The following is a 60,948-nucleotide window of genomic DNA, read 5'->3' on the forward strand; positions in this document are numbered from 1 at the left end:
ATATATATATGTATGTATGTTTGTATTTATGGATGTTCATTTTGGAGGTATTTTCTCAAGCAATTCCAATTTCCAAGTATTCTTAAGAGTTCAAATACCAGATATAATTTTTTTTTCCAGTATGCGTGTAAGACTTACACTTGGTTAGATTAAGTGAATGCTTACAATATCTGCTAAGTAACATTGTTTTGTGTCTGTTCTTATAATACAGGATGTACCTTGGAAGGCCTTTTTCCAAAATCGTGCTGTGTGGGCTATGATATATGCTCATTTCTGTGGTAGTTGGGGTCACTATAATTGTCTATCATGGCTTCCCACATTTTTTAGGTACCCTGTTTCCACTTTTTATCTTTCACTGCAACCAAGCCACCATTGAGTCAGTGGTGACCTTTCGAATGAATAATTGTTTCTTTAACTTTTTTTGCCATTTTAACATTTACTCATTCATGACATATTTTTACTTACAGAAATTTAATTAAATTATCATATCATGATATGCTAGAAAGAAGCGGATTTACCTTTTATTTACTCTTGTTACACACACACACGCAGAGGAACCAAAGTTATATTATTACATTTTAGAATTTTACAGTCTGGGAATTTCAATTTGAAATTGACGACTTTACTGCTGCTGAGCCCTGTTGCTATGAGATGATGCCATAGTGTTGATCACACACTTCGATTGCTTTTTCTTTTATAAAATAATTCCTCTTGTTTAAAGATTGATGAATTTGGGGAAGAAAGTAATTTTGTAAATAATTTATTCATAGGGTTTAACAATTGGATCTTCGGCATAAAGAATAGTAAATTCTAAATTTGTCTTTTTCTCTTTCATTGTTCAGAGAGAATCAATTTGAGATTTCGAATATTCTCAGGTCAAAGAAATTATGTAAAGAATTTTATAGCACTCTGCTAATGGTTTTAACATATTTATGCGTCGAATTCAAACTTCTCTACAGTTGCAAACCATGGAAAAGCTTTGTAGTACCTTGGAGAAAACCATAGTTTATTTTCGAAAGTGAGTTTAGGTCTTACTTAATCCTACAAAATTAATTTATAAGATGAAGTTTGCACCCTTTGTCATATCTCAAGACAACTTGAGATCTCCTTTACTTTGTGACTGCTTAGCATTATTTTGTAGATTCCATACTGATGTATAGTGATGATCACTGACTGCCATTTGGCAATATATTGCAACTAAGATTAGTTATGCATTTTGAAAATTCTTGAGAAATTAGATAATTTTGTGTTATGCATGATTGTCAGATCTTAAAATTTTTGTTTTAAAGTTGTACAGAATTTAGTGCTAGTATTGCGTACAGTTTTGATCACTGGAGAATCTAATTCGTCCATCTGTATGATATGTAGTGAGGAGCTGAATCTAAATCTGACTGAAGCTGCATGGGTAAGACAGTTATTTTTTCTTTCTTGTTTTAGTGCCTATTCATGTCTTGAGTAGGGAGAGTAGCTATTTTCATTCTTTATGTCTCACATTGACAACGAAAGAAATGTAGCAATTTCCTCTTTCAAAACATCACAAATAATAAACTGACACATTAACTGCATCTTGCAGGGCTATCATACCACATATTTAACAGTACTACCAAATTATGCTATGTCTTTTATTTTTCCTAACACAAATTTTGAATGGCCTCGCACCATCTCCTTTAGCTAGCCCAAAACTTGGCCAAAAATAATGACATAATTGAAATAGCAAATTATATGTTGAATAATATTAAACTATTTAAACTTAATAGATAATAGTTTTGAAGAGTAAACAATCATCACCGTGTAGATGTCATAATTCATAATGATACTTAACATGAATTTTCTTTAAAAAAAATAATCATTACTATTTTCGATGTTCCAACTTGGGGGTGTGGTACCCCAACAAGTGGAGAGACTGTTTTAAATATTTTAACCCATGATCTCCATGTCAGAAGGCAACAACCTTACTGTTTTAAATATTTTACCATGGCTCTCCCTCAATGAAAACATCTTTTTCCCAATTCAATATGGACTTTCCTTTTACCAATTTAACCTAGTTTTTAATGGCTTTGCAAGTTCTTGACAATGTGACTGGACTAACTGAACACCAGGCTAGTTGAACCTATCTGTTTAGTTTTTTTTTTTTTTCTTTCTAAAAAAAAGTTTATTAAAAGTTCTATTTTTGGACTGGGATCTCGCCTAATATTCACACACATACGGATATACTAACCATTGGGGATTGTTAATCGTTTCAGGTGTCTATACTTCCTCCATTGGCTTCAATATTTGTGACTGGTCTTGCAGCACAATTAGCTGACAACTTGATTTCAAGAGGAGTTGAAACCACTGTGGTATGAGAGACACTGAAATGTTATTTGTTATTGTTGTTTATTATATGAATCATTACTACATATGATATGGCAACAAATGTACTTCTTCATGATAAAGTTGACATCATATTTTGTTAAGAAATGAAATTTCATGTTCTGTAGCCATTAGTCCTTCTCTAATACTAAATTCTGCATCCAAACTGACTGTATACACAATGCATGTTAGGGTAAAGACAAGACTATTGAATACACCTCACTGGATGTAGGCACAGTAGATATTGTGACTGTTGACCCAATGCAGACATCTAAATGGCAACTGACAAATTATTTGAACATATCTATCTTGACTTTTATTCTTAATTCCTCAGCTGCCTGAATTTCTTTTAAAATTATTTATAGGTTCGAAAGATCTGCCAGTCTATTGCATTTTTGTCCCCTGCAATCTGCATGACTCTTTCCTCACTGGATCTAGGGTTACCACCTTGGGAGATTGTGGGAATTCTCACAGCTGGTTTGGCCCTCTCAAGCTTTGCCTTATCAGGTACTAGTTAATCCTGCTGCAAATATACCCTGTTTGATTCATATACTTTCCTTAGCCTTCACTGTCTGTATTTATCTGCTTATCCAGGGCTTTATTGTACTCACCAAGACATGTCACCCGAATATGCAAGTATACTTCTGGTATGTGTGCTTCCACTTCTTTTCTTTTATATGAAATTGAATATTGTGAATTTTTTTAACAAAATACCCAGAAGAACAAAGGGTCTATTTGAACAAATTTTTGCGCAAGTACTTTTAAGATGAAAAAATAATAAGAACCATAAATGAAAATCAGGGTATGCATAAACTAATTGGTAGAAGCTTTCTCATGTTAATTCTCTAAGAGGTGATTTTTAACTTTATAAATTATGTCATTTCAAAGCTTTTCTGCAGTATTTTCATTTTGAAGGTTCTGCACATCTTTTGTTGTTTTTAAGTCCTCTGATATCCACCCTATAAGAATCTTGAAGCAGGTAGCATCATTCACCCATCAAATTTTGGAATAAGAATGGGACACAGTTATTCTCTGCTCCTTTAGAATTATATTAATTTTATCCTTTTGAGTAAAGGATTTTAATCTATAAGTTGTCCTGTTCATGCAAAAAGGCCTAATGTATTGTAAGTTTTAGTTTAAAATTATTAACTTTTGATGGACTTCTGTTCCATCCTAAGTTTGAAGACTATCCAATTTTCCCAATCCAAAAGAAACTCCTATTCACCCAAGTTAATAACTTGAAAATGGATAGACTAAACCATACTCACTATTTGCTGTTAGGGGTTGGATTGGAGCCATATCCATAATTTTTTTAAAAGAAAAAAGAAAAAAATCTGAGTTGCATCTGACTTCTTTCTTGTTCTGTTTTGTCTCAGGGTATAACCAATACTGTTGGGGCTGTTCCTGGAATTGTGGGTGTAGCACTCACTGGTTATCTTCTTGACTTAACTCATTCATGGAGCGTAAGTTGCTGCTAATGTTAGTTGTTTTCTCAATGTATGCTGTATATCATTATGTGAATTTGATTTATATTTCATCTCTGGCATGTAGATTTCACTATTTGCACCATCAATCTTCTTCTATGTGACTGGTACCATGGTATGGTTGGTGTTCGCCAGCAGTAAGCCTCAAAGTTTTTCTGAGCATAACTGATTCATGTTCCAGTCATTCACTATGTATGAGAAGTGGATTTTTGACACAGGGGGGTGTATCCTTTGATATTTACAAATCAGATAATTTAAGTACAAAGAAATGATTGTATAGGTATATGTATGTATGTATTCTTATTTTTCAATTGTAGGATATTATAGAATTTTTGTATATTTTTCACAGATGATGTTATGGTGGTTGGTCACCAAAAAATGTACTGACAACTTAAATCCTTGAAAGTCAAGAATCAGTTTCCTCTACCAACTTTTGGTGCTATGGTCTTCTCTTGCAAGTTTCAACCAGAAAGTGACCTTTGATGAATAATTTTAACATTTTAAGCTATGAAATCTCTCTCCAAACTCTCCATGTCATTGTTTTTTCCTTTTTTTAATTATGTTTTAGGCTATATTTCTTAAGCTTTGGTTGTGAGGTCAACTGATCATTATTGATGAAGAACACCTGCTCTGCTGAGATTTCTCTCACTCTCATTTGTTTTTGAGATTTTGTTGTGTTGTATTTAAGATTGTTTTGAATTGATGATGAAAAATGGATACAACTATAGTTGAATAAAATGTATTGGAATACAATGAAATAAAATGTAGGTCTTATTTTTTATTCAATGAATATCCTTTTAGTTTTTTTAACTATTATAATTAAGTTAAGAACTGTGTCAAAGATTTTAATAATTAAGAAATAATAAAATAATATAATTAAAAATTGCCATGAAAATTAATTAATGACGTGAAATGTTATACTTTTTAATAAAGAATATTTCATAATTAAAGTCACATTACAAAGTGATTGTTTAGATTCATCTATTACAAAGTGATTAATAACACCGTCGTTAATAAAGGATCATAGAAGAATATCTTTGAAATTCTGTTTTTAGATTTTAAAAGTTTGAAAAACGATGAAATAAATATTAATAAAACACGAAAAACAAAATGATTTTTCATCAGACTTTCTCTTCATCTACAAGCAGATTTGCAACTAAAGATAACAGTACGTGCCTATTCATCTTCTATATAAAATCATATATTAATTATATTTTAATATATGTAATGTTTATATGTGTTTTCATGTTATATTAAATATGTAGAATTAAAAGAATAAAATAATTTAAACTTTTATATTTAGTGAATATATTTTAATTCGTTATTTTAAATATTATTTTTATTAAAAAATTATAATGATTTTTTAAAATATATTTTATTTATTTAATACTTCTAAAAGTTATTTCATATATTAATTTTTTATTTTATCAATCAAATCATTTTTAAACTTTTATTTTATTTTTCTGAACCTCACTTTTCACTCTCTCAAATTTATCCTTTAATCCATGTAGATGCTAAATGTCTCATCCACATGTGGCAAGAGATTAAATGTCACTCTCAATTTACCTGAGACATTTAAAATTTGCCACTAAAACTGAATGGTAGGCATTAGAAAACAAACAACTGGTCAAAGTCGTGTAGGCCCCCATTAGGGGAAGAGAAGATAAAACTATAACCAATAATAAGCTTAAATACAATTTTCATGTATTCTATCTCTTATTTTATGGACCACCAAGTGAAACCAATTTTCGGATTCAACTAGTGCCACTGAGCTAGCTGCATGCTGCAAGAAGAACATTTGGTATATGAGCAAATACAATAGATACAGGACCAACTGTTATTGGCTTTGTTGAGTCTACATATATAGGCTCCAAAGCAGGAATTTCACCAGCTGAGTTTACACTTAAAACTTTTCCATTTAGCAACATGATTTGGCTATGTAAATTCCTCTCTGGTGCTGTTAAATGGTACTCTCTTCTGGCTGGTTCATGCACTCCACTGTGAGGTAAATTGTTAAATTTTAAGGCCACGTTTACTTCAACTGTGGTGCTGTTGTCCAAGTTCAGCACTAGTATTGTCACCCCTTTCTGTAACAGAGAGTATCACATCAGATTTCAAGTATATTTATTACATCTAGCATGTACAAATACAGACACAGAACTTCTTCACTTACAGATTCCTTTGCACAGTGTGCGTAAGTTCTTATCTTCTTTGTACCATAGAAGGTGGTTGAAAGGACACGCCCTCCCATGAGTCGGTGCCAAAGAAGTGCACTGTAAGAAAGAAAGCACAAATCCACAAAAATGTACTTCAAATGGGACCCCACTTTAATAAAACCTCTTGTTCTTTATAACAAATAGGTTCCTTAATAAAGTGGCAAGCAATTAATGAAGCAAGTATCACACATGGGATGACTGACTATGATAAATCAGACAATATTTAATTGGTGATGATGATGCTCATTGTTCAACTATGAAATTCATTTTTTAGTACCTATAATAGTCTGGATTTGGCATGAAAGTAGTAGTATTCAGTAAACCATAGTTTCCTCCTATCAAACTTTGTCTGCAGTATGTTCTGGTGTCATAAACAGCTGACATGCCAAGCTGGTCCAAATACCTGTGTTTAATGTGATAGCTTTAGAAAATAAACCTGTGGGAATCTCTTTGTGTATTGACAAAGCAAGGGGAGTTATACTAACCAGAAACTGTAGACAAATGCATCAGACACAAGATGATGGCCACTATTATAGGCCCCTCCTGCCTCACCAACCCATGCTGTTACCTTGTTTGTTGAATTTTTAAGTATACCTTTGAGCCTTCTGAATGTGTCAGCCGGTCCATCCAGTTTGGAAGGGTCAAGAATAGTTTGAGTTAAGTGGTCATCAACTCCTGTAAGTAGCTTTGAGTTAGAAATGGAGACAAGGAAAACATGATAAATTTATATCCAGTTTTGAGGAAGATACCTGGCCCAAGATTATAAATGTGGTGGGTGACCACATCTGCAGATTTACCAGATTTACTTATAAATTCCTTGAACCAATTTGCGTCAAAGAAGCCTCCAGGAGCAATAACTAGTGGCTTTGGTTCAATCCCTCTATATTCATTTTCAACTATACTTCTTAAAGCAGCTACATCAGAAGCATATTGATCTGCTGCAACACTTACCCCAATTCCATTTCCACACAATTCATTCCCTGTCCGTAACAAAAGACTCCCTTGTGGTTAGTCCACACACAAGATGGCTTTATTCACATTGCTTATACAACACCACAGTTAATTCTAAAGAAGGAAAGTTGCCATTTTCTTTCTTGTAGCAAAATAGTTTGATGATTACAACTATTTATATAAAAATTTAAATTTGTCAGGTGAACTATGCCGTGTAATAAGGGATAATGATAGCATTAAACCTTAAAATTTTCATGCCTAGTCTTATTGTTCCAGCAGCATAGTCTTACCAAGTTCCCAACCATGAATGTGGTACTTCTTTCTGACAGTGTATCGTATTAAAGATTCAGCATTGGTGTAGTTCCAAGGTCCAACAGCAAAACCAGACTTTATAGATTTTCCGGCAAGCTCATTTAATCCAAAGATAACCTTAGCCCTGAAATATAACTATCATTGATGTTAAACTTGTCAAAAACACAGTTGCCAAATCAACAAGATAAGTCTATTTAGTCCCAACCACACTCACGGTTGATGACTTAAAAAGGGAAAACTGATTTTACCCTGCTTTCTGGAAAAAGCTGTTTAGCTCATCCCACCTGTTCATCGGTAAGCACCCTCGAGTGAAACCAAACATTTCATTAGCATTAAAAACAAAAGGAGTACAGGGTTGTCGATTATCTTCAGTTCCGTATATGACCTTGTCTTGCAAAGTGCCACCTACTCTAATTTTCAATGATGAAAAGGCTGCAAAACATTCAAAGCCAATGATACCTTAATAAACTACCAAAACTACGACGAATCATTCAATAATAAGATCTGAAAAAAAGAAGTAAATTGCTGCGAAAACAACCCAGTTGTGAATCCTTTCATACCTTTTACTGCATTTAACAAAATTTTGTTGTTGAGATCCTGCAACAGATAAAAGTTATAGATGTAAGTTTGTGACAAGACTAGAACCTTTATTGCTGGTAGAGAGGATAATCTCATCATTAAATGATCAGAGAATTATTATTTTAACAAATAAATAGATCTTTTTTAAGAAGACAACCTAGACATGCATTCCAGATAGATTCGAGCATCATTCCGAAGAGGGAAAAAAAGTCATCGTACAGAAAATGTTGTTTATAAATTAAAAGGAAGAAGACGCAAAAGCCATCTTATTATTCTGAAGAAAAAAAAAAATCTTTTAGCAGATTCAGAAACCATAAGAACAAAATAATGGAACTAACCAGATTAAGCAGAGAAGCATGCCCCCAACTACATTTTCCATAGTCACATTTCTGAGGAGGCCACCAATCCAGAGTTGCACACACAAAATCATCATCAATCCTTCCAATAGCAGTTTTCCCATGAACTAAAACAATCCCTTTGTCAACTGCACCTACTCTTGCACACAAAGCACCCACTGAGATGAAGCTCAAGCTTGCCAAGTACACCCATAGACACAGACCCAGAAGCCTTATCTGAAAACCCATTTCCAGATTCAGCAAAATACAAGATCTTTGTGACTTTTCTCAAATGGGCTGCTAAGAATTCATGGAACCGAGGCTTTGCTATTGCTACAGCAGCAGATTTTACTTGCTGACCACAGAGACAAAAGAGTGCTGATAATATAATGACATAAAACTTCCTTCACAGGAAAGTTATGTTATGCTGGCTGTTGCAAATGCTGGTGGAAAGACACTTCATTTCATGCGTACAATGCAGCACTTATATACTTGAGAATGCTTCCTCTGTGTCATCTTTTTACAGGTATCAATTTCAGAAGAATCTTTAACCCCACAAGCTAATTAAGAAATCACTGAGACGGCTAATTTTTAAGTATTGCATATAAGTTATTGAATAAGTATTTCCCAAATTAGCATTAGAAATAATTGAGAAAACTCGTTTCTTGTGTACAACTGTCCCTTTTATTGAGCCACTTGTTTTTTTAATTATTAATGATCAGCAAAACTTCTACTTGTGTGTTAATTTACTTTAATTAATTCAACCTATCTGATTTGATTATATCTTTATTTTTGAGAAACTGTAATTTAATTTAATTATTTATCATTTCTCAGTTATCATAAATAAAACAACTGTAGAATGCTGTCTGATTAATCTCTGAAAAACCAATTAAACTTTGTTGTGCAATAAAATAAAAATTTATTATCTTCCTTTTTTGCTTAGACTTTACTTTCTTGTTTAAGCTGTGTGAAATCAGTATAGAAAGCAATCATTCCTTCCATGTTAGTGGTAATTAACAAAAAAGATTATAATGATAGCTATTTCTAAAGGTATATAGCAGCAGTGCTTTGATGTAAAATGAAGAAAATAATGGTAGGTTCTTTTATAATTTAAAGAAAATCTCTTGTTGTTTTTCAAGTGAACTTTTTTCCAAATTGAGAAATTTATAACGGGAGAAGAAATTAACGCGATTTTTGTTGCTAGTGGGGTCAGGATGAGGAAGAAAGTACACAGAGGGTGAAACGGTGGACAGAGAAAGTTTCTCTGTTTTCAACTTATGGAATGGAACAAAGATAAAAAAAAAAATGGTATCAATTATTTGTATTTTGCAGTGGGCAAATCGAATATTGCATTTATATTTTGTTTTCTTTGATCATTTTGGTTGTATACAACACCATGATTTTTCTACGCTATAAATGGTTGCGCGCAACGAAAAGATATGGATATGAATCATGATGGTTACGCTTGAACCATCTTCATGTGACATATTGTTTCATTTTTATTTATGTTAAAGTGATTCAGAAAGTTCTAAGCTTTGAAATGTTCACTTGGTGCATCGTTCAATAATGTCAATATCTGGTAATGACTGGGACTTGGGATGAACTAATCGAGGAAGGCTCGATTTGGTGGTCATGTCACGGAATTATTATTATTTCTTTCATTCATTCATTCAGACATTGCTTTCATGGCCACAACCACAACTTGTGTTCTCTTAGATTGGTTTGGATTGGATAACGTTTTTGTGTCAAACAATTATTTTGAAGGTTTTGATTACAGTTTAAATCATTTTGTGTTTTTGTTTTCTTCTTACTCCATCATGCAACACTCTTTATTCTATTCCCCTTTAGTTTTCTAACCATTTTTTTTCTCAATACTTAAGGTAAACGCTTGCATCACTCGTATCAAATTCTTTGCTCCAACAAAAAAAATGATTTGATTGAGTTATAAGTTATAACCACATCAGTATGTTTTTGTTTATTGTGATTACAGTGATTAAAAATAAAGAAATGTTACATTCTTCACATGTTTCTAACAACAAATGGATCCGTTTCATACAAATTCAAGAACAGATTCATGCTGGTTCTGTGAAAGTAAAATGGTTAGCTGGCACAAGAAAAAAGAGACCATTAGGTGATGCATGAACGAAACACCAAGATCTGAAATTGGTGCTGCGCCCACCTACTATTTGTTGTTTTGCAAGATAAAAGTTAATTTACTAGAAGGGTTAGTTTTTTTTTTAATATTATTAATCTGAGTCGTTTTTTAAGAAATTATGGATCTGGATTAAGTTACCAATATTATCGGAAACTTTTTCATATTGAAGTCCTTAAGAATAAATACGATTTCAGTATTTTTAAGATTAAAATCTCTAATGACATTGACGACTTAATCCATATCTGTAATCTTAAAAATAAATACGATTTCAGTATTTTTAAGATTAAAATCTTTAATGACATTGACGACTTAATCTATATTCGTAATTTTAGAAAAGTTTAATTCAGAATGGTACTATCAAAAAGAAATTAACTCCTTATAAATTAATCCAAGATGAATGTATAGAGTTGATATTCACCTAATGTGATGAAAATTGAAAGCCAAAAAGTGTTCCAGTTATATGAAGTGGAAAGTGTCTCTCTCAAATTTACATGTCCCATTGAAGTACTACAATCATCTCTACTCCATTATCACTAGCTGGTGGTCCAAAACATTGATTTGTTGAGCTACTACTATACCTTCTCATATGCACCTATGGTTGATGGCTATAATTGGTTGATTGGGTCCATCTTTGCCAATATTGTTTATAATTTAAAAGTATTTCAGACACTTTGGATTCATATACACACACAATTATTCTTTGTTGTTTTGTTTTCCCTTGTATTAGAGGGAAAGGTATCATTGTTTGGTGAAATATTAGTTCAGTCCAAGTTGACCTAAAAGATACAATTACAATTCAAAAACAAAATGTATTACTTTCAGTTGTCATCCACTGCGCCACCTTAATCTTCATAAATTATAATTAACAATGGGTCTTAGGATGACAACTTTAAAAAAGAGTTTTCTATTAATAAAAATAGTATTTTGATTTTGATATGAGTTTTTTAGAATTGGATTTTTTATAGAATGAATTTCTTATGTATAAAATTAATGTACATTTGAATCGTAGTTGTGGATCTGAATCCATTGTTAGGTGACATTTTTCGAAATCACAAATACATTAAAATCACAAATACATTAAAGAGTGAAAAAAGTAATGTGATTGTTTCCCTTTTTTCTAGGGTTAGCTTTTCAAACCTTTGACCCAAAAGGTGGAACCTTTACGGAACCAGCACCGGTTAACTAGATTAATTACAATTTTATATACATTAATATTTTTATGTTCCAAAACAAAGTAATCGGTTTTTTTCAATAGTATAAGGTCGTAGGTTTTAATTTCAGTGTGATTATTGTATAAAAAATTAAAATAAAAACTTCATGGAATTTTTTTGGGCCAGTATTGTTGTCACGGCCCTGTACTGTTGAGTTAACCATAGGGGATTTCTTCATGCACTTCCAAAGTTTTTTTAGTATCTCCATATGTAAGAATTTATAACTATAATAATTTTACATACTTTGTATTGTGGATATCGACATCCACAATAATTTTGAAACGGATGTCATTTCTGTATTGCGGATGTCGACATCCGCAACTTTTTTTTTTTTAATTTTCATCTTGAATATTTTTTTTGGCTTTGATTCTTAATCTATTTGATGCAGTAATCACACTATAACATGTATAAACATTAATATAGTAGTTGGTTAATCTATTTTAAATTATATGAAACTAATTTAATTTTAAAAAGGTTAAAAATTATTTTTATGAAAAAATTGTATTGTGGATGTCGACATCCGCAACTCATAAGTCTAAATTGAATGTCGACATCCGTAAATAGAGCTGTCAAAATGGGTTAAATTTTTCTTACAAATTTCAATACGGGTTGATTTTTTGACCCGGCTCATTTAGAACCTGAAACCCGGATGAGCCGGGTTGGCTCACCAACCCGCAGATAAAAGGGTCATACAAGTGTTTTTTATTTTTTTTATTAAGTTGGGCTTTACATTTGGGTCACGTTAGGTTGTTTTTTTATCCAACACATAAATAAATTGTACTTTTTTTATTTTGGTTTGTATTTGGATTGTTTTAAAATTTATTTATATTTTAATTAGAATTACAATTTAGTTTTGACCGAAAAAACAAAAAAAAAATGTATTTTTTTAGATAAGTGAACCGTGAGCTAACCCGTTTAACCTGACAATAACACACATATCTAGAAACTTATTTTGTTTTATTTTTGTGAATAAATAGAACAATTTCAATAATTTTTCTAAATAAAATATCTAAAATTAAGCAAATAAATCAGATTTAATTGAGCAGCATAAAAATTAATTTAAAATGTGACTTTTCATACTTGAGTAAGTATGATCTTAAAATAATATAAGAAGCACAACCTTTGTTTAGGTGTGATTTTTTTTTATCACTTTAAGTGAGTTGTGTTTGTGGCTTAAATGAAAGTTTCCGGAAAAAAAAAACATATATTGTGGGGATTGAATAGAATTCCTATAAAAAAAAGATGAAATTAGGAAGAGGTTTTACATAACTTTTAGGTTTAATTAATCGTAAGGTACCCAGTTTGGTACTAGAGTGTCAAATTGGTACCCGCTTTTAAAAAAGTGTCAATTGCATCCCAACTTTTGAAAATTGCTTCAATTAGGTCCCTTTCAGATAGAGTTGACTAACGCCGTTAGTCAATGTGTCACGTGTCAATCTGTGGTTTTTTTGATTTTTTTAAAAAAAAAATTATTTTTTTTTAAATTTTTAAATTTTTTTTAAATTTTTTTTTAAAAAAAATTAAAAATGCCACGTGTCAAGTCCCTAGGTGTGACACGTGGCATTGTCAGTGCCACGTGGCATTGTAATGCCACGTGTTAGTGTCACTATTAGATGTCATTGTTTTGATTTCGATTTGGTCCCCACATATGTCTTTTTGTTTCAATTTAGTACCTAAGTATGTGTATCTGATTCAATTTTGTCTCATTTTTTTTTCTAATAATTAAAATATTTTTGTAATCCATTTTTATAAGATTAAAAATAATTAAGTATAAATATTTTTACAAAATTAAGTACTAATATTTATAATGTTTCTCTCAATTTCAGACCAAATTTATTATTTGTATGAATGTTATGCTATTTATAAGTACCAAAATGACTTTTACCACTAAATTTTAATATAAATATCAAATACTTAATTTTTTTTAAACTTTTATACTTAATTACTTTTAATTTTATTAAAAAATATTTTAATTATTAAAAATTATTAGGTCAAAATTGAATCAAATATACATAAGTAGGTACTAAATTGAAACGAAAAAACATAAATGGGGACTAAATCGAAATCATCACAATGGCATCTGATAGTGACACTGACACGTGGCATTACAATGCCACGTGGCACTGACAATGCCACGTGTCACACACAGGGACTTGACACGTGGTATTTTTAATTTTTTTCTAAAAAAAATTTTAAAAAAAATCAAAAAAACACAGATTGACACGTGGCACGTTGACTAACGGCGTTAGTCAACTCTGTCTGAAAGGGACCTAATTGAAGCAATTTTCAAAAGTTGGGATGCAATTGACACTTTTTTAAAAGCGGGTACCAATTTGACACTCTGGTACCAAACTGGGTACCTTACGATTAATTAAACCTAACTTTTAATAGACAAAATAGATTTGAATTTCTCAAAGTTAAAGGTGGATTAAATATTCATCTCAAATTGATTCTCACTTATTTGGATTAGTTTACTACTTTTTACTTCACTAATTGAATTTGATTGACACGAGAAAGGGATTTAAAATATAAGATATTAGAGAAAACACCTAATTAAAAGCAATGCTTAAAAACAAATTAAATTTTAATTAGATATATTTAAAACTATTATTTTTTTTAATGGTGGTTATAGGTTATGATTTGCAATCGAAATGAAAATCAATCAACGTGTTATCATTTATTTAAAGAATTGAAATTTGAATAATTAATCAAATAATTATATGATTGAAATATATTAAAATAAATTTATTTTTATGTATTTATATAAGTGATAGTTGTTTAAAATTCAACCCTGACATTACATGTCATGATTTATTACATCTCATTCTTTCAATATGTAGGTCAATTATTTTTTTACTAAAGATTTAAGATGCTTAAATTTTATGTCAGTTGTTCAATAACCATTTGATATGTATTTCTTATATGCTTATCTTTCTATCTTTATATGTATTTCCTATCTTTTATCTTCTACCTTTAATTTTTTTTACGTCTTTATCTTTTATTATTGATTTTGATTTTGTTTAAAACAATATTTAATTTAAAAATAATAATAAACAAGCGTCATAAAGTACGAATATTACATTAATAACATGACTTATTAACTATACTAAAACATTGTATTTTAGTATTTTTTTTAAGACAAGAATTCATAATGATAATTATTTTAAGAACATAGAATTTATTTACTATACTAAAAAAATGTATTATAGTATTTGTTAAGACAAGAATAGTGGGTAAGCAATGATTTTTCTTATACTATGAATCCATTTTTTCAAACCAATGAGCACATTGATTGGACTCACAAAAAGACATGTTGGAATGACTCCAAAGATGATTATGAAATGACCTTATATGGTTCATAATTATAGCATAAGGATGACAAAGATCTTCAAACACCACCTTTAATCATATACAATAATACAATTCATATACACGACAGTTTTGAAAACCCGTATTCCAAGTCAAAATAACTATTTTATCAAAATTTTGAGTAAGATAAAACAAAAATTTACATATTCAAACTCGTTAAACGCACTCAAACAACATAATGATACCTTAAAATAATTCCTAATGAAGGTTTAATGCCTAACTTCTTTGTTCTACTTTATTAAAAAAATTAGGAGAAACTATTAAGCATTCATAGGTATTATGTTTATAATAATTTCAAGATAAATACCTAAATAGTCTCCACAGTATCTTATGCCAGTATTAAAATTTATATTATAATAATTGTAAAAATTGTATTTATTTTTGTAGTAGTAAGAATATGAACCACACTTACACATGCAGAGGGAGACACGCCTAGGAAGATAAAATCAAATTATTAAGAAAAAATTTATGTAATATCTTTAACGATCACTGGAAAATGTTAATTTTAATGATTATGTTCTAAGAAAATGGATAATGAGAGACGTAACAGTTGCAATATCTTAAAAACGTTTTAAACAATGATATTCAATAATCAATCCATTTTTTCAGTACCTTTAGTGTTTTAACCGGTTTTCTGCAATCTATTTTTAAAACAGTTAGATTAGTACCCTACGTTAAACGTTTCCTCTGTCAATCGCACGTAACATTCTCAGTGACTGCTCTGTTTCCTTCTGTAGTAATCTCCCAACAACAGCTTGCACGGGAAGAGAAAGACGTCTATTAAAATTTCTAAATATATAACCATTAAGGAAGTGGCAGTATATTACAAACAGATTCAAAGAGAGACTTGTGGCATAACATGAATTTGAGAATGCTTCATCAATGATTTAGTCAGTGAGAGATAGAACTTTATTTATGGAAACACACTAATATTAATGAATACTTTATATATTTTTTATTTGCTTTTTCTGGCATACTACCTGCTATAAGATTGATGGATCCATTGCACACAGTCATAACGTCTCCACAAACCTTAACAAATCTGCAGCTTAACATTCACTATATAATTATCGATTAAGCAGTTACTTTTTCAATTGCACATAACTTAATTGAATACCCGGACATGATTTTCGGGGTTGAAGGTTTAAGATTTGGATTAGAAATTTAGTCATTTCCTAAGAGCAATGATGCAGGAAATGTGTATGGCGGATCATTCCTTGAAAAAATCCTTTCAGCGCCAGCATGAGTCACATAAAGGATCGCATGCGAGGCCTGGTTATAGACTGTGCCCCATCTACGTATATGGTTGTTCCAGTCATGTAGCGTGATCCATCACTGATTAGATAGATAACCGTAGACGCCAGATCATTCTTAGCATCAAGCCATCTCTCAAGCGGTGCAGCCTCCTTCACCAATTTCTCTGCTCTTTCCCTTCCCACGGATAATGGAAATTCATCTTGCAGGTGCAGGCCTCGGGCAATGGCATTAACTCTGATCTGGTACTTCCCTATCTCCAAAGCCGAAGCCTGAAGAGAAACAAGTAGTATTAGATAGGAATAACATCAAAGTATACCAACCAACCTGTCTAACTTTTCCAAATTTGACATGGAACTACTAGATTGTGTGGTAGCCTACTTAGTTGATTATTCAGCAGTAGTAAATATCAGAAGTTCAGTGCAGAAGAATAGGAACTTCTACTACTTTGGTGTACTACACTAGTATGGGCTTTAACTTTAACCAAAGTGCAACAATGAAAGTTCATGGTCAATCAAGAACACATAAGATGAATTTTATGATCACAGCCTTATCATCCAATTCAATTACCAAATCAGATCCTTTATATCCATGAATTTTCTACAGAAGTTTAGAATAGAAGCGGTCTTCCATGTAGAAAGATTACAAGAATAAATAACATTTGATGTATGAGATAGATAAAATAAAGGCAAGAGAATTACAAAATCGATGGGGTTAACTATTAAGGTAGATGAAACAGAAAGGGGATCAGAAGTTTTAAGAATGGTCATGATGAGAACATAAGGAAGTGGATTGATTATCTCAAGCTTCAAGGTTAGAATCCATGGTTTGGTTATAGGGTGTTTATTGGTTCATTGTTATTGAATCTTGGAAGGTTTCTTGAGGTGTTCTTTGTGGGTCTGTGTAAAGGTTTATGCAGAAGCTTAGAGTAGAAGATGATTTCAAGAACTCCTAAGGGTGGGAGTTTAAGGTAGGATTAGTGAGGGTTTTTGTCGATAGCCAAATTCAAGTTGGTGGCTAGTGCTTTTGGGTGGCCAAAGTATGGCTGTATTATGCACGGACTCGAAGAAAAATAAAGACAAAGAAAAGGAGAGACTTAGAAGCTGATAAAAAAAAGGAGAGAATTATAAGAAAACGAATGAAAAGATTAAGGAAGAAAAGATTGCCTTCCGAAAGTTAACCAAGATTCAAAAAGAGGATAGGAAGTACAAGAATCTTGCACCACTCCAGCTCAAGAGATAAACAAGTATGATGATTCCTATTGAGACCTAACTATCAAGATAAGAATCTTAAGGGGAGAAACTCTCTACTTTTCACAAGTTCTCAAGCTTAAGTGCAAATGTTCTCAAATTACTTTTTATTTCTAGTCAAAGTAAAAGTGTTTCCAAAGTGACCTAAGACACTCTTTATATACGAGACATGTGGGAAGGGAAGGACGTCAAACACTTCCCTTCCAATACATGTAACCAAACACAAGACTTTTAACTAAAAATTATCATCTAACATCTTTCCTAGCTAACCTTATAGCTGAACAAAGAGTTTATTACACGTAAGTTCTATCTATTTTCTTCAGAGTTCTTTCACCATATAGAGCTCTTCCTTTACCTCCTTCTGTTTATCTTCATCCATAGTTTGAAGTGGTCCCTCCATATCCGTCATCACATTATATTCCTATATTTTTACCCTTCGGTAGGGTGAGATAGTGAAGAAGGGATTCCAATTGAATCATCCTTCTGAAAATTCTTATTTTTTGAACAACCAACAAAGGCAAAAAGAGTGATTGGGGTGTAATTAGTTTCAAATTGCATAGAGAACCACGTTCTCTGAACAAAATGTCAATAAAATTTTGTAAGAAACATCGTTACTCTAGGACACATCGTATCTCTAGGTCATGAAAATCTCACTTTGTACAGGAAAAGAATACGAAAAGCCAAAATAAATCTACCTTCTCGTGCAAAGTAAAATGCACCTCAAAAGTTAAGCTATATAAGTTTATTTTAACTTACGAAAAGAAAGTTTAAATTTTTGTTCTCGTATAAATAATTATGGAAATACTTATGCAAACAAAACCTAGATATAAAATACACGAAATTTGATACATCGATTTTAAAATAAAAAATTAGACAATATCAATCACAATTACGAGTTTCTATGTAGAAGCAAAAACTAAAACTAAAAAAATAGTTATAACCAGTCTTACCCTCACTAATTGCTGCACTCCTGCCAAGACAGAGGCATATGCAGCAGCTCCAGGATACAACCCCCTTTCAGCGCCAAGTATGGAGGTTAAAAAGACGACGGAGCCCCCGGCGTTGAAATCCCGCATCCTTCTGCCAACAGCTTTTAACAAGAACCATGCAGCCATAAAATTTATCTTCACTATTTTCTTAAACTCACTCTCAGCTAACTCAATATGCTCTTGCATTTTTCCTGTCAAGAATTATCGGAAGCCCAATTCAATTAAGTTCAAAGGTTCACGTTCGTTCCTCAAGCAACAATACCTCATTCATGTCATAATAATTTACCTTCGTAACTGTAACAGTTGACGAAAGCATCCAATTTCCCCAAAATCTGGCATGCCTGATCAACAGAGTTTTGGAAAACCGATTCGTTTTGGTCTTCCATGTTCAATTCAACGACCTGCACAGTGCCTCGGTCGGATAGGGAGAGGGAATCCATGATTTTGTGCGCGATGCTCCGCAGACAACTCTCATCTCCCAGTAAAACCAACCTGAAGGAATCGATCATGCATTAACAAATAAGAACTTAATAAAGGAAGAAATAGAAAAATGTGTTCAGAAGCGAGAGAGTTCACCTGCATCCTTGCTTAGCTAAATGGAAAGCTATGCCCTGCGAAATTTCGTCGCCATTTGAGGTCAGTAGCACTTTCTTCCCTGACTTCTCCATTCTTCCTCAACCACTTTCTGCCTTCAAGTGAACTCCAACACCCTTTCTCAGTCCAAATTCCTAATTACTATATCAAGTTTTGATTTATATCAAACTCGTCAAAATTATTAAAAATAACTAAAATTAAAAAAAAAAAAAAAACGGGAGTCACGTGACATGCCGTTAATGTATTAATAATTTTTTTTAAAGAACTTAATTGAAATACCTTTAACAAATAAGTCTTAAATATCTTTTTGATCCTCATTTTCGTAGTGTTTGTTAATGGTCCTCATTTTGACAGAATGTTTAAAATGGTTCTTATTTTTACAGAATGTTTAAAATGGTCCTCATTTTCCCAATTCGTGTTTTATTTGGTCTTTTTTCTGTAATGTCTTTTAAATCATTAACGAAGCATTGTAGAGGTAGCACGGTTTGTTTAGGGTGTGTTATGTGTACTGTACATACAAACCGTGCCACATGTACAATGCTCCGTTAATGATTTAAACGGCATTACACGAAATGACCAAATAAAACACGAATTGCGAAAAATGAGGACCATTTTAAACATTCAGTAAGAATGATGATCATTTTAAACATTATGTCAAAATGAGGACCATTTTAAACATTATGTCAAAATGAGAACCATCCGCAACAAACACTACGAAAATTAAGACAAAAAAAATATTTAAGTCAAAAAATAATGGATGAAATTAAAAAAAAATCAAAAAAAATTCAAAAATGAATATTAAATTGAAATTTTTAAATAAAAATAAGTACCATTTAAATTAAATCAATTTATTGAGTAGCCACTTACTAAGTGACTGTTAAAATTAAATAACCATGCACTGTGTAGCTCTACAAAGCACAAAGACTTAGGCCCTGTTCGTTTCTAGGGATATCACTGTTAAAATGAATTAGGGAGCGCGGATCGTAAAAATTTTCGTGTTCCGTTCAACGAATTGAAGTTGATTTGAGAGCGACGATTTAAGGGATCTGTGAATTTTTTCATCCACGCTTTGAAGAGAAGATTAGCGAATAAAGATGGTGCTTTACCCATTTTACCCTTCATTTTTCAGTTGCTTTTGGCATGCGGGGTGGTGGAGTGAGTGGTGTTGGAGTGAGTGGTGATAATGGAAGACAGTGGTGAGGGAGGCACCGGTGCCCTCAGGTTGGAGTTTCTGAATGCACCGGTGTGGGCACCGGTGTTGGCAGTGTTTGGGCGGCCTGGGTGGTGAGTGGATGGCACAGGTGAGGGTGGTGATTGAGGTTTTCTGTGGCGGTGCGGTTTGGTGGTGAGGTGGCGGTGCGGTTTGGTGGTGAGGTGTTCTGTGGGGGTGGCACCGGTGTGGTGCTTTGTGCATGGGGTGATGGCACCGGTTACGTAACCGGTGCCTTGTTTTCAAAGGAGCGCGACACCGGTTACGACACCGGTGTCGTTGGTGTCTTTTTTTTTTTTTTTTTTTTACCTTTTCTTGACTTTTTTTTTAATTTTTTTAACTTTTTTTAACTTTAGTTTAAAATTTAATTCTATAATTTTTTTAAAATTTAATTGTATAATTATTTTACATTCATAAAAATTTAATTTTTTTTATTTTAAAATTTTATATAATTTTAATATTTTTTTAATCGTATTAATTAATTATAATTATTTTTATAACATCAAATTACAAAATTATTCTCTTTTTTCGTCAAGGGTATTTTGGTAACTTTCTAATTCTATCTATTTTTACAATTTATTTTATTTATCACATCAATCAAATCTTTCACTAACTTTCATAAAATTTATCTCCAAATCTACTCACTTTAACCTCTAAATCCACTCAAAAAAACACAAAAATTCATCCACCCAAATCTACACAAATTCATCTTCACACTCTCCCCCATATCCATCCTATGAAAGGAACACACCCTTACTTCTTATAAAAGGGTTTCTTAATCTATGATCTTTGTTAAGTTGTTTTATTTTATAATGTTTTTATTTTGTTTTTTCTATTTTTTTCTCAATATTCTCTTCTTCTTTTTTCACTTAGTGTGATTAGGAATAAATTGTTTAGGCTTGTATGGTAACAGCGTGAAAGGTTTTGATGACACCTTGTATCTCTTTTTAACCACTTCCTATATATTAAAAAGATAGACAGACAGAATATTATTTATTTGCGGTGAGAAATGTAATGAAACGAATTCATTAACATAATGCAATAAAGCTGATAATAAGATCAAAAGTAAAATAAGGAAAATAAATTAATGACCATCTAATGTGCTTGGTAACAAATATGACATTTTCCAAACATTTAGAATTCTGTAAAATCAGTGGTTAGGTTGGCAAGTATTATCTATCTGTCTTTTGTTGTCTATCAAGTACAAAGTTTTAATATTGAAAACCACATTCACACATACCAAATTTTTGATAAAAAGGAATAAACATGATTTTAATTTTTAAATTTTGACACAAAAATAAAATTTGCTTATATTTTAAATTTTAATATAGTTTAATCTATAAATTTTATAAATGAATGATATAATTCTTTTAATTTAATAATATTAATTTTTTTACATAATACTTTAGATCTATGATGCACGAACACGATACATAATACATATGCGATATATGAATATTAAGAAATGAGTACAATAATTCTTAAAAACGTAATAATTGTGTTAATCCAAATTAAAATTATATGTACTAAAGTTATCAATATAAAATATATAAATTATTATCATCATAAAAGTACCACCGTAAAAAAACTCTTAAATAGTGACTAATTTTAATAATAAAAAATATGTTAGAGACCAATTTCATAATTAGAGACCAATTTATAGACTAATATTGGTGACTAATTTAGAAATCAATTATTTTGATAGTCAAAATCTTGGTAATTAATGTTAGTAACCAATTTAAAAATCAATTCATAATAAAAATTATTTTAATTATAATTTAGAGACTAATTATTATTTGACATTTCAATCATGTTTCATAATAGTATTTGACATAACATTCAAGCAAAAATGTGTCAAACAGTATAAGCAACTCAAATATAATCCTAAAATACGTACGAAATGTCAAATAAACCTAACAAAATTTGATTAAAATAACTAAATCCATGTATTTTTTAAGATGAATGACTAAATTGATCCAAAATTTTGAAATGGACTAATTCCAAAATTCACTGAAAGTGAAAGTTAAGGGACAAAAATATATTTAGTCCTTTAATTTATAATTCCATGATGAAATATATGAATGATGGTGGTGAAAATCATATACATCTACAAGACTTTCAATGTAGATAAATATAATTTTGATTGCTTTATATAGGCTTTTTACTTCTACATGTTGTTAAGCGCGAAATATATAGACTTTCTTGTTCTGCGGAGAACTCACTTCTATAAATAAAATTTAATTTAATTAAAATTTATGTTCTTAAACTTTTAAGGTCATGTGAAAATTTATTTATTTTTTCAATAATTCATTTTAGAAGAAAAGTAAAATTTCGACCTAAAATTTTTGTAAGAAATTTCAATATTGTTCCATCGTAATGAAAAAATGTTTTTCATTACACATTATTTAATTAAAATTTATAAGATAAAATTTATACATACTTATATATTTAAATTTATCTTATTTTTAGTTGATATGAAATTAAACATTAATAAATAATTCAATAATAAATAAAATAATAGATCAAACAAATAACAAACTTTTCTAAAATATATTGTAACCTAATGATATTATATTAAAAAATAAATTTCAAAATTAACTCGACATTATAAAATTAATTCATAATGTGGAATTTATATTTATATATTATAAAATAATTTACCTTTAGTCGAGTAAGACTTTTGTCAAAAGATAACGTATGAGAAAAAAGTTCATGTAGAGGCTTATGTTGAAGGGCTTAGAAAGAAGTGATATTGTGTTGTGTTAAATTTATTTTGCTTAATTAGTTGAATGATATCCAATTTTGTCTAGAAGTTTCAATATCCATTTTTAAAAAAGTTTTAATTTCGTTCAAACTTTTGAATAAGTATTTTAATTAGGTCCCATTTAGAAAAAAATTATTAATGCCGTTAATGACGTGTCACGTGTCAGTCTCTGTATTATTTTTTTAAATTTTTTTCGGATTTTCTTTTGCCATGTGTCAGATCCTTGGTGTGACACGTGGCATTATCAGTGTCATGTGACAAGTTACTGCACCACATGTTAGTGTTCTTGCTAAGTGTCGTCTTGATTTCAATTTAGTCATTACATATATCTATTTGTTTTAATTTAGTCTCCACATATGTTTATTTGTTTCAATTTAGTTCAAAGGACCTAACACATGACAAAAATAAAAATAAAAAAAATCAGAAAAAAAATAAAAAATGAAAAAATGAAAAAAAAACTAGAGAGTAACATGTGATACGGTGTTAATATTTTTTTAAAAAGAAACCTAACTGAAACATTTTTTTAAAAAATTAGGACAAAATTGAAACCTTTTTAAAAGACGGATATCAAACCTGAAACTTTAAAATATAAGTGGTACCATTAGACTAATTAAATTAAAATAATTTATTGAGTAACCACTTATTAAGTGACTGTTAAAATTAAATAAACATGCACTGCCTAGTTCTACAAAGCCCAAAGACTTAGGTTTCTTAATCTATGATCTTTGTTAACTTGTTTTTTTTTATAATTTTTTTATTTTGTTTTTCAATTTTTTTTCTCAATATTCTCTTCTTTTTTTCACACAGTGTAATTAGGAATAAATTGTTTAGGCTTGTATGGTAACAGCCTGACAGGTTTTGATGACACCTTATATCTCTTTTTAACCACTTCCTATATATTAAAAAGATAGACAGACAGAATATTATTTATTTGTGGTGAGAAATGTAATGAAACGAATTCATTAACATAATGCAATAAAGCTGATAATAAGATCAAAAGTAAAATAAGGAAAAGAAATTAATGAGCATCGTATGTGCTTGGTAACAAATATAACTGTTATTATGACATTTCCCAAACATTTAGAATTCTGTCAAATCGGTAGTTAGGTTGGCAAGTACTATATATCTATCTATCTCTATCTGTTTTTGTTGTCTATGAAGTACACAGTTTTAATATTGAAAATCACATTCACACATACCAAATTTTTGATAAAAAGGATTATATATGATTTTAATTTTTAAATTTTGACACAAAAATAAAATTTGTTTATATTTTAAATTTTAATATAGTTTAATTTATAAATTTTATAAATAAATGATATAATTCTTTTAATTTAATGATATTAATTTTTTTTACATAATACTTTAGATTGATATTTGAGGTGAATATATATAAACAATTCAAAAATTTACTTAAAATATCTTTTAACATATAAAAACATTAACTCAATTAAATTAAAATAATTATATCAAATTTTTAAAAAAATTGAGATCAAATTATATCAAACTTTAAAATAAAAAATATCAATTTTATAACAGAATTTAATAACTTATAAACATATTTAAAAATACACTTTAAAATGAAAAAAAAAACTATAACAAAACTTACTTTAACTTCACATCATATATATATATATATATATATATATATATATATATATATATATATATTATTTATTTATTTATTAGATCGAGAATTCCCACTCCACTTGTACAGTGCTAACTCCATTAAATTTATTAGGTTGAGAATCCTAAACCAATATAAATTTATTTGATTAAGAATTACTGCTCCATTAACACGTGGTATGACTAACACTCTACTCTTGAATAATAGATTAGGAAAAAAAATGTGCGCAATCCAATAACTTTTAGGTTAAATCATTTCACATGTTTCCATTCTTGTAGCGAGATTTTAAGTAGGTTTCTTATTTTTATTTGACTCAATTGAGTTTCTATTTTAGAAAATTCGTTACAATCAGTTCCTTTTCGTAAGTTGTATAGTAACAACGTTAATTATGTGTCATGTGTCAGCACGTGGTTTTTTTGATTTTTTTTACGTGGTTTTTTTTTTTTTGATTTTTCTTTGATTTTTTTTTTAATTTAAAAAAAAATTAAAATTACCACGTGTCAATCTGACATTGTGCCACGTGGCAGAGACAATGTGATGTGGCAGTGGCAATGCCACGTGTCACTATTGGATGTGAAAAGTCTCCATGTAGTCCTTCTATTTGTTATTTTGTCTCAATTTGGTCCCAATTTTTTTTAAAACTGAATCAATTTCATCCCTATATCAAATTTAATTTTTATATAAATTTTACAATGATATTTTTATTATAATTGATATTTTTAACAAAATTAAATTTATTTAAATGTATATTTTGCATTAAACTTTATTTAAATATTGTTTCAAATATTTATATATCAATAATTTATAGACAAATATTAGAATTGTTATAAATGTTTTTTAAAATTTTATATTTGAATTTATAAAATTTTTATTTTTAAAACAACTCTAACATTTATCTATAAATTATAGATATATAAATATTTAAAACAAAATTTAAATAAATATCAGTGCAAAATATATATTTAAATAAACTTAATTTTGTTAAAAATATCAACTACAATAAAAATATCATTGTTAAATTTATTTAAAAATCATATTTGATACAAGGATGAAATTGATTGAGATCAAATTGAGACAAAATAACAAATACAGAGAGACTAAATTGAGATCTTTCACATCTAATAGTTACACGTGGCATTGCCATTGCCACATCAGATTGTCTTTGCCACGTGACACAATGTCAGATTGACACGTGGCAATTTTATTAAACAAAAATTTAAAATAATTTTAAAAGAAATTTTAAAAATTAAAAAAAAAACAAAAAAATAATAAAAAAAAGCCACATGTTGACACGTGACACATAATTAATATCGTTACTGTACAACTAACGAAAAAGAACTGATTGCAACGAATTTTTCAAAATAGGGACTCAATTGAGTCAAATAAAAATTAGAGGACCTACTTGAGATTTCGCTACAAAATTGGGTACCTCTGAAATGATTTAACTTAACTTTTACTAATGAATACTTTCTTTTATATTATTTTAAGACAGTACAGTTAACATTATTATATATTTAATTATTTTAAAATTATAATTTTAAATTATATTTTATAAATATTTACAGAATTAATAGTTTAACTAGTTATTGTATTTAGCACATATTAGAAATATTTTTAACTAAACAAGAAACTTGTATTTGTTAAAATGTCAATGAAAAACACAATTGACAGCATGAAAAATGCATTTAAAGTAATATATAAAGTTTTAAAAATAAAAGCGAAATTTTTTATAATGATATACTTATGTAGAAAATAAAAAATAATTAATTTCATCACTACATATTATAGTTATGAGTCATGTTTTCTACGAGGATATCACAAAAAAATCATTTAACTGGCACATAAATATACTCTTATCCATAATTATCCATAATGGAGACAAATAATGAAAATACATGTAACGATAAATATTTTTATTCTCTCAAAAGAATATTAGCTTTATTTAGAAAGGAAACATAGAACTAAATACACAAAATAATAATTAATATTATAGGAAAAATATTTATTTTACATTAAAATATATCACAAAAGTAGAATTAGAAATTAGAGGTGGCAAAACGGACCATCCCGACATGTTCTGATCAATTTCGTCTTTGGCTCGCCAAAAACCGGTCAGGTCAGACTGACCTGTCACTAGAAAAAAGATTGGACACTGTAACCCACCTTGTCTCAGGACGGGCCAACGGACTGGTTCGCAACTTTTTTTATTTATTTTATTTTTCTTTTAACTTAAATTTTTGTTTATAATATTATATATATAATTGTTTATATAAAATATAAAATTTATTTATTTTAATTATTTTTAACTTTTAAACATAAAAAATGGGTTGGCGAACCAGGACGTGTTGACCCATCTTTGGCATGTCAGTTTAGTCCATCAATTTGGCATTTTTTTACTATTTTAAAATCATTACTTTAACATGCACTTAGTGAACAATAACAAAAGATATTATTTTTGTATGTTAGAGTTGGATAATTCATTATTATTATTTTTAAATAATTATTATTTATATTTTCATAAATATTAATGCATTCATCATTAATGAAGAGAATGAGAATGCAGTTGATATAGACTATTTCGGATAGGAAAAATATAATATATAAAGAGACAACAAAACATAGGTTTTTATACGGGTTATGATCTAATAATGCAAAGAGATAAACATAAATAATGATGTTAGTTAATTATTTAAAAATAATAGATATTAATACTCTTTTTGCCTTATGTATCATTGTATTGTGTATTAAAATATGAGTATTATTGCAAAACTTATTTTTTTCGTAACAAGATGTTATGGTAAACAAGTTTTTTCTTGAAAAGTTTTATAATGAAAAATATTTTAATATTGAGTATATTTAGTTTAATATATTAAGAAAAACTTTGCTAACGAGTTGTTGTGAGCATGTTGTTATTATTATTGTATTGTTGGGAAAAGTATAAATTTTTCGAAAATATTTCTTTGACACTCGTTATAAAATAAACGCTCATGTGACAACCTGTTATAATATTATACATAAAGGTATATTTGTCATAGTTAGAAAGGTAATATAGGAAAAAAATTTGGTAGAGAGTGTACGATTAAAACAAATTATAATTTTCTTTAACAAGTTTATTGAGAGTTGTTTAATTTTAGAAATTGTTTATTACTTAATTAGCCTTGAAATTATTTATTATCTTATTTAATGACAATGATGTTAAAGTGTGTGCTTAATGACAATGGGAGAAAAGGAGAGGAAAGTGGTTGCTTTTGTAACGTCCATTAAGTGTTGCTTTGGTGGGTGTCATTAATATGTTCCACAATTTCTTACCAAAGAAGATAAACACATTGTGCAAGTTGGTGACCATAGCAACCTTGTTGGAACATTAGATGCGAAGGTTATCTATGAGTTCATTTACCTCCATTTATTGTGATAAATTGTTTTAACAATTTTGAAGATAATATTGTCAGAGACGATAATGAAGAGGTTTCGAAAGTTAACCCTTTAAATTGATGATATTCCAAAAAAAGTAGTCATACTACAAAATGTAGATACTATGTATGGAATAGATTATGTTTTTGTAATGCCTTCTTGTGACAATAATAATGTTCCAATGTTTTATGTCGAAGAAGATAACATACATACACTTTTGTTATGTGTTTTAATAATTTTATTACAAAAAATTTAGGATATTAACTTATCCTCGGGTGAGATTGAAATGTTTGATGTGTAGTGGATGACACATTATGTACAGACCAAGTAAGCGGTCTAACTATTGGTATGTGTTTTGATAGTGTTGATGAGGTAAAGACATATTATAGACAATATGCCATTTCCAAAGGATTTGGCGAGAACTAGAAGTTCAAAGAAAGGAAAAGATAAGGAATTAAGTTATTTCATGTTGGTTTATGCCAAAGCTGGAAAATATGCATTCTAAATTCCTAATGAGATTAAGACAAATCCAACATAAGCAACGAAATGTTCGGTGTGTATTTATGTTGGAAGGAAAGAAGGAAAGTGGTATATTATGTCGGTAAATGATATTCATTCTCATGACCTTAGCCCGCAAAATCTAGGATGTTTCAGAGGAACAGAAAAATAAATCTACAAGTTAACTGAAGTCTAAACATTAACGATGAGGCTGAGGTTAGAATAAATAAGAATTTTCAGTCATTTGTTTGTGTTGCAGAAGGTTATGAGAACTTAGATTTCACGAAACAAGATGTCCGTAATTATGTGTGGAAGCAAAGAGGTGCTTTAACAAAAGAAGGCAATGGAAAGGTGTTGTCAACACATTTCTCGAAGATGAGGGAAATGAACAGAGATTTTTTCTTTGATATTGACATGGACGATGACAATCGTATTAAAAATGTCTTTTAGGCAAATGCTCAAAGTAGGGTTGCATGTGAATATTTTTGTGATGTTATCTCTTTTGATACAATATACCTCACCAATAAATATGGCATGCCTTTTGCATCGTTTGTGGGTGTCAACCATCATGGCCAATCTATTTTGCTGGGATGTGTTTGTTATTGTCTAAGGATACCAACTCATTTGTTTGAATATTCCAATCATGGCTTCAATGCATTTCTTACAAGGCTCCTAATGACATTGTGACCGATCAATGTAAAGTTATGAGGAATGTAATCCAATTTGTATTTTTCAATGTTCGACATAGATGATGTCTTTGGTACATCATGAAAAAGATACCTGACAAATTGTAAGGAGATGCACAATACAAACAGACCAAACACCAAATGAAGGTGATAATATATGACTTACCTACACAAGATGATTTTGTTTGTCATTGGGATAATTTTATTTCAAAGTTTGGGTTGGAAGACAATGAATGGTTAACTTCGCCCTACAAGAAATGAGAACGATGGGTGTTTTGTTTCTTGAAAACCAAGTTTTAGGTTGGGATGTCAACAACACAGAGAAGTGAGAGTATGAATATTTTTTTTTATGGATATATAAATTCTCAAACAACTTTGCAACAATTTGTGCTTCAGTAGAACGATCCATTGCAACACAAGATTGAGAAGGAGCATGAGGGGACTTCATATTATCGAACAAAACTATTCCGTGTGGTTAACATTGATTGAGCAACATTTTCAAAATCAATATACACATGGTACGTTTGTTAAGGTTCGATTAGAATTTAGAAATGAATTGTGTTGTACAAGACATGATTGTTGAGGGTCAGTATTGTATATACACCGTTATGGAGGAGTGCATTCATAATGCATTGAGCCGGGAGAGGCTTTACATTGTTAAATTTAACCATGGAACAGTGAATGTATCACCCTTAACTTTTATATGTTGTGATATAAACTTAAAGCAATGTAGGGTGTAGAAAGTAAAAGCCTTGATATCTAATACATTGATAATGTCTCTTGATGACTAATTCATTGATGATACCTCCCAAGGTAAGTTTAGAAGAATTTATTTACCAGAGATTTCTTAATGGCTTAAGAATTCGTTCCAAAACTAGAATCATTCTCCAGAATGCTACCTCCAATACCAATTGAATATAAATCAGAATTACAAAACGAACATTTTTTGTTAACAATAGTATTAAAATAGTTTCTAAAACACTACTGTAACATGAGAACGCACTAATGATAGTCCATAAATTATAATATTAAACGACAAAAACATGGAGTGACAGGTCCAAGATGATAAATCTTTGTCCTAATACCTAAATTTGACTAAAATCTAGACAGTACTAACAATGGCACATGAGAACTTGTCTACTACAATATTCTCATTTCCTCTTCTTACTAGGTGGTTGAGGAGATTCCTCTTCCTCCTCTTCTTCCTTCTCATCTTCATCATCTTCATCTTCATCTTCTTCATCATTATCGTCTTCGTCATCTTCATCATCATCATCATCCTTGTCATCTTTCTTACCTCCAAAATTGGCCTCGGGATCCTCATCAGAATCATCTTCCTCCCCACCTTCATCACCAGAGAAATTCTCATCGTCGTCGTCATCATCTTCTCCATCATCTATGTCATCTTCGTCTTCATCATCGCCATCATCATCTTCTGTATCGCTACCATCCTTATTTTCTTCACAAGTATGTTTTCTCTTGCATAGTTGATCAAAGGGAAACCTAACCAAGAATTTTAAAAAATAAGTACAATTGGACATTCCAAACCAAAACAAGGACAACACCATCGAGGAATATATGTTCACCATTACCTTCCATCAATTGGTGACACTAAGTTATCCACAGCTGTAAGAAGAGATCCAGTCTGAGGATAAAACAAAGAAATTAAAACTCTTTACATCAACACCAATGTAACAGTTTGTATACTGAACAAGTTACACTCTCACCCAACGAAAAATGGACCTGTAACAAAGCTTATGATAAAAAAACAAATGCGCAATTATACTACTTGATCTCAGCATTGGGGTTTGATAATCTGTACACAGCTTAAAGCATATGTGCAGTGATGCAGAATCAGTGTTCATAACGGGTAAGAATTCCAATAAAATTTATGGCAGAGCTCTCTACCTTAAGAAAGAAAAGAGGGACAAAGCAGGACATTGATACAGTGAATTATAGAGTTTATAAAGAAGCTAAAACTTCACAGATTGACAAGTTGAAACAGCAAAACCATATAACCATCAAGCATATGGTGCAGACATAATCAACTCAATACACTGTTTAAGAAAATTAAAAACCTTCCAACCATAGCCAAACGTTTTGTTAGAATCCTTCTTGACATATTGTTAGACAAATTATCAGTGATAAAAGTAACATTAGAGATGAAAAAACAGCATGAACCACATAAAACATGTTGAGCAGCAGTATATAGTTCTATGCAAAACATTACTGAAAGGCAACAAAAACAGCAGCACGAGTGGTGTCAAAAACAAAGAGATCTAGCTTCATAAAGTGCCCTTTATTCATTCCTAGAATGAAAAATGTAATAATGAAGAATCAGTATACTAAGGGCAGTTTTCCTCCACTGTTCCAATATACAGGCTCTTTTCACCTACTCTTTCTCTAACAAAAACAAAGTTCTACATTTTACAAAAAAACAAACAAAAATGTCCCAGAAGAAATACACAACCTGATTATCCTTACAAGAGGATCTAACACTGAAAGCATAAGGAACATTTCAGTGAATGACTTAAACTATAAACTGAAACACATGGAAAATTATGTAATCCCACATGAGCCAATAAAACTTATACTTGTAGCAAACATAGATAGGTTGGTGGGAATGTGAACCTTAATGAAATTTAAAAAATAAAATAAACTTCTTTGAAGAAAAGTAGTACCATGAAGAGAAAAGTGAAGAGAGATTTGACAGTGGTAAGAAGAGTATGAACCACCAAAGACTCCCCCAACACGTGCTCAAAGGTAGCAGACTGAACCTCCATTGTTTCTGCTACACCTCAAATTTGCTTTAGCATTTTTTAACTTTGAAACTCAAAATATATAGAGAGACAGGATACAAAAAACAATCTGCGGGAAATGGGGCTGGTCCCGTTAGGGTTTGGGATTCAAATTGATGTCACAGTTCCCAATTATTAGTTGCCACGTCATCTCTAGAAACATCATATAATTTTAAAAGTGAGATACAAAAATATTTTAGTACAGAAAAAAATAAATTTTGTATTAAATATTTGTCATATTAAATCTGTGTCTATATTCATGTCGATATAAGTATTTCTTTTCTTTCCAATTTTATTTATTAAATAATAATTTTTAAATTTAAAATAATTATTTTATTAGTATTATTTTTTAAGTGAATTTTTATTTAAATTTAATCATTTTTTTCTGATTTGATTGTATTTTTAAATTTAACTATTTTCTAATTAAAAACTTACCTATAAAATAAATAAATATTATTTACAATAAAATCATAAAAAATATTCATACTTATTTTTTATAAATATAATAATATCAATAATAATAATATAAATTTAATTATTTTTTGTTATTAAAAGAAAAAGTTAAAACATATGTCTATATTTTTTTCATAGTATATATCTATATATTTATATATAATTTTTTTTGTCATTTTTAATTTTATCCTTCAAATAATTTTCTTTTAAAATCTGTAATAATATATAATTTTTTTGGATATTTCACCTTTATTTTCCAATTTTACAATATTATTTTTAAATGACCGTTTTTTTTTAATTTAATAATTTCTTTTATCTGAACTTTTATTAAATTTAATTATTTTTTAATTAGAAAATTACCTATACAATAAATAACTATTTATAATCTACAATAAAATTATAAAAATTATTTATATTTAATGTTATAATAATAATAATTTTATTACTTTCTATGATCATAACAAAAATAAACACACATTTTCACTAATTAATATATATATATATAGATGATTAGTTTTTTTACGTTCATATTTATTTCCCAAATCTTTTTAAAATTCAAAATTTTTAAATTAAAATAATAATTTTATAAATTTTACCTATTAAGTAACATTTTTTATATGAACATTTTTTAAACTTAACTATTAAGAATTATCTACAGAGTAAATATAAATAATTTATAATAAAATTATAAAAGTTATTTTTATTTAATTTTATAATCATAATAACAATAAATTCGTTACTTTTTACAATCATAAAAAAAAAATACATATGCTTTTGTATAAAATATATTTCAAATTTTTCTTTCATTGAAAACTCGATGATAAAATTATTCAAAATTTGATAACAAATAAATTAACTAAAATCAATTTTATAAAATAAATAGTGTCCAAATTTAAAATTAAATTATAATTTTGTTGATATTAAATAATTTCGATAAAAAAAATAAGATGCAATCTGGGACATTGCACAAATAAATAAATAAATTCTTAAATTAATGAATACATAAAATAAAATCAGCTAAGAACAAACAAATTGTTCTTCTCAACGAACACATTATGGAAAACTTTTATAAGGTTGTTACTGTTATTAATTCACGAATGGACCTAACACAAATTATGATTGAAGATTTATTCAGACTGAAGATTCACTAGCTTCAATTTTAAAAATTATTTGATTAATCTCACATAAAGAACTTATGAATACATATTTCTATTGCTAATAAACTATCGCGATTGAAAAGGTCACTGATTTAGTAAGATATATTGAAAAAAATAAAGGTGTGAATTCTTGTTAATTCATGATATATATTTAATTTTTAGAAATACAAATATATAAACTCATGTTTAATTACATTTTTCTTTTAATTTAACCTTTAACTACAATGTTGCTTTATTCATGATTATAAAACATTCGGATTATTATTATTATTATTATTATTATTATTATTATTATTATTATTATTATTATTATATGATATATAAATGTATTGTTTATAAATAAACGACTACTTTAGTTATTTAAATGTGTCGTTTATTTGGGTTTAACTCTTTTTTATTTGTTTTTTACTGTATTTACGTTTTTGTTTATTTTTGTTGGTTTTATTTGATTTTTTTGCTAGTCACTGATTTTAATAATAATAAAATTATGATAAAATGCTATAAAAAAAGAGTAATAAGATTATATCGATTAATATATATTTAAAAAAACTAAACTAAACTGGAAAAAAACATGTCATCATTAATTTTACCTAAAATATAGAAAAAAGTAAAATTAATTTTAATTCAACAAAAGATTTTAGGATTAAAATTTATAACAGTTATTTTTAATTCAAACAAAATATTTTGGGCTTAAAACTTATAATCACTTAGTACGTTTCTTTCCATTTATCTATTGTTTATGGTAGTGATATACAAATGAGTAAGTTGTTTGTTTTAATATTTTTGAATGGAAATGACAGAACAAATTAACTATTCATGTAATGTTTATGAGTAAGTTGTTTGTTTCAATAGTTTTTAATGGAAATGAAGGAACAAATTTATTATTCATGTAAATGATCTCAACAATTTGTCGTACACTTCGATTCTATGAAAATAGCATACATACATGACAAAATTCTCACCATTTCTTCAAATGAATTCAAATAAATGTATTTTAAAAAAATAACTCATGCAATAATAATAATAATAGCAAATTATATTTCTGTAATTTTAAATAATAATTTCAGTTTCGTTTTAATATAATTTCTAAATATTTAAATTTATATCATTATTATTTTCAAAAGTAAAATGATAACCATGTAATTTTATTTATTAAAGTATTTTTTTAATTCTATTTAACCCTGGTTGAAGTTATAAAGGATGAGAAAAAAAGTTAAACCCAATGTCACATATTACACCTTCAATACATGTGATGTGACCTTTGTCAATAATCCAACATTAAATTATATTAATTATTTTTTTAGTAATCATTTAAAGTATGACTCAAAACGATTTATAAATCGACACTTCATTAAAATTTTAATAAAACAAAACTTACCACATATGTCTAATGCACAAGTAATCATATTAAGTTTATAATAACACCAACTTTATATAAAATTTGCAATGGAGGATTTTCAGCACACTTATTTATGATGAAGTATACTAAGAGACTAAATATTAAGATATGATCCATAGCATGTGATATGATAAGTCTATTAAATAATAGATATTGATATGACAAATTTTGAATGATTTTGATATTATATTAAAAATTTTATTTTAAATATAATTTAAAGTTATAAAATTAGTTCATGATATTTATACTCGTTTGTATATGCTAATTTTATTTTATCTCTGATTAATGTATCCACCATGTACTTAAGTTGAAATATACATATTAATCACAAAACTAAATAATATATGATATAACAGACTTAAAGAACAACGAAAAATATTAAAATAAGATTTAGATGACTCTCATACTTTCCAATATATTTAAGTCTAACACAATATTATAAATTAACTTATTAAATAAAATTTGTATACACTTTCATACTCTAAATTCTCTTCATTTCTAATAAATAAAAAATCTCTAACTTAACATTTTTTATATATTGTCATATTCATGTTAATGTAGTATTCACTCACAATTTCACCGACATTTTCTTCTAATAAAAAAATAATTTGAAAAATATAAAGCATATTGTTCTATTTAACATTAGTGTTATTATTAAGTTAAATTATTCTTTTTATCATTCTATTTGTTAAGTAATATCAATTTGGTTCTCAAGTTTTTTGTTGTCTCAACTTCATGTGTCAATTTATTATATTTTTAATTTTCTTAAATTTTTTTACACTTATCACTTCAAAGTTGTGACACGTGTCAAAATTACTCAATTTGGTCTTAATATTTATTTTTTAGTTTCAATTTAGTCCAAATTTTTATAAAAATGAAGCAATATTGTCTCTCCTTAAATTGACATTTAATTTAATTTTTGTATACAACTTATGATGATATTTTTAATAAAATTGACATTTTTATTAAATCTTTGTAGAAATATTTTTAAACAAGCTTTTCTTTTTTTGGTTTTATTATTAAACAAAGTTAAACCCAAACTTAATTTCAAAAATTAACAATTTTGTCATCATATATAAAGGCATCAAGTATATTATATTATACAAACTGAGTGAAGATTAAAAATCAAATAACTTATCACACATAAGTTAGGAACTAAAAGTCCAAACAAAACCAAAGTTTAATGTTTTGTATAGAATTTAAAGTTAATTCAAAATATTTATAGAAATATTTAATAAAAACATTAATTTTGATAAGAATATCACTATAAGATTTATAAATAAGTAAATGAGTGTCAATTTAAGCAGGGACAATATTACTTATTTTTTATAAAAATTGGGACTAAATTGGAATTAAAAAATAAATATAAAAATCAAATTGAGTCATTTTGACACGTGTAAAAATATATATTTTTTATTTTAAATTTTAAAAAATCAGAAATTGACACATAACATTATTTTGAACACGCGATTTGATATGATAAGAAGTAAATTGAATTATTTTTAAAAGATAAAAACAAAATTAAAATAAAAAAATTTTAAACACTAAATTGATATTATTTGACGAATAAAAATAAAAAAATAATTTAACCTTATTATTATTGCCGCTACCCGACCCGAATGTTATGACGATTAAGAATAGGGTGCGCTCAACTTGAACGGCGTAGAAGAGGGAGTAAGCGGAAAGAGCGGTTTCCAAGTTACAAGTTAAAAGATGTTGAGAAGAAAGCCAACAAAAATCGAAGTCAAGATCGAAGACAAAGAAGAACTCGAAGAAGCTCGCCGACGCAACGCTTCTGTAACCACTGTCACCACTACGGCCCCCGCTGGCACCACATCTCTCCTCCGTCAGCTGGATCGCGGCGGTGAGGATCCCGCTTCCAAGGCGCATCGCATCGGTCTCTCCTCGTAAAACCCTAGCCTCAGTCTCCCACCTTTCTTCCCCAATGGAGGTCGAAGTGAAGCTGCGCCTCGCAGACGCCAACGCCCACCGCCGTGTCACCAGCCTGCTCTCCCCCTTCCACGTCGTCACCCACCGCCAGCAAAACCTTTTCTTCGACGGCGCTGCGTCCGAGCTCTCCGAGCGCCGCGCTGTGCTGCGCCTCCGCTTCTACGGTGACGACGAGCGGTGCGTCGTTTCGCTGAAGGCGCGGGCGGTGCTGGTGGACGGTGTCAGTCGCGTGGAGGAGGACGAGGAGGATCTGGACCCGAGGATCGGGCGCGAATGCGTTGCAGAGCCTGGGAAGTTGGGATCGGTGGAGTCTAGGGTTTTGCGGAGGGTGAAGGAGGAGTTTGGAACTGAAAAGGGGTTTGTAGGGTTAGGAGGGTTTGGGAACGTGAGGAATGTGTATGATTGGAAGGGATTGAAATTGGAAGTGGATGAAACTAAGTTTGGCTCTGGAATTCTCTATGAGATCGAATGTGAGAGTGCTGATCCTGAAGGAGCTAAGCGGCTCCTTGAGGAGTTCTTGAAGGAGAATAAAATTGATTATTCTTACTCCACCGCCTCCAAATTTGCAATCTTTCGATCTGGAAAACTGCCTTAGTCAGAAATTTGTCTGAGTGAGTGAAATTTGTGTACTTTTGAGTTATTTTATGCTCTGCTTTTAAGTATCTAAGAATAAAACAAACTCATGTCATTATGAGCTGTTATACCTGTTTTCGTATATGGATGTTTGTTTTATTGTTTCTATATTGCAAATAGACTGTGCTTTCATTAGTTCTAAAATGATGCTAACTCTTGCATAACTAGTAGTTGTGAAACGCATCATTGCCGCGATTTATATGAAGGCAAATTTTCTCATTTTTACTGTGTTTATGCCTGTACTGCTTGGTGATAGAGAAAGGGTACAGGAAAAATAAACTAATTTACTATTACGTAACTAATTTACTATTATGTTATGTGTTTAGGATTTAGGATGGTTGAATGAAAGCTAATACAATTATAGGTTCAAAGGCCAACTTAATGCTCAGTCCTAGGATATTTGTAACAATATAGTATCGTAAAGGAAGAGAGGACAAGAATAACCACCAAAACTTTTGTTGAAACAGAATTTCAAACGTAATGAAAAATAAAATACAGACAGAATTTGCCGAAAGACAATACAGAGAATGTCATAGCCACATATACTAACTTTTTTCCCCACTCTGTCATGCTAGTGCAACATATATAACTTTTGAACCACACAAAATCAACCAACTAGTTGGTTATTTTGGGCCGAGAGTGCCACGCCCTATTCCCTCCTCATTTTCCATGTGTATTACTGCCTTTGTCCACAATTTCTCTCTGTCCTGATATCTGCAGGTATACTCGTTACAATACTTTATTGCTCATCTAAGTAAAGATCATGTTCCTGATACTGACAAAAATGTATGTTCAGTGAGAAGAAGAGCTATTAGTATTGTGCTCCTGTGACGTGATTTGTCTTGGGGGATCAGATTAATAACAACCAAGCTAGTACTGACAACACACTTGCCACTGGCGTCAAGTTTGCCTTAGTCATACTAAGGAGTTGTAAAGAGATTCACTAAATAGGAGTAGAACTGATATAACTTGTAGGATAATACGTAAAATCATGTTATTGTTACAGTGACAAATAAGGGATGTGATAAACAAATTCTTAAATTGTTAAGTGTATATTATGAAAATAAACTAATTTCCGGTTATGTATTTAGGGTTGAAAATGGTTAAACAAGACTTAGTACAACTTTGCTTAATGTTTGAAGGCAAAAACAAACTGAGAAGATTCATTGTCCCGTTGTTTTTGTCTTGTGAAACAATGCTTTATCCTTGGGTTTATCATTGCCGCAACTAAGGAAAAAGGCCCTTGATTATGCTATTCAAGCAATGGAGGCTTCTAAAGCAGGACAATTTGTTACTTCTGTCTTTTCTTTTTCTGTTTCAGCGCTTTGCCTCAGTGTCCTGGTCAGAATAGATAAGGGCAAGAGGGAGGCAACAGAGGAACTAATGTTGCTGATTAATGTCGGAGAACTGAATGGAAGAAGAATGTAACAGGATTCGAGGTTTTTCTGAGCCTATGAGAAACTGTTTTGCTCAAACTATGCTTATCTACTAATCTGGGTTATGATCAGTACGAATAATGTGTGGCAGAGAAGTGTTTGTAATGTGTTTGTTTGGTAATCCTTTCTTGACTTTGTGTATAATGTGTTTATGGTTCACTCTTGTACCATCTTATGATATATCCGATAGCAAAAGAAGTATGTTCTGCAAGACTTTTTTTTTGGAAGTGATTTTTCATGAATAAAATGACTGTATTGGGAAGTATAATTTAAGCAAAGGAAAATGATATTTTAACTCACTTTTTTTGATCCACTTTTAACTCATTGCTTTAATCACCATTAGATCATCTTTTTTTATTCTTTTTAGTGATGTGATGTGATGATCTAATGGTGATTGAAGTGGTGGGTTAAAAGTGTTAGGAATACAAGTGTGAGTCTAAGTCCCACATTGACCAGAAATGAGAAAGTAGAGCACTATATGAGAATAAAGACCCATAAACCCATTGCCTTAAGGTTTTGGGTTGAGAGTGGTGTCAGTATCTTATGTGGTTAGGCTCAGGTCTCATTGGTGTTGTCTCCCCAGTGAAACCCCCTCTGTAAAACCTGACAAGTGGTATCAGAGCCGATGGTTGGTTAATACCGGCTCAGACGAGTGCAGTACCAGTATGGTCCTAGTATCGAAAGTCTTCCTGGCAAGAGTCCCAGGCTTCCGCTGGAGGGGGGTGTACCAATGTGGTTGAAGGGACTCACCCTTAAGGGGGAGATTGTTAGGAATACAAGTGTGAGTCTAAGTCCCACATTGACCAGAAATGAGAAAGTAGAGCACTATATGAGAATAAAGACCCATAAACCCATTGCCTTAAGGTTTTGGGTTGAGAGTGGTGTCAGTGTCTTATATGGTTAGGCTCAGGTCTCATTGGTGTTGTCTCCCCAGTGAAAACCCCTCCTTATAAACCTGACAAAAAGTGGGTCAAAAAAAGTGGGTTAAAGTATATTACCCGCAAAGCAAATGCTTCTTTTGATTGTTTTTACCTAAACATTTTCTCAAGTACTTCTTTTACAGGTTATAATAATTTTTTTTATTTTATATATTTTCCTACTTGGGTACATAGTTTTCTTCACAACCAAACTATTGTGGACAAGTTTCCACCATTTTCTAACCAATAGTACTTCTAAAAATTTCAGTTTCATAGTGCTAAGTTATGAGTTTAATCTTCCAGTAAACTATTTAACTTTAGTTTTATCATTTAGTTTTTGTTGTACAAAAATAATTTATATTTATGAGATTTTTAAGTGTGAAAATATTTTTAAACACCTTATACTTTAAAGGGAATTGGAGTTATTATTATGATTCTAGCTAGCATTCATATTAGTTTAGTTTAGAGATGTCAAAATGAGTTTTAATCATGGGTCAAGGGTTGAATTAAGAAAATTTTAATTTTTTTAAAAGTGAGTTTGAACTTATCTGGTTCACCTAATTTATGGGTTAAACGAGTTTTATTTGGATTGGAGACTGATTGACCCATTTAATCTACTAACATTTTTTTTAATAATTTTTTTGTTATAATTATTTATTGATCTTAATTATATATTTCAAATTTTATATTTTTAAATGTTAGAATGTTGTTTAATAATATTTGTATAGTTTAAATGTTTAATTAATTTGTTTATCAAGTTATATAAGTTGATATTTTAATCCTTAACTATTAATTTTATAATAATATTTCGAGAATTAGACGAGTACTTTGATTTTATTATTATAAAAAATAAATTAAATAAATTCATTTTTATTGTAATATAATTTTTTTATTTAGTAAAAAGTTACGTTAATTTTTTTAGTTTAACTTAATCTTTTTTAGTTTAACTTTTGGTGAGTCGCGTTAGGTTACTTTGACAAAATCACTTTCACACCTATACTTGGATTACTCTTTTAATGTTTTTTTTTTTAAATTAGGCTAGGTTTTTTTTTCATTAATAATTAATTAGTAGAAATTTTGTTCCTTTGGTGGGACATGATCCGAAGATCACAAGCATTACATGCCTTAAAAGGAATAAGATCAAATATTACATGTTTAACTATCAATAAACATATTTCTTATGATTCTCTGTTGTTTCATTATGTACAAATCTAACTTCTTGTATGTATTATATTTTATTTCAAATTTCAATTCTTTTTATTATTTAATTTTTTAACCGATACAAGATGTGTTTATTAACTAAAGTGTTAATTTGAATATAATATATTTTATAAATATAAAAAAATTATTTATTCTTACTAATTTTATCTTTATTATTATTTAAGAAAACCAACTTATTAGTTTATATAGAATAATGTTAATGATTTTTTTTTCTTAATAAATTATATGTTATGCATCTTTATTTCAAAATTTTAAGTTATGTTACTGCCATCAGAAACAAACTATATTGATTTAGAAACAAACTATATTGATTTAGGTTACTAGATTAGGAAGATTTTAGCATTATTATCCTATAGAATTTCCCTCAAGAAAACTGGCCCACATAATCGAATTTCCCTCACAAGATGAACTATCAAATGAACCATGATATCGAAAAATGAAGGTGGAAAATACATTTCCAATTGACACAATAGTCTAATGGCCTCATTTTCCAAATCGTCTAACACTCGAGGGTCAATAACTTTCTTGCATATGGCATTGAAGAACATACACAAACGTGTTAGAATACCTCTGACAGAAGTAGGTAAGATGGCTCGAAAAGCTACTGGTAAAAGTTGTTGCATCAACACATGACAATCGTGAGACTTTAAACCGACTAACTTTAAATCTTGCATAGAAACAAGGCTACTAATATTTGAAGAGTAACCTTGGGGAACCTTCACACTTCTTAAACACTCACAAAAAATTTGCTTCTCTTTTCTAGAAAGAGTGTGACAAGCTGGAGGCAGGTAGGTTCGTCTTCCAATTGATTGTGCATGTAACTCAGAACGGATGCCCATTTCAGCCAAATCTTGTCGTGCTTTAACTCCATCTTTAGTCTTTCCTTTTACATTTAGTAAAGTCCCGATGACGCTATCACATACATTTTTTTCAACATGCATCACGTCTATACAATGTCGTACATCAAGTTTACACCAATATGGAAGATTAAAGAAGATTGATCGTTTCTTCCAAATGCTTTTTTCCGTGGTCTTTTTCTTTGGATGTTTTCCAAACACAATGTCAATGTTTTCCACTTGGTTGTATATTTCTTCACCATTGCGGGGTCTCGCTACAACTTCATCCTCAGGACTTCCATTAAATGCTTTTTTTCATTCTACGATAAGGATGATTTCGAGGAAGAAACTTTCGATGTCTTGTATACACAGTTTTCTGACCGTGCTTCAATTGAATATAACTCGTGTTTTTTTCACAAATGGGACATGCAAAATGACCTTTAACACTGTAACCGCTCAAGTTTCCATATGCTGGAAAATCATTTATGGTGCAAAACAACATTGCACGCAAACAAAACAATTCTTCAGAATATGAATCATACACATCGACACCTTCTTCCCATAATAGTTTCAAATCATCGATCAACGGCTTTAGGTACACATCAATGTCATTTCCAGGTTGTCTAGGACCCGATATCATCATAGACAACATCATATATTTCCTCTTCATGCACAACAAAGGAGATAAATTGTAAATCATCAGCAAAACTGGCCATGAACTATGTTTGCTACTTAAGTTCCCATAAGGATTCATACCATCTGTAGCAAGTCCAAGTCTTAAGTTTCTTGGCTCAGCACCAAATTCTGGAAATGTTTCATCAATCTTCTTCCATTGTGGAGAATCAGCTGGGTGTCGAAGAAGATTATCACACTTTCTTCCATCAACGTGCCATTTCAGGTTTTTTGCATCTTCTTTAATGGAAAATAGTCGTTTGAATCTAGGAATTATAGGAAGGTACCACATCACCTTAGCAGGTGGACCATCTTTGTCTTCATCGCCACTATTTCCATCAATTTTCTTTTTAAACCACGATAAACCACATGTTGGACACGCCTTCAGTGAAGCAAACTCGTCTCTGTATAAAACACAATCATTTGGGCATGCATGTATCTTTTGATATTCCAAACCCATTGGACATAAAACTTTCTTCGCTTCGTAATTACGGATAGGTAACGTGTTATTTTCTGGAAGCATCTCCTTTAACAACTCCAACAATTCTGTGAAACTTGTATCCGTCCATCCATGCCTTGCTTTTAAACTGAATAATTTCAAAGTTGCTGACAGTCGCGTAAAGTTAGTGCATCCTGGGTACAATTGTTCCTCTGAATCGGACTTAAGAGAATCATATAAATGAACTTTTCCAAAATTCTCCTCCCCAACATCACGTACCATATCTTCTAAATGATCATTCATCCAGTTGTCTACATAATCTGTTCCTCGTGATGTTGTAGGCTTGTCTAATACTTCTCCATGCCAAGTCCAAAGTGTATAACTTCTCATTATACCAAAGATGAATAGATGATCACGCATTGTTCCTAAGTCATGACGTATTTGATTAAGACAACGAACACAAGGACAAAAATATGTCCCGTTACTTGAGATTGCGTGTTCTTGAACATATTGCAAAAACTCAGAAACCCCTTTCTCATACTTTTCACTTATGCGACGCTCATTCATCCAGCTTCGATCCATACTATATGTTCGTAAAAAACTCAATCAATCTCAAACTTTTAAGTCTCACAAGGTGAGGCCCTACCCATTCGAAAAAATTATTTTTCATAATTTTCTAACACATACAAATAAGTCAAATATCATAAATTTCACAAAATTTCGACAGCATTTCGCATTGGTCTCTGAAGTACACGAAATGAAAGTGATTAATCATGATCACAATCAAGTATGCATCCAGAGAACAACACAAATTAGCCTCAACCGAAATTTTGTGAAATTTGTGCATAAACCTCAATGTATGCATTATAACAAATTATGAAAAATAATTCTTCCAAACTGTCCGATCGGACAATTCAAGATTTAATACAAACGATTAAAAATTTAATCATTTGTACTAAATCTTAAACGGGAACTAAGGTTCACTTAGTATTTGATTAAAATTATAATAAATCCTCATATATAAAACAACAATGCAACCATAGTATTAAAAAATCAAATAAAATTGAAAATATTTTAAATAAAAGAAATCTAACAATAAACATAAATTTCTTTCAAAATTATGTAAATATTAATACAAAAATTCAAAATAAAAAAGTAGACCCAAAAAAATAACTAAAAATTATTAAAAATATTAAACTACAACGGTAAAAAAAAATTCAATTTTATACATACAATATGAACACACTTACAAAATGCAAAAAGAAGGATAAGTAGCTAACCTCTTCTTGCAAAACCAAAATCGAAGTTGGAGGAGAGTGGTCTTAGGGGCCGAACGTGCTAATGGTTGGCCAAATATGGGAAAGAAAAACACTACCAAATGGGAACGAAAACGATAAATATTGGGCTCAAAACTCAAAACCAATCCACAAAGCAAAATCCAACAACTTTCAGTAGTGAAAAATGATAAACTGTACCTGCAATGGCGTCGTCGCCGGCACGGAGGGGAGAATGTGCGAGGCCAATATTCCGTTTCACACACCACGGAGACGAAGAATAACACTGAAAAATGGGGACGAAAACGAAAAATATTCGGTTCAAAACTCCTAAATCAATCCACAAATCAAAACCCAACAATTTTCAGCGGTGGAAATCGAAGAAACTGACCTGCAATGGAGGCTCTCGTTGTCGCCGGCACGGAGGAGAAGAACGCGCAACGTAACAGAGGGGAGGAGAGGGGTTCGCGCTGGTTTTAGGAAAAAATTAACGTCTGTGCTGTGCCTGGCCGACGTAATTTGACGTCTGGTGTACTAGGGCCGACGTCACTTGACGTCGGGTAGCTCTAGGGCCGACGTAACGTGACGTCGGGGATTTTAGGGGCCGACGTCCTTTTGAACGTGACGTCGGGGCGCAGCTGGGCCGACGTTACTTGACGTCGGGGCTCATATGGGCCGCGTTAAATTTGTCCAGTTATTTACAAAACTGCCACCGGTCATTTTTTACGTGGGTGTTCTTTTGAACAGACGTTAAACAGGTGACGTTGAAGGCCTTTTTTGTGTTAGTGAATATGTATACTTAACAAAATATATATATATATATATATATATATATATATATATATATATATATATATATATAGTGTAAATAACTTATTTAGAAAAATCAACTTTTTTATTTTAAAATTTGTTTCAAAAATCTAAATACATATTTTTAAAATATATAACATAGTTCAATGAAAGAAAAAATTCATGACTAAACACTCATAGTCATCTAAAAGCCGGATACAAAGTTATGGACAAGGAGTTTCCTTCCTCAATTCTACACAAGGTGAAAGGGAGTGCTAAAATTAAACACAAATAGCATGTCCTCGATTTTGATTTAAATGTCTTAGGTGAAAATTCAAAGGGAGTGCTAAAATTAAACACAAATTCATAAATGACATGTCTTCGATTTTGATTTAAATGTCTTTAGTGAACTGTGAGAGTGACTATGATGTCTATTTTGATTGAATTTGAGATTAGAGAAGATGAGAACATAAGAGAGCATTGGTTTATGTAAATCTTTAGTGTCCATGTTAAAATGTCCTAAAATAAATTGGGAAGAAATAAAAAAGAGGAGTAAAACCTATTTATGTAAATCATTTGTTTATACGTATCTCGCAATCAGTTGCACCAGTCAATTATTTTTTATAAATATTATATGGGAAGGAACCAATAAATATACAACCAAAAACGTATTAAATCTAATTTTTTACATAATAATTTATTGCCATAAAATTTTAAAAAAATAATTATTCGATTTCGCTTAGTCTATATTTTAAGCTAGACAAAAACTTTATACTAAGACATCAAATAACTGAAACTGTATGAAACATTATGCTAAATCTATCATTAAACCAAAGAAATAGCATTCAATTTATTTATTCAAAATAGTACTAATAATGACATTAAAAATATTAATTCATAATAGTATTAAAAATGACATTAAAAATTGAAAAGAAAGTGGTTTTTCATTTTCAAATTATCACAGTACTTCAAAACATTCAAAAATTACTACCACAAAAATTTAAAAACACATCAATAATAAAATTGTAAAATATTTAATTTAATCACTTGAATCCTATACCATTGATTTTCTTTCTTGTAATTAATTTTATTCAGTTTCGTTCAATTTATTTCTTCTGTAGCTTTTTTGACAAAAAGTATTTAAATTAACAAAATTTTAAGCAAATGTAATTTAACATTAATTAACGCTCTTAAAAAGCTACAATCAGTTTAGAGGTGGGACATTTGGGACTCACGAGGAAGTTGGATAGTACAATACAACCACTGTAAATGTGCATTACTGACATTTCTATTATATTAAAGTTAAGTAAAACCACAACATGCCCTACTGACTCGGTACTCATCTGGTTTTGCTACTTATACAATTGGGTTTCAATAATAATAACTATGATAACACTAAAAAAAGTGGGCAAAAATTAACTCAAATAACAGACAATACAGAAATTTGTATTATATTAAAGTTAAATAAAACCACAACATGCCCTACTGACTACTCATCTGGTTTTGCTTTTTATACAATTGGGTTTCAATAATAACTATGATAACACTAAAAAAAAAGTAGGCATGGCAAAAATTAACTCAAATAACAGACAATACAGAAATTGAACTTTTATATGTGGAGAAGACTCCACTTGAAAGTTGAAAGAAACTTTGGTTCGGAGAACTAAGATTTACTTCCTCTTCTTAGCTGGTGGCTGTGGAATCTCTTCTTCCTCTTCATCCTCTTCCTCATCCTCATCTTCATCTTCATCTTCATCTTCATCTTCTTCATCACCATCATCACCATCTTCGCCATCTTCACCATCTTCACCATCTTTTCCACCAGCACCATTGGCCTCAGGATCATCCTCAGGCTCAGCCTCTTCCTCACCTGAGAAGTCTTCTTCTCCTTCCTCATCATCTTGATCTTCTTCCTCCTCTTCTTCATCTTCTTCCTCCTCGTCTTCATCTGACTCACTAGCATCCTTGTTGTTCACAAGGTAAGTATGTCTTCCCTTGTAGAGATCAGCAAAAGGAAAACTGAGAAGAATCGGCATACATCAGAACTCCAATTGTTTCCAGACATAAAGCATTGTTATATTTTCCAAAGTGTTGCATAAACTTATTCTCACCTTCCATCTATTGGGGTCAATTCTGGGATGATGTCAGTCAGCAGAGATCCGGCCATCTGGGAAACAAACAGACATAATCATTTGTACCCACTACTATATGAAAACGTGAACTACACTAATGTGTCCCATCAAAATTATACAAAAGATAGTAGAACACAAACCAAGCTCAGGACATACACAAATCATAACCCGTGGCCTAATTAATTATTATTGTATGGACTTATTATTACAATAAGAAGCTTCATCAGTAGCTTCCGTAGCAAGCAGTCATGATGCGAACTGAGACTGAACACCAATCATGGTCGTACAAAACAAAGAAAATCAAATATCCATGTCTATTTTCACGAACAGAATGCAGAATATAAATTTAGCACCATTTAAGGAGACGAAATTTCAAAACAAGAAAATATAACTAACGCAGGCACAACTCACATGAAACCCCACATTAACAAACTGTCCTACTGTTAAGCATTGTCAATGTTTTATTAGAACCATTGGTTAATTTCTTGAAGAAAATATGATTCTGGGAAACATCAGGTTCAACGTAGAATACAATCTTAATCAAATTACAATAATTCGATTGCTTTTAGTTTGACCTGAACAAATAAATAACAAAGATGATATTTTAACACTCTCTATTAACAAAAAACAGCATTGGCTTACACGAAACAACAAACAACGATCATTCTTTTGCACCTGACTGAAATTTTTTGGTTCGTAACACAAATAGAGACCAACCTCGGTAACCGAACACACCCAGCAGTCTAGCAGCATCAAAAAACAACAATTATGAGTAGTTTACACGCTCCCCCCAATTCATTATCAGCTTCCGTTGACTTTGACCACAACAGATAACGGTAAGATTTCAGAAAAAAAAAATCCCTAAATTCCTCTCAAGATAAGTAAAAAGTGAACTAGACGTTAAAATTCATGCCAATAGAAAAAACTTTTGATGAACCGAAAACAAAATTTGAATTATTGAAAGTCTGGAAATACCAATTGTTGACGCCACGATAATTCTACAACAGGGATCGGACATTACAATATTATAAGAGTTAAAATTAAAAGGAAAGAGTATGAAGGGAATACCAGAATGAGAAGGCAAAGGAGAGATTTGGCGGTGACAAGAATTGTGTCCACCGCCATGGCCTCCACAGCAGAGGCGGTGCGCATGGTCTTCTCCACCGTGATGAGAGAAGATAACTCCTCCATAGTTGTAAGCTAAATATTCAGAAATAAAAAGGAATGAAAACGCAAAGAGAGAAGAGAAGAGGAATCTGAAAGAGAGCGAAGAGAATCGAAGTGGGGGAAGAAGGAGTTCGGTCCGGTTAGGATAAACCCTTGGTTGGTCCAGTTAGGGTTTTTGACAGCAACTAATTGCTTATGTCATCTCAATGTTAATGAATATTCTGGACAGGGTTATTATTATTATACAAGAAGAAAAAACTGAAATGAATCTTAATAAATATATAAAAAAGTAAGGGCAGTGGTAAAAGAATCTTATAAAAAACATTAATTGAGCAAATTAATATTAATAAAAGAAAGAATTTTGTGGCAGTTGATCTATGACATCCATAATAATAAATAAAATGTATTTTGCTTTCCTTTGTTTTTGGTGTGTATTTAATAACTAGGTAGATTTTGTTGTATAGGATAAAATGTACCATATTTAAAAAATGTAGTGTAGAGAAACTAATTTTAGATTGTAATGAAACTCAGATAAGTTTTGTTGTTAAAAGTATTTATAGATATAAAGATACTAAAAATATGGTGTGATGAATTAATTCGTAATTGGTATAGTATTTTGGTTCGGGCAGAGGAAAAAGGAAGGGTGAATAAAGAGTTAAGAAGAGAATGGAGTGACAAACAGAAAGACACCAAGTGGCGTGGCCTGCTAGAATAGAATGATATCTATGAATAGACTCCTCTCTCTCATCAAATCGGAATTGCTATTGTCTCTTTGATTCCTTTGTATCGTCCTGAGAGGGTCAACAGGGACGGCCATGACCCAAACCCTCTCTTTCTCTCTCCATCGTTCTTTATCGCCTGCGCAGAAAAACCCTAGAAATTAACCAACCAACCAATCCTCTATTCTCCATTCCCCGATTTTTCTTTTTGTATTTAAATTTTGGTTCAATCGCCAACCCCTCCCTCGAAGTCAACGCGGGAGCCCCTCAATCAGGTTTCGAAAAGCTCGATCTATGTCATCCGAGATCGAGGTCGTCGAGGAGGTGCAGTCGCGCGATGAGCAATCGCTGGCGTCGGGAGGCGGCGATGCCGTGCCGGATGAGAGCCTCCGGAACGACGTCTACACGGCGGCGTCGTACGGGGATTTGGAGAAGCTGAAGAGATTGGTGGAGGAAGAGGGTTGCCCCGTCACCGAGCCCGATGGGTTGGGTTACTACGCGCTTCAGTGGGCTGCACTCAACAATTGGACTGCCGTTGCTCAGTACATCATTGAGGTTCTTTGATCGGTTTGTTGAATTGCGTTTGCTTACCTTTGCTTCTCGAGCTTGCCCCTTGGTTTTGCCCGTTGTTTGCTCTTGCCTCCTTTATGATGTATCCCTTGTTTTGACATTTACTGAATTAGTGTTTTTTACTGCAACAAAAGAAATAAAATGTAGGAGTTAGTTACTTGTTGTTGTTGTTGTTGTTGTTTAAGGAGGGTGTAGATGTAGGAAAGAAGATAGTTTGATGATAATGATGGTGAGTGTCATGCTCTTGGTTTGAATTGGTTAAAGTAGCTTACTGTAGCTCGGATTGGCTTTTGTTCGTCATGTTTATGTTACGAAATGGCTTGGCTTGTTTGTGGTGGAATTGAATGTATGCATTGAGATTTGGCTTGTTAGAACGTGTGGAATTAGACCTTTTTTCTTTATGTTGATTTGGCGTACGAAATTGAGTGGTTGGTTTATCTTTGGCAGCATGGGGGCGATGTAAATGCAAAGGATCATACTGGCCAGACGGCCCTACATTGGAGTGCAGTTCGGGGTGCTATCCAGGCTGCAGAGCTTTTACTTCAGGAGGGTGCTCGAGTGAGTGCTGCCGATATGAATGGTTATCAGGTTAGATTGATCTGAATGTTTTAATCTTTATTACAGTGATTGCTGGTGGGGTAAAGCAGTTAACGTTATTTTTTAGCTCTTATACCTGGTTGTCTGCATCTGGTTACATCTAGGAAATTGGTAGTTTAGGGTTCTTGTTTTACTTGAACCACATGTGTGCAGCTGTAAATGTTGTTTACTAATTATAATGTACTTGGACTCAGACAATCCATGTTGCTGCACAATTTGGTCAGACGGCTTTCCTTTACCACGTTGTTTCAAAATGGAACGCTGACCCTGATGTCCCTGATAATCATGGAAAAAGCCCCTTGCATTGGTAATAAAAGATCTGCCGTTCAACCTTTCTTTCTGTTGAAATGGATGTTTTCGCTTTTCCATTTTTCCTAATTGCTATGTTGTCAGTTGGCCAACCCGTTAACTGATGCTCTGACAAATTATTTGCTGAGTATGTGTCCTTTGACACTATTTTTACTGATTTATGATACCTTCTTTTCTTCAAGCAAACTGCAAGGGTTGTTGGTTGGTTATTTCAAAGCAGATCGTAAACCTAAAAGTGTATTTGGTAGTATTGACTTATGTAGGGTGGTCATCCCTATTAGCCAAAGTTGAAAACTCTTTTTAGCCTACAGGGTCTTAATTAATTGTCTAATATGTCAACGCTTGTGATGAACATCGTGAAATTTCTCTCGGCACATTTTCCATGTAATATTACCCAACATGAAAGATTATTTTGAAATTAAAAGGCCAAGAGACATGTGACATACTTCATTTCTATTACATATGTGGCCATGTTCTTTATATTTATACTTGGAATTCTCTCAATAATACATTGGTCATATCTTCATCCAATTTGACTCAATTCTTTTGTTTCTCCAGATAGAAAGTTGCCCCATGTTTTCCTCTGAAGTTTATTGTACAGTGTTACTGAATTAGTTTACTATATGTGCTAGTTACTGGGTTACATATTCGTATTTTCCCTTCTAAATAAATTATGAATGGTTCTGCTTCAGTGAAATTTTTATATAGTTCTTCGGTATTTTAGTGCTATACTTTATGCTTCCTTTCTCACTTGAATTTTAGGGCTGCTTACAAAGGGTTTGCCGATTGTATACGTCTTTTGTTATTTCTTGATGCACATAGGGGACGTCAAGATAAAGAGGGTATGTTTCAATGCTCTATCCTGAACTCCTTTTATTCTCCTCAAACTAATCATCCATTAAATGATGAATTCATCTTTTTATTTCAAAGCATAATTATTTTTTCTTTTTATTTATTTTTTTATATTTTAAGGTTGCACTCCTCTTCATTGGGCTGCTATTAGGGGGAACTTGGAGGCCTGTACTGTGTTAGTGCAGGCTGGCAAGAAGGAAGATCTAATGTTGGCTGATTATACAGGCCTTACACCAGCACAACTTGCTTCTAATAAGAATCACAGACAAGTTGCTTTTTTCCTTGTATGTGTTTTATAATCAACATAGTTTGATTTGATCACTACTTTGCTTTCCATCACTTTACAATATTTCCATCTGTTGTAATTTGAGAATTGGACTGGCTGTGGCTTATTTTCCTGAAAGCATCCGTGTTTATTGAATTTATAGGATGGGCGCTTGAGTGGACTATGTATGTTCATATATTAACCAATTATGGATATCGTGTAGGGGAATGCCCGAAGGCTGCTTGACAAACGCTGTGATGGGAACAGCCGTCTTGGAAGAATTTCTAAATTAGGACTTGCGCCCATCCTTTGGTGCATAATTTTTGTGCTCTTGGTTACTTATATTCATTCGGTCATCTTGGGTATCTATCTTGGCTTCCACATATGGAATCAATTATGTCTGCATGTGAGCACTTGCATGCATAATTATTCCTTTATTTTGATGGTTGTCTCACTATCATTTGTATCTTACTTTTTCCTATAGCGACAAAATTGCCAAAGCTTACAGCTGCAGCTGGTCTTCTTGCATGGTTTGGAGTTTTGCTTGCAACTGTTGGTTTGGTTATGTTTTACAAGTGTAGCTTGTAAGTGATGTGGTCTTAAATTTTACAACTTCATGAGAATACCCTCTATGTGATTAAATACAAGAAAAAGATCTTTCTTCAGAGACTTCTAGGATTTTCTTACTGCTGCTATTTAATGTATTTGGATGAGGATTATTGGTGGTTTGATCGGGCAACTCTTATTCTATAGCAATATATAAATTTTTGCAATGTATTGTTCAATTGCTTTGATGGTTCTAATCCTCTTTCCTATACAAATTGTTTAGAGGAAAAGTAGGGGAAATTTATGTGAAAACCATTGGTCTTGGGTGGGATGTATGAAAAGAGGAGTGTTTCAGGTATTATCTGTGATATTAAGGTACAAGTTCAATTATAAGATAGGGTAGGGATCATAATGTTGCATTGAGTGAGTGACATACTTGATAATATATGTTTGGGAATGAATACAATCTTGCCTTGGGTGGTTTTACTTAAGATTAAAAATGAAGAAATATATCTTGAAGGGCTTGAAGGACTCCTCTCACTATGTTCTGTTTATAATGAAAAACTGATATAAGAATACATAGAAGATTAAGGGACTACACTAGATACCTAGGTGCAAAACTAGGTGCGGCTATAGGTACATCTGATAGATGTTTCCAACACTCTACACCCTATACTTAGGGTTAATGATAATACATAGATGTAATTACTCTAACAGTTTTGATATATGTGGAGTAGACTCGTAGCTCCCTTAAGGAAAATAAAGCATGGATTGGATGTAGGGTAGTCCTGATGCTAGAGCAGAATGAGATCAAGAATTATATGTCAATAGTTGGTCTATACAATGTAGACTTGATTTACATAAAAACATTTTGGCATTGTTTGAACCATGTTGCAGACCCTGGATTCATAGAAAATGCTTGGGTTCTATTACCGGAATCCAAATTAATAAAGACTATTATGTGTGTTATTTTATGGTACAATCAGGTCTAGTCTAAGAATCTCTTTCCTTGCTACCCTAGGATAGCTAGGTAATACGGTCATGGGTTCTGACAAGTATTACTGTAACCTGTATGTTTACAATAATTCCATTCAGTGTTGCCAACTTCTGGGTGTATATCCTGAGTAGCTTCTCTTTGAATGTAATTTTAGTTTTACTCAATTTTATAAAATCAACTAGCACAATGGAGTTTGTTCTCACTTGTATATTATAATTTGACCATTTAGTCGATGTAGTATTCTCAACAACACACACTTCACACCGATGACTGAACATCTTAAGCATGAGATTAGATATTGTGGGTGGTATTAGACTTTCTACACCATCTTGGAAAGTGAGCTCTATCCTTGCTTATATATTGTAATTTGACTATATCTCTAATCTAATCTGTGTGGGATCTTTAATATGCACCCTCACTTAAGAATTGGACATCTCAAGCATGGGACTAGATCTTTGTAAGTGATCTGGTAGTGGTGAGATAGTGAGTGGCAAAATTAGTCCAATAAACCCTTTCAAGGTTATGTTCTAATACCATCTTAGTTAGTGGATTTAGGCCCAACTCAAGTTTACAATATTGACTTCTAATGTGAGGTTTGCACTCACTTATACACTATGGTTTGACTATATTTTAGTCGGTGTGGGATCTCCAACACACTCATGTTGAGGATTGAACATCTCGGCCTTGACACTAGATATTGTGGGTGGTTCAATAATGGTTAGATAGCAAGTCAAAAGGTAGGCCGAACAAGCCTTATTAGGATAGATTCTAATACCATCTTAGAAAGTATTTAGGCATAACTTAAGCATATAAAATTGGTTTGTAAGGTGAGGTTTTGTCTCCCCTTGTATATTGCAATTTAGTCATACATCTAGTCGATGTGCTATCTTCAATATTTCATTGTTAAAATGTTTGATAAATATATATGGTTAGTGTCCTGTGGAGCTTCTGGACAACTATTTTCTAAACCTTTTTGTTTGACCTCTCAAGATAACAAATCAATGACATTCAATCTAGGGTGGTGTTGGTTTCTAATGTATGGTGATCAATACATGATAAAAGTACAACCCAGAAGTAGACATGCTCTATATCATATTTCATTTTCATTTGCTGTTCCTGTGAATATCCAGCAGTTTCAAATTGATTCTAGATGCCCGCTGCATTCTATATTTAAGCTCTCTTTAAGTTGTTTTATTTTATTTATTTATTTTTTTGTTTTCTTAATCTCGCATCCCCTCTCTCTTGCAGTAAGGATCCTGGTTATATTAGAATGAACATGCGTGACACTCAGGATTCAAAAGATGATGTGAGTTTTTTTTTTCTTTCTTTTTTCACCTGATATCTACTTCAATTTTGTCAACCTCTCCCTCAGATTTTATACTGTATAGCATGTGGCATTCTCTTAAAAAGATTGAATGATTGTTGCAGGAGCCTCTTTTGAAGATTGAGATAAACAATCCTGCTTTACTTGCTGGAAACTGGTCCCAGCTTTGTGCAACATGCAAGGTTCTCTTTGCTTTCTTTTGATTGTCTTACTCTGAAGCCTATAAATGTCTTGCAAACACAGACTACAAATGCCCATGCTTCTTTGCTTTGAACGGTTTCTAACAATTTCATGTTGGCTTTTCTTTAGATTGTCAGGCCTCTTCGAGCAAAACACTGTTCTACCTGTGACCGTTGTGTGGAACAATTTGATCATCATTGTCCCTGGGTGTCTAATTGCATCGGCAAGGTACTTCTGGATGTATTTGTTTTACATGCTATGCATTTGGCTGATAATTGAACATTTTAAAAATTTCAATGTATCATTTACTTTAACGGAAAAATGATACATCTGGGACAATTTGTTATATTCTGTCATCTACCTTATGGATGGAGCATAACACCTATGCTTTATTTGGATTCAAATGGGGGTGGAAAGAGTGAGAAAGGAGGGGAAAGAGAGGAGAAAATTAGATGGTTTGGATTAAGTGAAAGTGAATAGATTTGAGTACAAAGTTTGTAATAGATGTGACTAAAAAAATGTGTTATGTACTGAATTACTTATATGCCCTTGGTGGTATTTTATTGATGATGGGTATCCACATGTCTTCAGCATTTAACTAGTAATTTAATATAAGAGATGTAACAACATACACAAGAGATACCAATGTAAAAAATCTCATGCATGGTAATGAATTACTTGGACCATAATCTATTATGGCTTTATGTATAATCGACAACATAACCGATTATGCATAAAGCCAAGATAGATTATATTCCACGTTATTACTGCCCTCACATTTTAAAATTTTCATCAATATTAACTTTTATCAATTTAAAATAAAGTTTAAATTGTTTTTGTCCCATCAGTACACTGTCCCAGTAATATATGGAGGGCAAGATGGCTCAATAGGCTCAACTTTCCGCTCATGGCAGGGGGGGAGGGGGGACAAAAATCACCACCCACCCTGCCTGACAATCCCCACCATTTCAAATAAGTGAATTCAAACGCAAACAATCTCCTTTTCTAATCCATATGTACAATAAATACTGAAATGCAAACAGAGCCCTGGTGAACCTCGAGCATGTGGCACGGCATTTATTAGTAAAGGCACCTTTTGATACCAAAGGGGACTCCTTATTTGGTGATTTACAACATTACATGTGGAGATTTTTATACTGCAAGCAGTTAATCTTCTAGTGATTGTTTAGCTTAAATCTTGCGATATAGCTACAAATGAAATGTATCTACTTTATGTGAGTTTGTCATAAAAAATCAATGTATGCCATTTATATTCTCTAAATAACAAGTGTTGGATACGTTAGAGTATTAATATTGTCTAACTTTGTTGCTAGAGTATGATGATTACTAACCCTACCCACTGAGATTTTTTTTTTTGTTCTTCTAATGATCATTAATTTTGATTTACTGATTTTGCTACAATTTATTTCTTCAGAAGAACAAGTGGGATTTCTTTGCTTTTCTTATTCTTGAAGTTTCAGCTATGTTGGTTACTGGTGGAGTTTGTCTTACAAGTATGTGTCTGCCCTGACATTGAGTTACTGTGTTATGTTGTCCATTCTACTGCTCTCTAAACTGCTGATGAAAACTAAATCTGTGTGGGCAGGAGTGTTAAGTGATCCACTTGCACCTCATTCATTTGGGGCTTGGATTCATTATGTTGGTAAGAATCACCCTGGTGCAATATCATTTCTAATAGCCGAGTTTTTCATCTTCCACGGTGTGTTTGCTTTGACTGTTGTGCAGGCTAATCAGGTATGTCTTTTTTTTTGTGTGCACAATTCTCTCCTGATCCTATGCACGTCTTTTTATTCAATGTTTTCATTTGTGACTTAGATATCTCGCAATATTACCACAAATGAGAGGGCAAATGCAATGCGTTATAGTTACCTCAGAGGTCCAGGCGGTAGATTTAGAAACCCCTATGATCATGGGATCAAGAAAAACTGTTCTGATTTTTTGATCAATGGTTACAATGAAGATGTGGAGTGCATTGAAGAAACAGGTCAGTCAGAGGAAGGTACAGGAATGATGAACATTGCAAGAAGCTCAAACTTGACAAATGGAGAGTCGCATACCCGTGGTCATGGAAATGGACAGTATGTCATTAATGTGAATTCCAACAGTACAAATTCCAAAACACATAATGGTCATGTTCATTCTTCACATTGTAGCCATAATAACCATGGCAAAACCAGGAACTTCAGTGCTCCCTTGGGCTTAGGTCTTGGACTTGGACGGAACAGCAGATCTGTTACACCCTCCTCATCGTGATATTCATTTCTTGGTGAAATTAACCTGTAATGTATTTATAGGCACATGTCTGGTTGGTTGGTTGGTTGGTTGGTTTACTTTTTTTATTTTTTATTGGCAACAAAGATTGAATAAATAAAGAAGTACTTGGATACTTCCACCCTTTTACAAAAGCATAAATCAATAAATCCTAACTCAAGACCATAACTTTTACAATCAAATTTTATGCTTGATACACCTTTTATCACTATCATCTACCATTGGTGATGCATTTGTAAAAGATTTTAGAATTGGTTTTTCTTAGTATTGCTCATGTAATCCTTTTGTGATTGTCATTATGATTTCTAAGACCAATTTCATCTTCTATCATTTTTGCATATCTACACAATTTAAACAAAATACAAGGTGATAGTCTTCTAACTCACACTAAAGTTAAACCTAGATACACAAGTTATTTTTTGATACTTGTAATGAGTTTTTGTTTTCGTAATTTTGTATAAAACTGGATTCAAAAATAGATTTCTACAATTTCAACCAATTGGTATCCTCAAATGTGTAAGAAATGAACAATTCAAAAAAGTAGCAAAAATGCCGAGGTTGATTGTCACTAACACCAACACCTCCCAATTTGCTCTTGTAAAAGTTCATTTGCAACCAAGACATTTTGCATTTTATCTTCACGAAAGAAAAGGGTATCATTTGCATTTCTTTTTCCTATTTTGACTGCATTTAAAAGATGTAAATTTTTTAAGAAAAAGAAAATGTGCAAGTGAATATCTTTGTCTAATCCCTTTTGAAGACCTAAACTCTTCAGTGAGACTTTCATTAACTAGAATTGAGATAATTGTTGATTTTATACATTCTTTGATCCATTTAATTCCTCTCTCACAATATTTCAGTCTTTCCATCATATAGTTTAAAAATTTCACCTAAATGAAAATATTTCATAAGCTTTCTTATAATCTACCTTTAAAACCAAACAACTTTTCTTCTATACTCTTATCTCATCCACTACCTCATTTACAACTAAAACACTATCTAGAAGATTCTGGTATACCAAAAATGTTGATTGTGTTTCGACTATTACACTATGAAGAACCATCTTCAACCTATTTGCTGGTAGTTTTGAGATTATTTATTATAAGCATCTTACAAGGAAGATTGGCCTGTATTCCTTTAATCTTATGGGTTATCTATTTTCGGTATGATAGTAATAAAAGTTGCATTATATCCTCTAAACTATGTTTCTTGAGTATGAAAGTTGTTAACTGCTTTTATAATTGGCCTATATTCCTTTAATCTTGTGGGTTATCTATTTTTTGTATGAGAGTAATAAAAGTTGCATTACATCCTCTAGGCCATATTTTTTTAGTATGAAAGTTGTTAACTGTTTTTATAATTTATCTTTTAAAATTTCTTAGTGATTTTTAATAAAATTAAAATTATATCCATATAGTTCTGAGTTTTTACTGTCCTCACAATCTTACATTGCCTCACGAATTTCTTTTACAAAAAAAATTCTCGTTAAGATCAAATTTTCATCAATAAATAAGGTCTTGAATGGTATTCCATCATCTATTTGTGGCTCTTGTCTACCACACCACATGTGCAATTTTGTGCTATTAGTTTAGCCATCTCTTCATTTTTTTTTTCTTTTCTACTACTTCTGTATCTAATTTGAAAGCTAATAAATATCGTCTTAAAAGCTATATATGAATGAAATTTGAATGTTTTTGCTTTGGGCATTTACCACTCAAATTGCTATTATCATGAGAAAAGTTATTCTTTTTGATAATCTTATATATGTTTTTTTATCACTTTAACTGATTAAATAAGCTGATTACTTAAGATTTAATTTTGAATCAATTTAAAATTTACAAACAATTAAACATTTAATATATTTCAAATATGGTTTATATAGTTAAGTTAATAAAAATTATTTAATTATTGAATTAAAATTATCTATATATTGTTAGTAATTTGATCTAAATGTTTAAATGAGATGAATAATGAATATTTTATTAGTGAAGTTAAAAGTTTATAAATATGATATATAACTATTTTGAACTTAATTTCATAAGAATCATTATTTTTCTTAAACCAAATTTTTTATACTATCTCTTTAATATTTGTTTATAAATTTATGTACTAGTTTGTCTAAAGGATGTCGGTAGAGAGGAAAAGTGATTCACTAAATATAATTTTGTTTAGACAAAGTTTTTGCTTATTTTATGTGGAATGGTTGGATTGTTTGCAGACCAAAAATGTTGGAGGGATCAAAGTAATATAATTTTGAGATCATTAGATTCGATCATTAGTATAATATTTCAAAAAATGACTTCTCTAACTGAACATTTTTTATTATTAGTATAATGTTTCAAAATAGGTGAAGAGATAGAATCTATCTTGTTTGTCAATAATTTCCTTTTCATCACTCTCAAACGATTAATTTATTCTTCCATTCTTTATTAATGTACCTTTTTTGTAAGTAATACTAAAAAAATAATTGATCATAATCTAATAAAAAATTAAGACACGTAATTATTAAAAGAAAAATATATTCATTATTATTAATACATAATACATTATTATTTTTTCTATATTCATAAAAAGAAATATACAAAAAGCTCATGAGATAAAAAAAATAATATTTTCATTATCAAGTAAGACAAGAGACGGGAAAGGAAGAGGATAAATGAAAAATATAATGAGTTTATGAACTTTTTTTTACTTTAAAAACAAAAAGTAGACATATGAGAGTGAGAGATTATAACAATCTGTGAAAAACTAAGAAGACAATGAAAAGGAAAATAAAAATTATGTTAATAAATATTTTGTTTAATTACTTTTTTGATTCACGCTTTCTTTTAAGAATTTTAAGTTAGTCCTCCAATTTTTTTTTTAATCTCAATTTGATCTTGATTTTTGAAAAACTGATGTAATTCAAAATCTTTTATGATAAATTTCGTTAGATTCCTTGAAACAGATCAATGATCTTTTCATTAAAATTGAGACTCTTAATATAGATAATTTGCTTTGTTGATGTAATTAACCTAGTCCTAATGCCAATTTTTAAATAAAAATAGAAATCAAAAGAAAAATTAAACTTGAATATTTTTATTTGTTATTATATTTAATTTTATGTTTTATTATGTATTTACATTAAATATTATGTTTAAATAAAAGAAATAAAAAATTTAATTTTTATTAATTTTTAATATATATTGCCTACAATTTAAAAAATTAATATATATATATATATATATATATATATAATCAAAATTTTGGGGGGCCGGGCCCCTCCCTGCTCCCAAAGAGGTCTGCCTCTGGTTTGCATGTTTATGTATAAGTATTTATGTTTGACAAACACATAAATATATGATAGTTTATGAGAGTTTTCTATAAACAAAATTGAGTTTCTGTGTGAGACAGTCTATTGGAGTTTTTTTGGAGGAGTTAAATTTTATAGGAAAATATTGTTATTTTGGATAATCTTAATTAATAAATATAAAATAAGGTATAAGGTTTCAATAAACTAATGTTGTGATACATGTTGAGTCTAAAGTTCCTTAATTATAAGTAATTTTGTTGCATGTGTGTCTAACATTCTTTAATAGGTGCAAATTTTGAAGTATTGTTATTGTCTTTAAGTTTGATGTTCCTTAAATGCATGTTGAATTTAAAGTTATTGTTTTGCATTTTGAACAAGGATTCTTATTTATTTGTCTAGTCATAATCTTTTCTTTATTTTAGTCTTAAAAGTAAAGTAAAGTAAATTCATTGTTGTGTCTAAAAGAAATAATTTTATGGAGTGAA

General features: G+C 30.8%; 7 protein-coding genes across 8 annotated transcripts in view; 3 read left to right on the forward strand and 4 right to left on the reverse strand.

Moving 5' to 3' along the window:
• LOC114175760 (probable anion transporter 6, chloroplastic) overlaps positions 1-4,266 on the forward strand; it is an 11,507-nt gene extending 7,241 nt beyond the window's left edge. For both annotated transcript variants that reach the window (XM_028060553.1, XM_028060552.1), the window contains 7 exons: positions 212-327; positions 1,369-1,405; positions 2,244-2,339; positions 2,718-2,859; positions 2,947-2,999; positions 3,729-3,815; positions 3,904-4,266. In XM_028060553.1, coding sequence (XP_027916354.1) covers positions 212-327; positions 1,369-1,405; positions 2,244-2,339; positions 2,718-2,859; positions 2,947-2,999; positions 3,729-3,815; positions 3,904-4,005 — 633 coding nt within the window. In that variant the 3' untranslated portion in view covers positions 4,006-4,266. The remainder of the gene's footprint in view (positions 1-211; positions 328-1,368; positions 1,406-2,243; positions 2,340-2,717; positions 2,860-2,946; positions 3,000-3,728; positions 3,816-3,903) is intronic.
• A 1,206-nt stretch (positions 4,267-5,472) lies between these two features.
• Positions 5,473-8,738, reverse strand: LOC114174993 (heparanase-like protein 3). The gene is made up of 9 exons (XM_028059741.1): positions 8,233-8,738; positions 7,876-7,912; positions 7,564-7,747; positions 7,294-7,439; positions 6,802-7,032; positions 6,538-6,727; positions 6,330-6,455; positions 6,010-6,109; positions 5,473-5,923 (listed from the first exon to the last, which is right to left on the reverse strand). Exons 1-9 carry the CDS (start codon positions 8,476-8,478, stop codon positions 5,609-5,611), a joined length of 1,575 nt encoding a protein of 524 aa, XP_027915542.1. The 5' UTR covers positions 8,479-8,738; the 3' UTR covers positions 5,473-5,608.
• A 7,109-nt stretch (positions 8,739-15,847) lies between these two features.
• Positions 15,848-19,205, reverse strand: LOC114176199 (3-oxoacyl-[acyl-carrier-protein] reductase FabG). The gene is made up of 4 exons (XM_028061155.1): positions 19,034-19,205; positions 18,744-18,949; positions 18,419-18,648; positions 15,848-16,490 (listed from the first exon to the last, which is right to left on the reverse strand). The coding sequence occupies exons 1-4, from the start codon at positions 19,123-19,125 to the stop codon at positions 16,212-16,214; spliced, it is 807 nt and encodes a 268-aa protein (XP_027916956.1). The 5' UTR covers positions 19,126-19,205; the 3' UTR covers positions 15,848-16,211.
• Positions 19,206-30,127: 10,922 nt separating this feature from the next.
• LOC114177476 (phosphopantothenoylcysteine decarboxylase subunit VHS3-like) lies at positions 30,128-32,130 on the reverse strand. The gene is made up of 3 exons (XM_028062844.1): positions 31,929-32,130; positions 30,840-30,892; positions 30,128-30,750 (listed from the first exon to the last, which is right to left on the reverse strand). The coding sequence occupies exons 1-3, from the start codon at positions 32,028-32,030 to the stop codon at positions 30,399-30,401; spliced, it is 507 nt and encodes a 168-aa protein (XP_027918645.1). The 5' UTR covers positions 32,031-32,130; the 3' UTR covers positions 30,128-30,398.
• Positions 32,131-36,693: 4,563 nt separating this feature from the next.
• On the forward strand, positions 36,694-39,320 carry LOC114177474 (triphosphate tunel metalloenzyme 3). Its single transcript, XM_028062842.1, has 2 exons — positions 36,694-37,615; positions 38,959-39,320. Exon 1 carries the CDS (start codon positions 37,000-37,002, stop codon positions 37,597-37,599), a length of 600 nt encoding a protein of 199 aa, XP_027918643.1. The 5' UTR covers positions 36,694-36,999; the 3' UTR covers positions 37,600-37,615; positions 38,959-39,320.
• A 7,316-nt stretch (positions 39,321-46,636) lies between these two features.
• Positions 46,637-48,733, reverse strand: LOC114177475 (glutamic acid-rich protein-like). The gene is made up of 3 exons (XM_028062843.1): positions 48,422-48,733; positions 47,333-47,388; positions 46,637-47,240 (listed from the first exon to the last, which is right to left on the reverse strand). The coding sequence occupies exons 1-3, from the start codon at positions 48,542-48,544 to the stop codon at positions 46,892-46,894; spliced, it is 528 nt and encodes a 175-aa protein (XP_027918644.1). The 5' UTR covers positions 48,545-48,733; the 3' UTR covers positions 46,637-46,891.
• Positions 48,734-49,141: 408 nt separating this feature from the next.
• LOC114177499 (protein S-acyltransferase 24) lies at positions 49,142-57,339 on the forward strand. Its single transcript, XM_028062874.1, has 13 exons — positions 49,142-49,794; positions 50,257-50,397; positions 50,601-50,713; positions 51,478-51,557; positions 51,688-51,851; positions 52,056-52,194; positions 52,317-52,416; positions 54,624-54,681; positions 54,804-54,881; positions 55,009-55,107; positions 56,315-56,393; positions 56,486-56,634; positions 56,716-57,339. The coding sequence occupies exons 1-13, from the start codon at positions 49,534-49,536 to the stop codon at positions 57,151-57,153; spliced, it is 1,899 nt and encodes a 632-aa protein (XP_027918675.1). The 5' UTR covers positions 49,142-49,533; the 3' UTR covers positions 57,154-57,339.
• The last annotated feature ends 3,609 nt before the right edge of the window (positions 57,340-60,948 follow it).

The sequence above is a fragment of the Vigna unguiculata genome, chromosome 3 (assembly GCF_004118075.2).
Source record: "Vigna unguiculata cultivar IT97K-499-35 chromosome 3, ASM411807v1, whole genome shotgun sequence".
In the NCBI taxonomy this organism is placed as follows: domain Eukaryota; kingdom Viridiplantae; phylum Streptophyta; class Magnoliopsida; order Fabales; family Fabaceae; genus Vigna; species Vigna unguiculata.

Coding starts and splice junctions, on each gene's coding strand:
- LOC114176199 (XM_028061155.1), bottom strand. CDS start 19,125: ATGGAGAAGTCAGGGAAGAAAGTGCTACTGACCTCAAATGGCGACGAA. Junction 18,950..19,033: donor TTAGCTAAGCAAGGATGCAG/GTGAACTCTCTC, acceptor CGATTCCTTCAG/GTTGGTTTTACTGGGAGATG. Junction 16,491..18,418: donor GAGTGCAGCAATTAGTGAGG/GTAAGACTGGTT, acceptor GTTTCTCTTCAG/GCTTCGGCTTTGGAGATAGG.
- LOC114177475 (XM_028062843.1), bottom strand. CDS start 48,544: ATGGAGGAGTTATCTTCTCTCATCACGGTGGAGAAGACCATGCGCACC. Junction 47,389..48,421: donor TCCTTTGCCTTCTCATTCTG/GTATTCCCTTCA, acceptor TTTGTTTCCCAG/ATGGCCGGATCTCTGCTGAC. Junction 47,241..47,332: donor TTGACCCCAATAGATGGAAG/GTGAGAATAAGT, acceptor GATTCTTCTCAG/TTTTCCTTTTGCTGATCTCT.
- LOC114177474 (XM_028062842.1), top strand. CDS start 37,000: ATGGAGGTCGAAGTGAAGCTGCGCCTCGCAGACGCCAACGCCCACCGC.
- LOC114177499 (XM_028062874.1), top strand. CDS start 49,534: ATGTCATCCGAGATCGAGGTCGTCGAGGAGGTGCAGTCGCGCGATGAG. Junction 49,795..50,256: donor TTGCTCAGTACATCATTGAG/GTTCTTTGATCG, acceptor TATCTTTGGCAG/CATGGGGGCGATGTAAATGC. Junction 55,108..56,314: donor TGTCTAATTGCATCGGCAAG/GTACTTCTGGAT, acceptor TTATTTCTTCAG/AAGAACAAGTGGGATTTCTT.
- LOC114177476 (XM_028062844.1), bottom strand. CDS start 32,030: ATGGAGGTTCAGTCTGCTACCTTTGAGCACGTGTTGGGGGAGTCTTTG. Junction 30,893..31,928: donor TCTTCACTTTTCTCTTCATG/GTACTACTTTTC, acceptor TTTTATCCTCAG/ACTGGATCTCTTCTTACAGC. Junction 30,751..30,839: donor GTGTCACCAATTGATGGAAG/GTAATGGTGAAC, acceptor ATTCTTGGTTAG/GTTTCCCTTTGATCAACTAT.
- LOC114174993 (XM_028059741.1), bottom strand. CDS start 8,478: ATGGGTTTTCAGATAAGGCTTCTGGGTCTGTGTCTATGGGTGTACTTG. Junction 6,456..6,537: donor GCATTTGTCTACAGTTTCTG/GTTAGTATAACT, acceptor CATTAAACACAG/GTATTTGGACCAGCTTGGCA. Junction 6,110..6,329: donor CCAAATCCAGACTATTATAG/GTACTAAAAAAT, acceptor TCTTTCTTACAG/TGCACTTCTTTGGCACCGAC.